This window comes from Episyrphus balteatus, chromosome 4, assembly GCF_945859705.1.
Source record: "Episyrphus balteatus chromosome 4, idEpiBalt1.1, whole genome shotgun sequence".
Classification (NCBI taxonomy): Eukaryota; Metazoa; Arthropoda; class Insecta; order Diptera; family Syrphidae; genus Episyrphus; species Episyrphus balteatus.
This window is the reverse complement of record NC_079137.1, coordinates 2,726,561-2,798,649: the sequence shown is the minus strand read 5'-3', so window position 1 is coordinate 2,798,649 and position 72,089 is coordinate 2,726,561. Positions and strand designations below refer to the sequence as shown.

At 31.0% G+C, this 72,089-nt stretch overlaps 5 protein-coding genes across 16 annotated transcripts in view; 3 read left to right on the top strand and 2 right to left on the bottom strand.

Annotated features, from left to right (window-relative positions):
- The window catches only part of LOC129918734 (CCR4-NOT transcription complex subunit 3), a 16,706-nt gene extending 10,850 nt beyond the window's left edge, over positions 1-5,856 (top strand). For 5 of the 12 annotated variants that reach the window (XM_055999436.1, XM_055999437.1, XM_055999442.1 and 2 more), the window contains 7 exons: positions 1,103-1,226; positions 1,417-1,748; positions 1,821-2,265; positions 2,341-2,481; positions 2,543-3,357; positions 3,446-3,658; positions 3,718-5,856. In XM_055999436.1, the coding sequence (XP_055855411.1) occupies positions 1,103-1,226; positions 1,417-1,748; positions 1,821-2,265; positions 2,341-2,481; positions 2,543-3,357; positions 3,446-3,658; positions 3,718-3,816 (2,169 nt within the window). In that variant the 3' untranslated portion in view covers positions 3,817-5,856. The remainder of the gene's footprint in view (positions 1-1,102; positions 1,227-1,416; positions 1,749-1,820; positions 2,266-2,340; positions 2,482-2,542; positions 3,358-3,445; positions 3,659-3,717) is intronic. The other 7 variants (XM_055999445.1, XM_055999444.1, XM_055999443.1 and 4 more) reach the window with 3 other exon arrangements.
- Positions 5,857-7,635: 1,779 nt separating this feature from the next.
- On the bottom strand, positions 7,636-12,713 carry LOC129918735 (protein-associating with the carboxyl-terminal domain of ezrin). Its single transcript, XM_055999449.1, has 2 exons — positions 12,149-12,713; positions 7,636-9,513 (listed from the first exon to the last, which is right to left on the bottom strand). The coding sequence occupies exons 1-2, from the start codon at positions 12,530-12,532 to the stop codon at positions 7,903-7,905; spliced, it is 1,995 nt and encodes a 664-aa protein (XP_055855424.1). The 5' UTR covers positions 12,533-12,713; the 3' UTR covers positions 7,636-7,902.
- Positions 12,714-15,322: 2,609 nt separating this feature from the next.
- On the top strand, positions 15,323-16,954 carry LOC129918738 (60S ribosomal protein L5). The gene is made up of 4 exons (XM_055999452.1): positions 15,323-15,450; positions 15,633-15,896; positions 15,955-16,392; positions 16,624-16,954. Exons 1-4 carry the CDS (start codon positions 15,448-15,450, stop codon positions 16,810-16,812), a joined length of 894 nt encoding a protein of 297 aa, XP_055855427.1. The 5' UTR covers positions 15,323-15,447; the 3' UTR covers positions 16,813-16,954.
- An 11,102-nt stretch (positions 16,955-28,056) lies between these two features.
- On the bottom strand, positions 28,057-71,686 carry LOC129918736 (protein real-time). Its single transcript, XM_055999450.1, has 7 exons — positions 71,012-71,686; positions 31,450-32,388; positions 31,129-31,387; positions 30,943-31,064; positions 29,040-29,301; positions 28,873-28,973; positions 28,057-28,677 (listed from the first exon to the last, which is right to left on the bottom strand). The coding sequence occupies exons 1-7, from the start codon at positions 71,072-71,074 to the stop codon at positions 28,486-28,488; spliced, it is 1,938 nt and encodes a 645-aa protein (XP_055855425.1). The 5' UTR covers positions 71,075-71,686; the 3' UTR covers positions 28,057-28,485.
- LOC129918739 (peroxisomal membrane protein 11C) lies at positions 46,753-47,992 on the top strand. The gene has a single exon (XM_055999453.1). It carries the CDS (start codon positions 47,132-47,134, stop codon positions 47,867-47,869), a length of 738 nt encoding a protein of 245 aa, XP_055855428.1. The 5' UTR covers positions 46,753-47,131; the 3' UTR covers positions 47,870-47,992.
- Positions 71,687-72,089: the final 403 nt, after the last annotated feature.

The following is a 72,089-nucleotide window of genomic DNA, read 5'->3' as shown; positions in this document are numbered from 1 at the left end:
TTTGGACCTCAAATATCTATTCAACGGTTAGATAAACGAAAAAAGTGTATAAGGCCTTTTTTGTAGAGCGTTCAATTTCCTACAAGAATATGAAAAGAAAGTTGCTAAAAAGTCAATTAATAAAAAAATTATTTTTTTTTAGTAGAAGCTTGATGTAAAAATGGAAAATTGCAAAGCGGAGGACCTTCCCATTAATATAAAGAGCTCATATTTGGTGTATATATTCTAAAGGGGTCTAGCAATCGATTTTTTGGAGTACCAATTCAAAAAAAAGAATTTCGATTTTTTTGACCCACCCTACTGTACATACCTGCGACCCAGTGGGGCATTGTATTTATTTTTTTAATTGCCAAATAAATTTTTATAAGTATTTATCTAGTTTCTAGTTTTCTTCATTATTTAAGACTTACAACTTAAAAGGTCTTGCATTGCTGAGAAAGCATCTGGCTAAGCAAATTTTAATATTAAAATTCAAAAAAGCTCCACTGATATCTTCAGTAAAAAATTGTTTAGTTGATAGGTTATGACTCCACAAAAACAAAATCCTATTTAGCATATCAATATTTAAAAAAAAATTTGAACGCCTACCTATATCAAAATTCGAAAGCTGTGCTGTTTATTTTTGTCCCTCACTTTGTCCAACCTGCAAGAAGTAGCAATAAAGGAATTGAGAATCAACAAAAATGCTGCGAACTTCAAATTTGTAACTTTTCTTATCATATAAAACGACTTCGTAAATTAACATCGTCAGTTACTTGTTTTTGTCTGGAATAAATGCCATGGTGTGAAATGAAAGTAATCACGTATCAAATATCTGCTACAAGGCTTCAACACATCTCTTATTTATCGACGCGCTTTTCTCATACTCATCCAACTACATTTTAGTAACACGAAGCTTACTTCTTCATCTCATCTTCTTTCCTCATGTTTAACACCTCTGTCATTCCAAGTGTTTAATGTTTAAAAAATAAATTTAGTCAAATCAAATGACTAATACAAATAAAATCCAATTGAATTGTCCAATAATGTCTTCAAAAACAAAACGATAAAAAAAAATATTACTTCAATTTTTGTCTCTCATTGAGTGTGTATATTATTTCAGGTTAATAAAATCAAGGATGATGTTGAGTACTACATTGAATCCTCGCAAGAGCCCGATTTCGAAGAGAACGAGTTTATCTATGATGACATTATTGGCTTGGATGAAGTTGAATTATCAGGCACCGGTAAGATAAAGATTTTTTTCCCCTTAATCGTTTTATCTTTTTAGTTTTATCATACATAGTTTTCAATTGATTACTACCTCATTTGTGTACATTTACTAATTACCATGCATTTTTTCAACCCTCACCACATACCTACTCCCAAAAAAACCAAAAAAAAACAAAAACAAATACAAACAATAAATGGTAACAGAAGGTGTTTCCCTTGGTATTCCATCATCATTAGCAACAACAGACAGTAACAACAGTAATGAAACTGGCGGTTCGCCAAGTAGTATAGCGTCTGGTGGCAGTCCTGTTCAATCGCCTCCACCTTCGTCGCAACAGCTGAACAACTGCAGCGGCAGTACGGGCAATACAACAACCAGCAGTAGTAGCACTACAAACAATGCGAATAATCTAAACTATAGCAGTGATTCGACGTCTGTTGATATAACAGCAGCAGCAGTAGCGGCAGTGGCAGCGGGTGTAGCGTCAGCCGATAAGCGCAATAAGAACGACACTAATGCCAGTAGCAAAACAAAAGTAAGTCGCAATTTACAAAAATAAAAAAAAAATATTGTGCTTAACCGAATTTGTCTTCTATTTTTTGTCTAGCAACCTGTTAAACCTACAGCTGTACGAGCCAATAACAACAACAATACCAGCGGTAAAGCAGCTGCTGGGGCGGGAGGAGATTCGAATCTTAACAACAGTGCAACATCGAACAACCTAAATAACTCAACGGCGGCGCAATTATCGCAACAACAACAGCAGCAGCCAAATAAAAGCCTAATAAGTTCAACGCCTAGTAAAAATCAGCAACAGACGAGCCATGCGTCCGGTTTGGCGAATAGTTTGCAATCAAATGTGACGACGTCAGTGGTGAATTCAGCGCAACAACAGCATACAACATCTGTGACGCTCCAACAACAACAACAACAGCAGCAACAACAACATTCTAATGCACCTAGTTTGAATTCATCGACGATAATTCAGGCCCAATCTGTGATTCAAGCCACACCACCAATTGCATTTGCAGCTGTAGCTAAGAACAATACATGTTTGTTTAAAAACAAAATATTTAATTCCTTAAAAGTTTTTGTTTGACTGAATTTTTTGTATATAATTTCTATAGCACACCTGGAAAATGGCCCAGTGCATCCTGCAACATCGTACACAATGGCAGCGCCAACAGTTGCATCGATTGTTGGATCAAATGCACAACAACAGCCGCAACATACAAATCTTCAAACGAATTCCTCACATCAAACAAGTGGTAAGTTCGTTACACCTTATTTAACGACGATTTGTATAACGTCTCTCCTCGCTTTGTTTAGATTCCTCAACAACGCATAACAACACTTCCAATAATACCAGCATAGGAAACACAAGCAGCAATGTAGTGACATCAGGAGTATCAGTGGATTCAGGAGCGCCTCTAGTTATAAATGCCCCGAGTAACAACAACAGCAACAGCCTTGCAAATCGCATTTCACCCAATGGCATTGCGAATGTGACAAGTGTTCTAACAAACAACACAAGCCGAGGATCACCCGGTTTGCTATCGCCGAAACATATGAACGGTCCCCTTAACCATAACAACAATAGCAAGGGATTAAATGTATCTGTGTCTGGTACACAAAACAGTACCGATACCATGTCCACACTGAAAACAATGGCCCAAGACGCAATTAATAGATCTGGGTCTGAAACGAATATGCTAGCGCAAGGTCCCAATGTGGACACAAGGCAACAGCAACAACAGCAAGGCTTACTGCAGCAGCAGCAACAACAACAGCAGCAACAACAGCAACAGTCTCAGCATTTCTCACCAGCCGTAACAGACACAACTGCCAATAATAGCACCACGAATGGTCCAACATCCGGCCAGGGTACTGTTAGTCTGACAAGCGGTATTGTTGGACAAAATAACACTGGCAGCGTTATAAGTAGCAAACCGACAAATGAAGCCCACATCCCACCGCTGTTGGGTGTGGCGCCACTTGGTCCTTCACCATTACACAAGGATCATCAATTGCAATTCCAAATGATGGAAGCTGCATACTATCATCTGCCAATGCCAAGTGATTCGGAGAAGTTGACAACGTACATTCATCGGAATCCAGTACAGACGCCACCCCACTACCCGCAGGTAAATTGACAAAAATATTAAATAAAAAATGGAGAGAATTTTAATTTTTATAAATTTTTTTTTCTTTTATTCAATTCAATATCTGGAGCAGTCTCAGCTACCCCACTATGATACAGTGGAATTTTTCCAGCGTCTATCAACCGAAACACTATTTTTTGTATTCTATTATATGGAAGGATCCAAGGCACAGTATCTAGCCGCTAAAGCTTTGAAAAAGCAAAGTTGGCGTTTCCATACGAAATACATGATGTGGTTCCAACGACACGAGGAACCAAAAATAATTAATGATGATTACGAACAGGTAAAGCAAACAAAATAATTCTTAATAAAATAAAAGCTCATTTTTTGTCTTCCTCCTAGGGTACGTACATCTACTTCGACTATGAGAAATGGAGTCAACGCAAAAAGGAAGGATTCACATTTGAATACAAGTACTTAGAAGACAAGGAGTTGAATTGATGGATTCATGTAAAAATTAAAATAAACAAATTTTAAAAAAAGAAAAGAAAGAAAAACAAAAATACAAAAAAAAAAGAAATACAAAATGAAAACAAAAAAAAAAACTATTCTATTAAAAAAAAGATGAAATATTTGAAAAAAAAACACACTTATGTTTTAGTTTTTACTCATAACTTTAGTTTTTTTTATTACTTTGTTATACATTTAATTTCTCTTGCATTCGCGATCATTGAATATGTTAATCATTTACAAAACTAAAAACAAAAAAAAAATGTAGAGAAGAAGAAGAGCGTGCATTGTGTATAGAAAAGATAAAAAGAAAACATGAATATAAAAATGGGAAGTGAACCAGAAAACACTCAAATTGAAAACAACATTTGAAAAAAAAAATAATAAAAAAAAAACAACAAGATTTAGAATTAATAAAAACAAAACAAAAATATTACATTATATATATGCTTGATAAATGTTTTTAATTTTCTTATTTTTTATTAATTCAAAAAAAAAACAAGCCCATTTAAACAAAAACACTATGGATTGAGACGAGAAAATCTACAGAGAGTTGAGAGCCTTGTGTGAGTTTTTTTCGTTTTTTTTTTGTTTTTGTTGGGTTTTGATTTTCTTTGGTTTCTGGTTTATTTGGTGAAGCTTTAGATTTCCTAAAACGATTCTTTGTTTGTTAAAAGCTGCAAATTGTCGATTACCTTTTCTTTCAATCGTATTCAATATGTACATCTCTGTTATTACAGTTTTCTCTGAGTGTAAAATATTGAGAATGTTGAAGGGAATTTCTTGGGTCCAAAATAAAGTTATTTCCCAACCGTTTTCTGTTGCAGGGAAAACTTTTGAACATCATTGATTTTCAAAAATTTCGAAGAAATGGAAAACTTAATGTACACGTTCAGAAAACAATAGGGACTTGATTTTTAGTCATTGGTAAATTTATTATTTACCGATCAGAGACCCGAAACATGACTAACTTTTTAGTCTGTGAATCTGCCTAATTTTTCTAGAACTTCAACTTTAACTAACAAAGGACGTATTGGACAGTGCAAAATACCTGATACCGAAAAGAAAAAACAATTTGTTACACTAACTTATTTGATTGGATCGGATAGGATTTTTCGATTCGCAAATTAAATAAATAACTGCGTAACCATATAACGACTTTCATTCTGAATAATAGGAGAATGTTGTTTTTCTAGAAATATTATGTTCCCTGATGTTAAGGATTCGGTGATGTAAAGGATTCAAAGGAAATTTTTGAACATACTTGTTCCTTCACCGTTCATTCTTACTGAAGGAACCAATTTAAATTGTTCTCCCGAAAATATTTCCCATTGTAGCTTCGAAGTCTTATCTCAAGTTTGAATCTCTATATCCGAGGTGCTGACTTTACAAAAATCTCTTACAAAATAGATATCTTTTTTGACTGCAAATTCGAAGAAACGATTACAACTTACGACCAGAAAATAAGCATCTCTAACATAAAAACAAAGTATAATTGGAAAAATAATTGCTGAAATTCAAATTGAGATCGTTAAATTAGAAAAAGGAACCTTTTATTAAAGAAAGACAACAAAATCTTTTCGACCACGCTACATATTCCAATTATGTACTAATGTGATTATGGGAATTTAAAACAAAATCTTAAATCTTTATTTTAAATCGGCAATATTGTGCTTGTAGAATAGAGCAACCAAACCCATATGTTCTCTATTTCTCAAACTTACAAACAGAAGATTTTTGAAAATATTTCACAATTTTGTGGAAGGTATTGGAATTTCGCTTCCTCAAAAAATTGGTCATTTTTTACTTTAAACATTTAATAAGAAACGAGAATAAATATATTTTCGTCATGTACGGGAAATTTTTTTTTTAACAACAATTTGTGAGTTTGTGAAATTGATGATACAGAAAGTGGTAAGACATTTATTTGCTTTTCATCTTTTTTTTATATCAGTTAAAATTCTTCTATTTTCCGCTCTTATTGTAAAAAAAAAACATTGCAAATAAAATAAAAAAAAAACGCAATTTGACTTGCGCGACAAAAACCACAATTCAATTTATTTGCACTTTTTATTAAATAAATATTAAATATATTAATATGATATATTTAATATTATATTTATAAATAATATTTCTTAAATAAAAAATAATAATACCAAGCTGCTGCAAAACAAGTCAACTAAAATTTAAACAACAAAAAAAATTAATAAAAAATGAAAAAAAAAAATAAAACCTTTTTGCCAGAGAGTAGTTTTTGCATTTTTTGCGCATAAAATGAAAATCGTTTACTAATTATATATATAAATATATGCAAAACATAATAATAATAATACAAAATTAATTGACAAACAAAAAAATATATAAGACATATATTTGTAGTAAAAACAAATAAAAAATAAAAAAACGTAGTGAATTTTTTTTTGAAAAAAAAAACAAAACAAACCATAATATACCTTATATAAACAGAAAACAGACACAAAAACACACACAGACACATCCAACACAAAATTATTCAAAAATAAAAAAAGAAGAAATTTCCCTCTTAAAAAATAATAATAAAAAATTATATTAAAAAAATAAAAAAAAAAGTTACATAAAAAATCAATGTAAATTATTAAAAAAAAAATCATAAAAATTGAAAAAAATATTAATAACCTAAGAAAAATTAAAAAAATGAAAAAAAAAAACATTTTTAAAAATTACTATTAAAAGAATATACAAGAAAAGATGATTTATGAAAAAGTGGTTTGTTTTTCAAATTGTTTCAATATTTTAAATGGTGAGTGCCTATTATTTCTTTTAGAGTAGGTATTTATAGTTAGATATCAGATCCCAGAAGCTTTTTAATGGTAAGTATGATAACATCAACATGGGGATGGAGAACCTGTAGCGGTATCAAAAGGATGATGTTTTTTGCAAATAAATTGCACGACTGGGTCATACTTACTTGCTCTTGCAATTCAAAGTACATTATATGTGAACACATTACATTACATTACATGTGAACACGAATATAGCAGTGCTTGCTTACAAAATTTTAATACAAAGTTGAATATTTTTAGCTCAGACGTTAAAAAATATATATTTTGAACTCCATTAGAATGAAAATGAATGGCGGATGTGATTTTCATATCCCCCCAAAAAATGTCCAAATTTTTTAATCGAAAAAATCGGAATATTTCATACAAACTTTGAATTTTTCACCAGGCGCCCAGAATTCTCAGGAGGTATACTTGTCCGTTGAACACTTTTTAAATTTAAATACTAGCGGAAGTGCTTTTTTTTCATTTCCGTCGGTTATATTTAAATGACGGAAGTGCTTCATTATATGCTTCACAATAAACGGAAATGAATTTTTTGGACCGCCATTGAAATGAAAATGGAGGACGGATGTGATTTTCATTTCCATCCGAAAAGTTTTAATTTTTTTAACCGAACAATAGAAGGTTTTCATACAAATTTGAAATTTTTCACCAGGCGCCAAGAAATCCCAGGAGGTCTGGTCCGTTGAACACTTTTTGAATTCAAATATTGACGGAAGTGGTTTCTTTCATATCCGTCGCTTATATTTCAATGACGGAAGTGCTTTCTTTCATTTCCTTCGGTTATATTTGAATGTAGTGCTTTCTCTCATTTGCCTCGGTTATATTTTGAAAATGTATATAAAACTGGTTTGGAGGATTTAAAAGTGGAATTTTTTTTTGCAAGGGGTTTACCTTGTTTTTTCTCAAAAACCAGAAAAAAAGCTGTTATAAAAAAAACAAATAACAGTTTTTTTTAATATTTCTAACAATAAATTGTTTATTTAAATTTTATTTTAATTTTTATTCTGCTTGTAAAATCGTTTATAATATAATTTTATATGTTTCGGGATTTCCATTCAATTACAATTACGATATATTTTTTTTTATATTTTTAAGATTTATATTACATGATGCTACATTGTTTTGTTTTGTTTAACCCAAACGTTAATCTCCTTAAACTAAACACAAAAAACAAGATCTATATCAACTTAATCACAATATTATAGAAAAAGTAAAGAAAAAACATACGCCTTTTCTCAATAGTTAGAGGACACTATTGTCCCCAGTCGTCGATATCATCGTCACCCCAACCAGCCTCAGCAGTTGTCTCCTCCAGTTCAGGTGCTTTAAATTCAAATCTGCTGCTGTCGACCTTGACATCTTCGACGACGAGGACTGTGTTGGATTTCTTAGACGATGGCAGTTTTTCATCAGTTATTGTGCTGCTAAGCAGAGCTTCAGGAATGATTGTAGTTGTGCTCTTCTGAATGACAGGTTCCATGTCTTTGAAGAAGTCAATATCCTCGTTGCCACTGCCAGGCAACTTCTGCACTTTAATATCCAACTCGCTGATGTCGTCGATTATCTTTGGTGTAGCAACTACAGAGTTTGAGGATGAGGTCTTAAAAGAGTCTGATAGAGATATTCGAGGAGATTGAACCACCGACGGTGGTGAGGTAACAGGAGGTTGTGGCTCTATGATAAGGCTTTCGATTGCAATGGGTGGGGCTACTTCTTGTCTATCTTCATTTTCCCAATCACTCCAGGCATCTTCATCTATTTCACCATCGGTTCCATTGTGAACATCCTCTCCACCATCCGGACTTAATCGTTGAGGCATTACTACCCCATTTACTTCGCCTATCGAATTGTAGCTTCCACTCACATCAACATTGTCCGGAAGAGGACTTCCTGAGACCATAAACTCCCCGCCACCCATCACAGGAGTAATTGAACGTGGTTCAACCCAATGACTCGTACTGTCTGGCAGCGCTTGAGGTCGTCCATCGGCGAATAGCCTCGCCCGATTTCCACCTATAACCACATCCGATCCCAGAAGAGGAACCAAGTCCGCCAGACAGCGCAAAGTCTTGGCAACCAGGATATCATTGGTATCCTTGATGCCAAGCAAAAGATTTGGCAGAATTTGGTCTTGCAATTCTTCCCGGCTGAGAAGTTTAACATACTCTCCAAAGTACTCGAGCAGTATCAGTCTGATCTGAGCATCGCGGACGCAAAAAATTTCTTTAATTCTCGGAATGATATACTTTATGTAGGTGGCATTGGTGAATAAGGCAGCGGAAAGTTCAGATTTGGTCTTCAGAACGTACGGAGTCACACATAATTGGGCGGTGGTGTCGAGAAGAACCATTCGTGAGAGCAGAAGACTACCGATTTGTGAGCCAACTACATTCTCGTCGAAATACCTTAGACGATCTATCAAACCTGTAAAGAAATCTTGTTTCTCTTGAGGATTTTTAAGAGGCAGTTCAATGAGAAAGGAATGAATTAGAACAAATTCATGATTGAAGTACGGATGGAGGAGAACTGCAGACAGTTTGGGTCGCATGGCAACATTCTGATGACGCAAATGGGTGGCACAATATTCACGAAAGTCAGCGACGTAGGGTGTATCGGGGGAGGAGCACTGTTTTAGGATCTCTTCACAAAGAACAGCGAAGGCATACTGCTCAATGCAGTCTCCAGAGGTTTTGGCTTCGTTTTCATCGATGGCTCCTTTGTAACGATATGCATTTGCCAGGTCTAAAAGGGTTTTGGTGACTTCTTTGGACTTCCACACGTATTCGAAGCCACCTAGGCGCCAAGAGCCTTCACTGTTGATATATATGGATGAGATAGCAATGTTTAAATGACGGGCTTGAGCCTGAAAATGATAAGATATTTAATCATTAACCTTCTAATAGACCAAGAGCCCAAAGCAAATTTTGGGAGAATAAGGTATAACCAAAATGTGAGTATCCAGTTTTATAGCCTTATGTATTCTTATAACAAATTATTGCTAGTTTTAAATCGCGGCTCTATATGATTTTCGGAGCGTTAAACAACGCGAGTTTTCCAATTAATATAAGTAGACTAAATCAGTGCGGCATAAATTTTAATTCAAAATTGAAAATTAACAATTGGAGATACAAAAACCTTCTATAACTTATTTGAAAGATAAAAATCTAAAGGTGAATACTAATGAAGAATTTTGAAAAATTCAATCATTAAATAAGGTAAATAGGGTTAAAACAAAATTGCAAAAAAGTTGCCATTTTCTAGATGCGACGTTGTAGAAAGTTGAATTTTTTTGTAATCGATAGATAAACTTATTGTAAGGCTAACAAGGGTACTGAAAAAAATTCTAGAAAATTTCAAAATCAAGTTATTAATTATTTTTTTTTTTTTAAACTTAGTGATTATAGGTAGGGGAATTTTTTTTTTTTTTGACAATTTGAAAAATACCGTTCAAAATATAATGAAAAAATATAGGGGTCTGATACGGAATTTTTTTAAGTCTCTGCGTTTCAAAATATGAATTTTTGAAAAGCACTTTTTGGGGTATTTTTGGGTTTTTGTTTTTTATTTTTAGCAATTTTTTGGAGCGTTCAAAAAATTTCAAACTTATAGGACATATAAGTTATAGCCATGCGCATGCATGTGCAAGTTGAATTCTAAAATGAGTTTTGACTGAATAACGGGAAAAACAAGTTGTTTTGTCCCAAGTTTTTTTGACCGTTTTTAACCGTTTTTTATTTTTATCTTTTTTCTTCAACAGATAAATGAATGGAGTTACTGTACATAGATAATAGGCAGGACTATACTTGTGCAAAAATTCAATAAATTTTGTAATCTATTCTATTTTTCAAAACTTTTTTTCTTCTGATCTAGAAATATGATTGAAGCATCATATAAAAGCTGAAATAATAGTTTAGATTTCGTTTAGTTTAATGTGGATATATACAGTAAGATATATCTTATAACGTACAATTCTTTGATTTTTATTAATTTGTATTACAAATAGCAAAATGATAATGTGTAGAAGAAAAACTAGTTCAAAATTTTAATTTAAAAATTAAAATTAATAAATCAAGATTAATTATTGAAAATTACATATACAAATGGTGTAAATAATTTTGAAATTACTTAATTTTGATATTAATAAAAATTTATGTACATATGTCAGGGAAAAAATTATGAAAGAAGTACAAAATAGAGAGAGTAGAGTAGTAGGAGTAATAGAATAGTACGGAAAGGTTTTAGACGCAAGAAAAATGATTTTGTAAAGTCAATTATGAACTGGTTTAAATTTTGAATTCGCTTTATTTAAATCGGAAGAGAATTCCATAAAATTACTGTGTGGACAAAAACATCCTTTTACCATTCAGAAAATTAAATTGAGGAATTAATAAATTGCTTGTTCTTTCGTGGATACATTTATGTATTTTTGAATAAATATATAAATATTCCGGAATAAGCTTTCAGATGATTTAAAATTTATTATAGGTTGTCATACAAAAAAATGGATTTAATGGTGTTAGAAGATAAAAAATATTGATTTTTTTTATGAAAATTGATTCGGTTCAAAAAATTCTAGATCTTTTTGTAGATGTCGTGCAGACGTGGTCCATGTGAATATTTTGAGCTGAACATATAGGTTTTGATGTAAAATAATGGATTTAATGGTGTTAGAAGAATTTTTTCATGAAAAATTACAGTTTTCAGTATATTGTTTATATATCTTTTACGCATTGTAAAAATTTAAATATGGCGTTATTCTTTTAAATATTAAACTTTTAAATGGTGTTATTTTTTTGTAAGCTTTTCATATACCTAAAAAAATTGACACAATGAGAAAAGAAAAAAAAGGTATTTTTTTTTGCTTTTTTTGGTAAAATATGATTGGATTCAAAAAGTTATTCCGTTTTTCTTCAAAACATACAGATATAAATATGTAAGGTTTTAATCTTTAGCTTAAGTACTTTACTATAAGAATTATTATCTTATTAATTTTTTTTTTCAAGAAAGACAAACAAATAATTTTTAGATCATTTTTTGTTTTAACAAAAAAGCACAGAACTTTTTTTCTTATGACCGTATACCTACTTTACAGACAACGACTTTTTTAACTAACCATATTGGGTCTATTCTTGGAGAGTTTTGAATTCAGAAAAACCAAACAAAAAGTTAAACAGAAAAGTCTCCAAAACAAAGCTGCTTAAACAACTAATACATATCTTATGTTCTATTAATTGCATCGTCAAAATTGATGTCTTTATGCTTAGGGTAAATGACAGAGTATCAGTTTTTGTATACAAAATAAGAAATAAGTATGAATAAAGCCTACTTATATATGAATTGGAAAACTCACGTTTTTTAAACGCCCCTGAAAACAACATAAAGCCGCGATTTAAAGCTACCAGACTTTTGAATTTGTTATAAGAACGCATAAGGCCTACATACTTACATTTTTGTTGTCGTTATAAAATTTGTTGTGGGCCCTTAGACTATAAACCTACCTGTTCGACAAGAAATATTAAACTACACAGAACGTTTCGAAGGCCTAAACAGACTTGTATGTCTGTTAGCGTTGGTAGGGCAATAGAGAGTGGTCGAACACATTCTGTAGCAAGATGTTTGTGTGATCCTTGTTCCCAGGATGTGATGTATCTCAAAATATACGGATGACGGTAGATCATTAGATTTTTTACTGCTCGCTCCATTGGGCCTTGACTAATCCATACTTGACCATTGACAACTGGTTCTCCTTGGAATATGGAAACCATACGCAAGGAATCGGAATCTTGTGGCACCTCGGCATTGTATAGAGTCCAGAAATCATTAGCTTCGATGGCATTTTTGTCGATAACTAAACCTTTAAGTTTGCTAGTATCGTTTCCCATTTTTGGGAAGAGAAAAGTTGTGTGGTTTTGGTGTTCGGTTTTGTTTGATGAGTGAAATAGAGTTATTGGAACATTATTTTAATAAGTACAATAGATTTTTCTTGATAAATTTTTGTGAAGAAAAGTATATTTTTTTTTCTTTTTTGTAGACGATTGTAAATTTTTGACAGTTGTGACAGAAGGGATGTGTCAAATGTCAACAAGCAGCGATACTCGAAGGAGGTGTTCGATTATCGATTTAAAAAAGTCAAAAGCAAAATATAGGGTGACAAATTTTTGTTATGGTACGCCTACACCATGAATTAAGCCTAGTACGCTGTTGAAGCGAAACGAAATTTTCCATACAAAATTTCGTTAATACTATGTTTCCACCTACACCTTAATCTACTTTTTCGAGATTTAGAGCTAAATCTACTTCTAAATCCCGAGATTTACCATACAAATTTAAATCTCATAAAAAGTAGATTTAAAATAAATCTCCTCCAAATCTACTTGGCTGAATGATTCCATGCTCTAATAATGATAGGAACATGCGACAAGAAAAATTGAATTAAAATTTATAAAACAAATGTGATCTGAAAACAATAATTACGAATTTATTTTTAAATAAAAATTACTAAAAGTTTTAAAAAGTAATGGGAAAAGTTTTATTTTTGATGAATTCCTTTTGAGATTTGTAAAATGTCATTCACCAACGTCAAAATAAATCTTGGAAATGTCAAAATAAATCTGATTTGGCTAGTGAAAACACTTCGAGATTTATTCTAAATCTGCTTCGCTAAATCTCAGATTAAGGGTAGGTGGAAACATAGTATAACGAAATTTTGAACGAAATTAATTTTGTTTTTATTTTTGCTTTAAAACTTATTTGCTGATGTTTTTTTTTTTTGAATTTTTTTATTTGTATTTTTATTAAATTTACTTTGCTACAGTAAATGATGCTATTTTTCAGCTTCTGTTAAGCTTAAGTAAGGTTGCGTTGATCATGGCAAAACCAGGACGTTATAAAAGTAAAAGTCTTTATAACAATGTCCCTATAAGGTCTATAAGAAGCTTACTTTGCCAAAGCTGTTCAGAAGCTGTGAGATTTGATAGTTTGCTTCAGAAGAGCTTTTATAACAGTGAAAATATAATATACAAGGCAATACAATTCAAGTCTTATCGAAATAATAGAAACAATTAAAAAATACATACAATGCTCCTGGAGCTTCCAATTTATAGAATTGAAAAAAAATTCTTATTTAATTGATTTGTAGTAAGCCCAAGTAACAATTTTACTTGCATAAGGTCCATTTTCTTCGATTCGGCAAGCTATAGTTTGTATAAGTTTAGTTTAAGGATTACTTACGCAAATCATCCATTTTGGAAACAAAGGAGGTCTCCTTAAGGCCATCTGGAAGTGTTTAGAAGAAGCCTTGTAAATATAAGTTAAAGAAGACCTTCATAAGACCTGTTTGATCCGTTTTAAAGAACCCGACAAACAATTTTGGTTCTATAAAGCTTTACAGATGCAATTGTTGCTTTTTTAAAGCATTATAGAAGCAAAATTGTTAGTAGGAAAGCCTTCTATTTTCAAGTGACAGAAGGATTTCATAAGACCTGTTCCAAGAGGTTCTTGTAAATATGCAATGTTTTCATCTCTCAAGTATGCAATGTTTTTCATTAATAAGTATGCAAAGCTTTTATCCTGCAGATATGTAATGTTTGTAACACTTTAGAAAAAAACATTGCATTTTTATGTGAGGTTTCAATTAGCTCCCTTTTTGCCACTCATCTTTAATATTCGAGTATGGTCTACTGGTAAGGTGCTGGCTTGGTATGCAGAGGTACGTGGGATCGATTCCTGGCGGGGCCATTTGTGAAATAAAAAAAAAATGTGTTCTCTTTCAATTAAAATAAAATTCTTCCCATTTCAGAACGACAGGAAAAGCATTGACATGGCCAAAAAAGAAGAAAAAACAAAATAGAAAAAAATTAAAAGAAAAAAAACATCAATAAAATCTTTTTTTTTTTTTTATTCATAAATTCAACATCTTATAACAACCTCCATAAGGCCTTATTATAACATCCAATGCAAATGATAGTTTCCTTAGCGAAGCAATAGTTTTCCTAAAATGTTTCATTGTTTTGTAAAAAGGCCTGCATAAGGTCGTTTTACGCTGTTCGTCACAAGCTATTAGCTTGTGGATTGCCTGTGGAGGAAGGTCTTGGGGAAATTCGGTAATGTGCGCCAAAATGATTTGCATAAGACTTGTCCTTCTTCTTAAACAAGTCAAAAAATAGCTTGCATTGACCCTTATGAAAGCTAAATTGTTACTTGGGAGCAAAAGTGTAAAAGTGTAAAACACTTTTGCACTTTACAACGATACAAGACCATTTGCATCGAATCGTGAATACCCCTAATAAATTTATAAATGGATTTGACAGTTTGTTTACTAGGTTAACCTTTTCACCAAGTTTACCCAGAATTTACATGAATACCTCTATTTTATTTTGCCCAAGAAGAAATTTTTCTCGGATTTATTGCTTCTTCTGAGGAGTGAAACGAAAAATTTACGAAATTTCATCTCAGGTGCCGTCACTATAAAAGTCTTTGGTTTCTGCTGTTTTTTTTTTTTTTTTTTTCAAATCTGTCTTTTCGGGCATATAGTCTCACCATTAAATTGGTAGTGTAAACATTTTCATTGAAATGGTAGAATTCAACCCAAAATAATCCCACCCTACGAACACACCCCTTTCAACCACCCGAAGTTAGAATCATTTCATTAGCCACATTTTCTTCATCTATATTCGAGTCTCGCAAAAATGCTTCCGCTCTCTAAACACCGACCCTCTCTTTCTTTTCTTTTTTCACCTACGTGTGGAACATCGCGATTTTCTAACGTTGGTGTTTTCCTTTTTAAAATAAGTGAAAAATGGTTAGTAATTTATTTAAAATCATCTCACATATCACAAATATAATATTCAAACTATATAAATTTAATATCGATGAACGAAAAAACTAAATGATGTTTGTGAATTTTTGTGATTTTTCTTGTATCGAAATCATCAAACCTTGCCGTCACAGTACTAAAATGAGAACTTTTTTAATTAATTTCAGGGTTTCGTAAAAGTTGTGAAGAATAAACAATACTTCAAGCGTTATCAAGTCAAATTCCGCAGGCGTCGTGAGGGTAAAACCGACTACTATGCCCGCAAACGTCTAATCTTCCAAGACAAAAACAAATACAACACCCCCAAGTACCGTCTGATTGTACGTCTCAGCAACAAGGACATCACTGTCCAAATTGCCTACGCAAGAATTGAAGGAGATCGCGTTGTTTGCGCTGCCTACTCTCATGAATTGCCAAACTATGGTGTTAAGGTATGTTTGATAGATTTTGATTGTTTCCAAAGTGGGTTCTCAATTTATGGATTCTTAGGTTGGTTTAACCAATTACGCCGCAGCCTACTGCACTGGATTGTTGGTAGCTCGTCGTATCCTTAACAAATTGGGCTTGGAATCGCTGTATGGTGGTTGCACTGAAGTCACCGGCGAAGAGTACAACGTTGAGCCCGTCGACGATGGCCCAGGAGCATTCCGTTGCTACTTGGATGTCGGTTTAAGCCGCACCACCACTGGCGCCCGTGTCTTCGGTGCCATGAAGGGAGCTGTCGATGGTGGTTTGAACATTCCCCATTCCGTCAAGCGTTTCCCCGGTTACTCGGCTGAGACCAAGAGCTTCAATGCTGACATTCATCGTGCCCATATCTTCGGTCAGCACGTTGCCGATTACATGCGCACTTTGGAAGAGGAGGACGAGGAGGGATTCAAACGCCAATTCAGCCGATACATTAATTTGGGTATCCGTGCTGACGACGTAAGTTTTCTATATTCTTGTTTCTTTGTTTCAAAATGACGTCCATTTTAAAATTACCGCCAATTCTCAAATTAGAGACTGGCTGTGCCGAAAATGGACCACATTAAATTGGCCTGTATGTTCGATGTTTGTCGGTTTTCAATCCTTCAGACTTCCTGTTTATGTGTCATACATTTCCAATTCTCTTCAAGACTTTCCATGAGAAAGGTTTAATCAAAACTCTCTTTACAGCTTGAAGAAATCTACAAAAAAGCCCACTCTGCTATCCGCGCTGACCCAACACACAAGAAGGTCAAGAAGACTGGCATCACCAAGAAGAGGTGGAACGCCAAGAAACTTACCAACGAACAACGTAAGGTCAAGGTTGCCGAACACAAGGCTGCCTACGTTGCCAAGCTCAAGTCTGAAGCTGAGGCTTAAGTTAGTGCGAATTGATTGTTTGAGTGGAAGCTCTTTAGAATTTTCCATCACTTATTCTAAAATGAACACAAGAAAATAAAAAATATATAAAATATGAAATGACAAATTCATAATAAGGATTTGACACTAGAATTTTTATAAATTTGTTTGTTTTTTTTTTATTTTGAATAATCACTTGATGGTTTGAAATTGTAGGATAAATAGATTAGGCATTAGTTTTTTTTTTTTTTTTTAAATAAAATATTGAACATAATACAAATGCTAGAGGATTTTGAATCAAATAGAAATAATGGAAGCTACTATACTAATTAGCGATGATTAGCGTACTTTTGAGGTTTTCGTTTTGTGCTTTTCAAAATGAGATTTCGAACTTAGAAATGGTTGGCAGCCCTATCACTGAAGTTGTTTTTTTTACAAAAAACACTTGCTCCAGAAACAAATGTTCAGCCTTATCAGTGGTGCGTCTTTTATTCGACGATGTTAACTATTGTTAACAATAGTTAACTTTCATCGTTCCTAAATGAGAAAAAAGTTACAAAATGTAACATCGTGACGTCACAACATCGTTCCTAAATCCAATGTTGAAGTGTCAAATAGTTACATTTTGTTACTTTTTCCAACTCAGCTTCTGGAATCGAGTTTCAATGTTAATCTGTCAAACACAACTAAATGGGGAAGAGAGGGGAAGATGTGAGAAGAGAATGTTTTCATTGTTTTCAAATTTGAAATTATTTAATGCATATTTTTGCTTCAATTTGCTTAGAATTCAATTTAAAAGAACCCCCCCCGAAGTTTTTTTTCAGAAAATCAAAAGATATAGTATAAAAAAATACCTACAAGTCTAATATTTGCAGTACTAAATGGTTTGTTTTTGTATTTTAGTAATTTAATTACCTATCTGAAAATCTCCCTAAAAGTCTCTACCAATTTCGTATCGTTAAAGAACCTGTCGATGAAGTTTTTATAAGGAAAAACAACAATTTTGTGGTCCATTACAACGTTTGGTAAGGGATTTTCAAAAAACTAGTTTTTACCTCTTTGATCATTTCCTAAAGCACTATGTAAACACCTTAAAATGTTTTTTTAAGAACCCTTTAAATAGCACAAGTATTTATCTACAAGGTTTTTGGTGTCGAGGCTAAACTATACTTTTTCAAAGGGTTGCTGAACTCGAATCCGAAGATAAAAATATTCGATCACATCTCGTTTTTGAAATATTACCGTTAAATCTATTTAAGTCTTTCCGATATCTTATCCTTTTATTTCAGAGAGTACCTATGTAAAATGTTTCGTTATATTTTTAGCTTTCTATTTATCAAATTGTTTTAAATTAAAAAATTAGCTCATGCCAAACAACTTGGATTATTTAAAATTTTTAATTTTAAGTATTCCCGATTTAATTTAGAACTAAATTGATATAATAGAATATTTCAATTTTTTGCTAAAAAATTTTAGTGGGAGAAAAATTTAATTTTTCAATGTTTTTATATATAAAATTGTGCGAAATAATTTTTTGTATAAAGCCTAATAATGGTTCAAATTTATTTCTTCAAAAAAATTGTCATGCTCGCTAACGCTCGCAATTTATATCAAACAACTTATCACTCCTTGTACCAATTTAAACTAGAAATGCCGCCGAATATTCGCCCATTTTATATTCGGTACATTCTTAAATTCTACGGTAAGCAGAGCTATTTTATACTTTTAACTATGAATTTCTCTCCTAAAAAATACTTAAAAAGGATATTGGCAAGTTTTTCGCTCTGACACAGTTCTAATGACCATTTGCTTTAGCAGAATTAAGAATCGACTGCAGTTACATATAAGGCGTGTTTTTTCTACAACTCAGTAGCTACTCATTTTTTTATTTTATTCGAAAAACAATAAAGGCTTGGCCACACCGAAGGGTACATGCGGTAGCGGTACGGGTAATTGTATAAAAAAAATTCCACATCTGAACGTTGATATGTCAGTTTGAAATTTATTTCATACAATTACCCGTACCGCTCCCGCATGTACCCTCCGGTGTGGCCAGGCCTCAAAAACAAATACTTACTTACTTACAAAAATGAGTAGCAACTGAGTAATAGAAAAAACACGCCTATAGTTAATAAAAAAGTTTTATGAATCTTAAACAAAAAAATTTGTTCGGTCTGAGGTAACCCCCCCCCCCGCAATGAAATCCTAGCTACGGCTATGCTCAGAGGGTCTATTACGTAATACGAAACGAGCGGCAAGTAAACGATAGTCACGACAAAGAGCGACTATGTAAAACGAGAAAGTCGGTTGGCCAAACTTAACTGAAAAAAAATATTTAGTTTAGGCTCACATGAATTCTACCAGCAAACGTAATTATTATGACAGATAAACGAGAACGAAAGTTAAACGGTAGGTAAATGGCAGTCGTAAAGATTAACGAGTATCGTTGAAGTAAAACGATTATCGTAATACGTAGTCGCATTTCAACGAAAACGAAGTAGTTTCAACGATAATCGTTTTACAAAATCGGCCCCAGGCCCTATTTAGGCAATCGATTTGGAAATGATTTGTATTCTCAGTGGGCTGGAATATGGAATACGAAGTTGATCGTTTTAGGAGGCGAATGTGAAGTTTTGTTGTTTTTGCTTTCTCCTCTTTCGTTTTACCTTCCCATAGATTTACGACAGCTTTTTCTTGGTGGATTGTTGTTTCGGCCGACAAAGGATATTTTTGTTGATTTTTTTAAGGTAGGTACTCCTTCGTTGTTTTTTTTTCCTGAAATATGCATGTTTTCTGAATATATAAATTAAAATTGAGGAGTTATAATAATTCACATTATTTTATTTCGCTGCTAAAGAAATAAATACCTTCCGAAGCCGATATCTTTTGACCAAAGTCTCGAAGCAAGTTTTAGTTTACAGATTAGAGTTCACAGTGAAAAGGCCTATGCATTCCGGTAAAAAAATTACAAATTTATTTTTTGAACATTTTTGACAAAAAATCGATTTTAAAAAATTTCCTCCAAATCCCTCAAGTGAGGCGTCAAAACAAAGGTCTCTTTAAGCTCTATTCATAGCTGTAAAGTAAAAGTTTCTAGGAGGTCGGGCTCCTGAGATATTTTCGAAAAAAGTTTTTTTTTTAAATTTCTTGTCCTTGCATTCCGAAGCCGATATCTTTTGACCAAAGTCTCGAAACAAGTTTTGGTTCACAGTGAAAAGGCCTATGCATTCCGATAAAAAAAATACAAATTTATTTTTTAACATTTTTGACAAAAAATCCAGGTTAACACCCCTTGCCTAAAAAAATTCGATTTTAAACAATTTACTCAAAATCCATCAAGTGAGACTTCAAAAGAAAGGTCTCTTTAAGCTCTATTCATAAATGCAAACTAAAAGTTTCTTGGAGGTCGGGCTCCTGAGATATTTTCAAAACAAGTTTTTTTTTTTTAATTTCTTGTCCTTGCATTCCGAAGCCGATATCTTTTGACCAAAGTCTCGAAACAAGTTTTGGTTTACAGATATGAGTTCACAGTGAAAAGGCCTATGCATTCCGGTAAAAAATTTCAAATTTATTTTTTTTAACATTTTTGACAAAAAATCACTGCCTAAAAAAATTCATAACTGTAAAGTAAAAGTTTCTTGGAGGTCGGGCTCCTGAGATATTTTCAAAAAAAGTTTTTTTTTAATTTCTTGTCCTTGCATTCCGAAGCCGATATCTTTTGACCAAAGTCTCGAAACAAGTTTTGGTTTACAGATATGAGTTCACAGTGAAAAGGCCTATACTATACATTCCGGTAAAAAACTTTCAAATTTATTTTTTTAACATTTTTGACAAAATATCAAGGTTAACCTCTTGCCTAAAAAAATTCGATTTCAAAAAATTTCCTCCAAATCCATCAAGTGAGGCGTCAAAAAAAAGGTCTCTTAAGCTCTATTCATAACTGTAAAGTAAAAGTTTCTTGGAGGTTGGGCTCCTGAGATATTTTCGAAAAAAGTTTTTTTTTTTTTATTTTTTGTCCTTGCATTCCGAAGCCGATATCTTTTGACCAAAGTCTCGAAACAAGTTTTGGTTTACAGATATGAGTTCACAGTGAAAAGGCCTATACTATACATTCCGGTAAAAAACTTTCAAATTTATTTTTTTAACATTTTTGACAAAATATCAAGGTTAACCTCTTGCCTAAAAAAAATCGATTTCAAAAAATTTCCTCCAAATCCATCAAGTGAGGCGTCAAAAAAAAGGTCTCTTAAGCTCTATTCATAACTGTAAAGTAAAAATTTCTTGGAGGTTGGGCTCCTGAGATATTTTCGAAAAAAGTTTTTTTTTTTTTATTTTTTGTCCTTGCATTCCGAAGCCGATATCTTTTGACCAAAGTCTCGAAACAAGTTTTGGTTTACAGATATGAGTTCACAGTGAAAAGGCCTATGCATTCCGGTAAAAAAATTTCAAATTTATTTTTTTAACATTTTTGACAAAATATCAAGGTTAACCTCTTGCCTAAAAAAATTCGATTTCAAAAAATTTCCTCCAAATCCATCAAGTGAGGCGTCAAAAAAAAGGTCTCTTAAGCTCTATTCATAACTGTAAAGTAAAAGTTTCTTGGAGGTTGGGCTCCTGAGATATTTTCGAAAAAAGTTTTTTTTTTTTTATTTTTTGTCCTTGCATTCCGAAGCCGATATCTTTTGACCAAAGTCTCGAAACAAGTTTTGGTTTACAGATATGAGTTCACAGTGAAAAGGCCTATGCATTCCGGTAAAAAATTTCAAATTTATTTTTTTTAACATTTTTGACAAAAAATCACTGCCTAAAAAAATTCGATTTTAAAAAATTTCCTCCTAATCCGTCAAGTGAGACATCAAAAGAAAGGTCTCTTTAAGCTCTATTCATAACTGTAAAGTAAAAGTTTCTTGGAGGTCGGGCTCCTGAGATATTTTCAAAACAAGTTTTTTTTTTTAATTTCTTGTCCTTGCATTCCGAAGCCGATATCTTTTGACCAAAGTCTCGAAACAAGTTTTGGTTTACAGATATGAGTTCACAGTGAAAAGGCCTATGCATTCCGGTAAAAAAATTACAAATTTATTTTTTTAACATTTTCGACAAAAAATCAAGGTTAACCCCTTGCCTAAAAAAATTCGATTTTAAACAATTTCCTCAAAATCCATCAAGTGAGGCGTCAAAAGAAAGGTCTCTTTAAGCTCTATTCATAAATGTAAATTAAAAGTTTCTTGGAGGTTGGGCTCCTGAGATATTTTCGAAAAAAGTTTTTTTTTTAATTTCTTGTCCTTGCATTCCGAAGCCGATATCTTTTGACCAAAGTCTCGAAACAAGTTTTGGTTTACAGATATGAGTTCACAGTGAAAAGGCCTATGCATTCCGGTAAAAAACTTTCAAATTTATTTTTTTAACATTTTTGACAAAATATCAAGGTTAACCTCTTGCCTAAAAAAAATCGATTTCAAAAAATTTCCTCCAAATCCATCAAGTGAGGCGTCAAAAAAAAGGTCTCTTAAGCTCTATTCATAACTGTAAAGTAAAAATTTCTTGGAGGTTGGGCTCCTGAGATATTTTCGAAAAAAGTTTTTTTTTTTTTATTTTTTGTCCTTGCATTCCGAAGCCGATATCTTTTGACCAAAGTCTCGAAACAAGTTTTGGTTTACAGATATGAGTTCACAGTGAAAAGGCCTATGCATTCCGGTAAAAAAATTTCAAATTTATTTTTTTAACATTTTTGACAAAATATCAAGGTTAACCTCTTGCCTAAAAAAATTCGATTTCAAAAAATTTCCTCCAAATCCATCAAGTGAGGCGTCAAAAAAAAGGTCTCTTAAGCTCTATTCATAACTGTAAAGTAAAAGTTTCTTGGAGGTTGGGCTCCTGAGATATTTTCGAAAAAAGTTTTTTTTTTTTTATTTTTTGTCCTTGCATTCCGAAGCCGATATCTTTTGACCAAAGTCTCGAAACAAGTTTTGGTTTACAGATATGAGTTCACAGTGAAAAGGCCTATGCATTCCGGTAAAAAAATTTCAAATTTATTTTTTTAACATTTTTGACAAAATATCAAGGTTAACTTCTTTCCTAAGAAAATTCGATTTCAAAAAATTTCCTCCAAATCCATTAAGTGAGGCGTCAAAAGAAAGGTCTCTTTAAGCTCTATTCATAAATGTAAATTAAAAGTTTCTTGGAGGTTGGGCTCCTGAGATATTTTCGAAAAAAGTTTTTTTTTTTTAATTTCTTGTCCTTGCATTCCGAAGCCGATATCTTTTGACCAAAGTCTCGAAACATGTTTTGGTTTACAGATATGAGTTCACAGTGAAAAGGCCTTTGCATTCCGGTAAAAAAAATTTCAAATTTATTTTTTTAACATTTTTGACAAAATATCAAGGTTAACCTCTTTCCTAAAAAAATTCGATTTCAAAAAATTTCCTCCAAATCCATTAAGTGAGGCGTCAAAAGAAAGGTCTCTTTAAGCTCTATTCATAAATGTAAATTAAAAGTTTCTTGGAGGTTGGGCTCCTGAGATATTTTCGAAAAAAGTTTTTTTTTTTTAATTTCTTGTCCTTGCATTCCGAAGCCGATATCTTTTGACCAAAGTCTCGAAACAAGTTTTGGTTTACAGATATGAGTTCACAGTGAAAAGGCCTATGCATTCCGGTAAAAAAAATTTCAAATTTATTTTTTTAACATTTTTGACAAAATATCAAGGTTAACCTCTTGCCTAAAAAAATTCGATTTCAAAAAATTTCCTCAAAATCCATCAAGTGAGGCGTCAAAAAAAAGGTCTCTTAAGCTCTATTCATAACTGTAAAGTAAAAGTTCCTTGGAGGTCGGACTCCTGAGATATTTTCGAAAAAAGTTTTTTTTTTTTAATTTCTTGTCCTTGCATTCCGAAGCCGATATCTTTTGACCAAAGTCTCGAAACAAGTTTTGGTTTACAGATATGAGTTCACAGTGAAAAGGCCTATACTATACATTCCGGTAAAAAATTACAAGTTTATTTTTTTAACATTTTTGACAAAAAATCAAGGTTAACTCCTTGCCTACAAAAATTCGATTTTAAACAATTTCCTCCAAATCCATGAAGTGAGACATCAAAAGAAAGGTCTCTTTAAGCTCTATTCATAACTGTAAACTAACAGTTTCTTGGAGGTCGGGCTCCTGAGATATTTTCAAAAAAAGTTTTTTTTTTTTTAATTTCTTGTCCTTTCATTCCGAAGCCGATATCTTTTGACCAAAGTCTCGAAACAAGTTTTGGTTTACAGATATAAGTTCACAGTGAAAAGGCTTATGCATTCCGGTAAAAAATTACAAGTTTATTTTTTTAACATTTTTGACAAAAAATCAAGGTTAACCCCGGCCTACAAAAATTCGATTTTAAACAATTTCCTCCAAATCCATCAAGTGAGGCGTCAAAATAAAGGTCTCTTTAAGCTCTATTCATAACTGTAAAGTAAAAGTTTCTTGAAGGTCGGACTCCTGAGATATTTTCGAAAAAAGTTTTTTTTTTTTAATTTCTTGTCCTTGCATTCCGAAGCCGATATCTTTTGACCAAAGTCTCGAAACGAGTTTTGGTTTACAGATTTGAGTTCACAGTGAAAAGGCCTATGCATTCCGGTAAAAAAATTTCAAATTTATTTTTTTAACATTTTTGACAAAATATCAAGGTTAACCTCTTGCCTAAACAAATTCGATTTCAAAAAATTTCCTTCAAATCCATCAAGTGAGGCGTCAAAAGAAAGGTCTCTTTAAGCTCTATTCATAAATGTAAATTAAAAGTTTCTTGGAGGTTGGGCTCCTGAGATATTTTCGAAAAAAGTTTTTTTTTTTTTAATTTCTTGTCCTTGCATTCCGAAGCCGATATCTTTTGACCAAAGTCTCGAAACAAGTTTTGGTTTACAGATATGAGTTCACAGTGAAAAGGCCTATGCATTCCGGTAAAAAAATTTCAAATTTATTTTTTTAACATTTTTGACAAAATATCAAGGTTAACCTCTCTTGCCTAAACAAATTCGATTTCAAAAAATTTCCTTCAAATCCATCAAGTGAGGCGTCAAAAGAAAGGTCTCTTTAAGCTCTATTCATAAATGTAAATTAAAAGTTTCTTGGAGGTTGGGCTCCTGAGATATTTTCGAAAAAAGTTTTTTTTTTTTTAATTTCTTGTCCTTGCATTCCGAAGCCGATATCTTTTGACCAAAGTCTCGAAACAAGTTTTGGTTTACAGATATGAGTTCACAGTGAAAAGGCCTGTATGCATTCCGGTAAAAAAATTTCAAATTTATTTTTTTTTTTAACATTTTTGACAAAAAATCAAGGTTAACCCCTTGCCTAAAAAAATTCGATTTAAAAAAATTTACTCCAAATCCATCAAGTGAGACATCAAAAGAAAGGTCTCTTTAAGCTCTATTCATAACTGTAAACTAAAAGTTAATTGGAGGCCTGGTTTATTTTATTACGGTATTATAGCCCAAAATAAACAATAAACAAGATTTTTTTCAAATTCCTAAAGTTCTTTTTATTTTGCACTATTTATTTAAAAAAAATTAAATTATTTATTTACGAACAAAAAAAACAAAAATTGCATTTGCTGCAAAGCAATTTATTTCAAAAAATGTGTGAGCCGATTTCTTTATTATTCTTGTTAAAGCTCAATAAATTTATCATTTGAGTGTATAACTCGCTTATATACATAAATAACAAATCTAAATTAAATTGATTATGTGAATATTTTCTTATAACTAGTTTATGTGTATTTTACAGGACTAAGGTAACAGGTAGACAATAATTTTTTTTAAACAATAAGTATTAGTTTGCTTTACACTGGTAGTTTCAAATTTCAATTCTCATACAATAGTTAAAATATAGAATCTTTTACTTAAATGTAATTCGATACGATTTTGATGCTATGAAAAAAGAAAAATCAGAAGCAAGACATTCGCGAAAAGATGAGTCTCGCTGTACGCCAAATACAAATTAATGAAAAAATTAACAAATTAAAAAACAAATTTATATCTTTTTCGATTTTAACTTGACCCCAGTTCGTTCTTATGATTGTTGGGGTGGTTCCTGAACAATTTTTCATGCAATAATTATGTAACTACCTATTTTTGTGTTTATTTAGCGTATAATTTTAAGATTTTACAATTATACAATTAGGTTACAATTTATATGTGTATGTGTGTGTATTTTCATTTATTTAATTGACTTTTGCAAAATGTAGGATTTTTTTTTACATCTTTGCAAAATGTATTTTTACATGCTACAGGGTCTTCTTATTCTAGGTTTTTAAAATTTATTATAATTATTTATTATTATTCTTTTAACAACCTTTTGTTTTTTTTAGCATCTTTAAAAAAAATCTACTAAAGCGTTGATTTAATATTTAGCAAACTATCTAATACCTTTAGATCTTAGCTTTATACAAATGGATTTATATTATATAAACATTTGATACAATAGTATATCTAGCCAAAAATGAAACAACATTTAGGACATAAAATATATTATGTTAGAGCACATAAATTGTATAACCAAATAACAGTATTTTTTAATTGTAAAAATTTAATAGTAGAGTTTTATTCGATTGATAATAAGAATAACAATTAATTTGATAGATTAAAAGGCGATTTCAAGTCTTAAATACATATATTTTTTAATTTGTTTTTTAAATAATGTAAAATAAAAAACGAAAATGTGTGAACAATTTTGTTTCAGTGTCTGACAAAACAATTGGGTCATTACCTTTAATGTCTGTATAGAGATGTATGTTGTATAGCTCTATTCTGTTTTCCGGTTCAGGTGATTATTTCTTTAAAGCGGGGCGATTAAAATCAAAACTTCTTGATTTTTGGTGTCAATGTCATGATTGGTGTGCTGTCTGTGGGACGGTGTGTATTTAAAATTTTATCTAACCATTTGTCACACATGCAATCCAATATATGTATGTAGTTCCCGACATATAAATTTAATTCACCCTTTAAAGACTTTTAATAATACACTAATTATTGCATTTGGTTTTTGAAATTAATTTTTGAAACGGAATACATATATGTACTAAATACTAATCAAAGGTATCGTTTGAAGGTTATAAAATGGGTATCAAGAGTTCTGATTCCGGGTTTCGAAAATTATTTATCAACTATGGACGGATAATAATTATAATGATATTAATAGTAAACACAGAAGCACTACCTACAAGATAACGACCAAAAAATTAAATTTTACACCTAAATGGACACCATGGCGTATGTGTAACATTTTATTCAATTGAAAAAAAAAACAAAATTTTACGGCCCGTTTAAAAATTTCTACATCGCTTAGCAAATATTAAACTAGTCGACCTTTAAAATTATAAGGTTGGTCTTTCAATATTTAAAATATGGGCGGTCGGAACAGATTAAGAACTTTGTCGAGAATATTTATGTAGATGTGTGATCGGTAAGATTATTTTGAAGTTGCGTTACCCGTTAGTTAAAGTTCACTTATTGAAGCTTTTATACTAGATGCAAAACGTAAAACTAATCTAGTATTTAAAGCAAAGCTACATTTTACTTACGAGTGAGTCAGCACAAAGTATTTTTATGTGGTTTCATGCACTTCACTCAAAATCCAGATTCTGTACGGGTCAAACGATTGTGGTCCGTTATACACCCATTACGGTGTATTGGTAGGAAGGCCTCCTTTTATAATTAATTTTGTAGGTACCGTTTTATTTATTTTTACTTTTGCTTTATTGAGAAATTATTTGAAGGTATTTGGCCCAGCCTTTAAAGAGCTTCATAAATATATTTTTGTTTTGTTATGGTTTTTTTTTTAAGATGCAAAACCAACATAAATAACTGAAAAGATTTAAATGAAATCAATTAGACAGGAAGGAAATAAAATAGTAACATAATTAATTTAGTAATAAAATCATAAAATTTTATTGTTTTTTTTTGTGTTTTATTTATTTTAGATAAAATTAAACTCTACTTCTTAATTGAATGACATTTTACTACTTAAATATTTAAATCAGTTTTATAATGTGATAAATGATTTTTCTTTTTTTTTTTTTTTTTGCTTGTTAAATACATATTATATCATTATAATTTCTTTAACAATTAAGATAAATTTTATTTATTTATTGTTATAAATCTCAATAAAGTATAAATAGATATATCTTTATATATATTTATTCTCTCTGAAGATTTATTTATATTTCTTTTGTTTTTTCGTTTATTTTCATAACTTCTACAATTTATTTGTTTCTTAAAAATCTCATAAATAAACTCTCTTGTTATTGTATAGTTTTTTTTCGTTTAAATTTTGAATATAAATAAATATTTGCCTAAATTGAATTGAATTTATAATTTATAGAAAATTGTTATAAATATTTTTATATTTTTTAATAAATAATATATTTTTTTTTTTACTCAATAAAAGTATACTTTCGTACAATAATGAATGATTGATTCTTTGCCAAAAGAAAGAAAAAAAATTATAACAAATATATAACACAGAAATAGGAAGAAAAATATTTTATCTTTTCTTATTATTAATTAAACTAATTGTTATTAAATTATTATTGAATTAGTAATTTTATATAAAAAAAAAATAATCGCAAAAAAAATATAAAGAAATAATATTTTTAACTCAACCAATATGATTAGTTGAATGCGACGGCATTGTTGGTGTCAAAGCGTGGCATTCATTTTCTTCATATCATCGAGACTGACACGAACTTGCTGCACTCGATGACGAGAATCCAGATTGAAGGCTTGTCATTGATCCTTTGTAATTTGCTGAACTAAGAATTTCATAGAAATAATTTAGTTGCGCTGGACCATCAACACCAGATGTCGGACTAAACCAATGCAGGACGTATGTGTTGGTTTCAGTTAGTACGTGGGAGCCCTGAAAAAAAAACAATAGTTTAAATAACAATGATAAATAAATATAACATTCATTCGGAAAAGAATAGGAATGTTGGTCAAATTAGAATCTCGAGAATGCATTTCGAAAAGTGAATGTGATTTTAAGATTCATTGTTCTTAAATTGTTAATAGCCCTAAATTATTTGTATGCTACTATAATATTCACCAAACTTACCTGAACACTTTCTTTGTGGCGACAGACAGTGGTTGGTTCTTCTCTATAATAATTTTCACCTTCCACAAAACCAGTAGCATCAAAGAATGATGAGGAAGAGTCTAATTTTAAGACAAATAAATAAAACATTGAAATATGTATATGAAATGTATTAAATTTGATTTTACCATTTTTCTGGGGTAGTTCTTTCGTTGTTCTGTAAAGTGTAAAATGCAAATCACTACGCATCACATCAAAATCCCAAGTTAGAACACTTTTGGGATCTTTGTTTTTAATAACAACTTCATGAATATATCCAGTCTTGAGTTCGACGGTTTTATAGAGATTCTGATGTTCATGGGCTATTGTTCCATCAACTTGGGTTTCTTCTTCTTCGCTGTTCATTTTATATAAAGTTTTTGGAATTAATCCACCTTCATGGATAAGTGTCTATAAGAATGAAAAACAAAATAAATTTATAAAGAATTGATTTAAGATAAATAAACTTGAAGCAACATCTTGTTTTTGATATGCAATTGGGACGAACAAGTGTTAAACGGACAGAACAAACAATAAAAACGAGACAGAGAACTTTTTTTTTTTTTTTTTAAGAAAGAGCTTTAACTTTCACGAGAAATCTTGGCAGTCGATCTAGTAAGAAAGGTCACGTAATTTAAACAACTATGTAGACAGTAAACAATTTGCTGGCTGAGAATTATAGGGTTGTATGTCTGCAGGGATTTCCATAAAACATACAATTTTATAATTCTCGGCCAGCGAATTCCAAACGGAAAATGACGTTTAACAACTTTTTCCAATAGAAGAATAACAAGAAGATAAAAGGAACATGAAAAGTGTGAAGTCAATGAATTGCTTTAGAGGACATTAAATGTAAAGTTTACACGAAAGAGGAGATGAGCCTAAACTAATAAATAAAAATGCTTAACAATAAAAAAGTGAAGAAGATTAATATTCCACCAACGAACAGGAAGTCACGGTGGAAGGTAATCTCGAGCTCTAACCACCCAGCTTAAATAACATCAATTAGCTATAGCGAGGCTAAGAAAAAATAAGACAAGCGGGGGCCATGTGCTTCAGACATAGAATTCAAGTACGTTACACAGTCGATGGAATTTTAGAATGATTTTTGGTTGGTTTGCAGGTAAATCTGTCAATGTATTATTAAAATATGAACCGGTTCCTAACAGAAGTGAATTTATTTGAAAGTTTTACGAAAATCTGTTCTAGGGATAAAGTAGTCAGTGTGCTTGGGTATTGATTCTAATGAATTCAAAATTGCGGAGTGGCCAATTTTATTGTTTCTCAACTAAGAGGGGGTAGGATTATCCCTTTAGATGTGTCTCTAATTATTGAATTAGTAACAATGCTATTCAGCATTGAGAAAGAAAAACAGGTGACAAAGAAAATAGAGAGAGAGAATGGCTAATTTTAGTAAACATAACACCAATTAAAATAGGATGGGTATATTTATTATGTAGACTAAATAACTCGGGACAACTCATACCAACCAACTCAACTCGACACTTTCCTGAATCTAGATAGCCTAATTGGGGTCACCTACTCCCCAGCCGAATAGTCGAGTTGAATTGGCGAAGAAAAGTTGCCCCGAATGGAATTGAGCTTATTTGAACTGCGATAATTCTGATGAAATTGTTTGAAAGTCAAAGAAAATCGCTTTGGTTGAGAATTTGGTAATGAAACTAAGTTTAGTCTGAATAACATATAGTGAGGAAAATAGACTGCTACGTTTGGTTTTTTGTGCATCTCTGATCTTGTATTCTCTACTTGTTTGAGATCATGTGCTTACTATTGACATTTTTTATTTGTGACACATAAATAACTACAAGAATTATAAATTAATTTTTGAAGAACTCAACTCGAATTCACTATTCTTACACAATCACAAGCAGCTAAATAGCATAGCTTAAAATATTTTTGATCAACTTTATCCGAATTCGATGGTGTTTTGTATGACTATTAATAGAAATTGTTATAAAATTCATTATTATAATCAGTCTGGAAACTAAGACTTATAAACAAAAATAAAGAGAATATTTAACTGGAACTCACCTTACAAGGTCCACCCAAGAAGTCTGGTATAATGTCAGATTCAATATATTGTTCTAATCCATCTTTCATATGAATGCAATCGGGACCACCATAGAAAAGAAATTTCGAACGTGTGTTTTCATCTAGGTTAGAAGAAAATTTTAAAGTTAGATTGTACAATTTTGTCATAATGTGTGCAGGAGTTACCAATAAATGCACTAACGATTGTCCACGCAATTGGAAAGACACGTGGGGCACGAACAACTAATACTCTACCCATAGTCTCGGGATAGTGTTGTTCAACAGTTTCGATAATTTTTAAAAGAGCCTTTACTCCCGGCTGCCATAGGTGACGCATTGATAGTCCTTCGAGATCCACCAATATACACCAACTTAGAACAGGTTTTCCCAATTTCTTGGCAGAATCATTGATTTTTTTGATTCCCTGTTCGCAGATATGGATTGACTGGAAGAAAACAAAAAAACTTGAAAGGGATTTTTCTACAATGAACTGAAATGAAAACTTACCAACTTTAAGAGTCCTTCAGTTCCGATGGACTTCAGAAGACCCTTAACATCCATATGACCAAGTCGAAGAATATAAATTGGACGGCCATTTTTATCTTTATGATGCCATCCTCCAGGAAAATGATTCACAACTACCGACGGAACCTTATATTCCTTCGACAGATTATCAATATTATTGTCAGCACGCCATTTCAATGAATCCTTTAGAGAATTAAGAGCTTTTTCCACATGGAAATCACGTGCCCTTAGAAACCGTAATAAAGTCTGATAGCTTGGAATCTTTTCGATACCTTCGATGTCTGCAACTAATTTTCTCAGCTCTAACAATTTAGACTCTTGCATTGGTGACAATTGTCCCAAGTATTTCGCAATAAAATCTCCATCCAACATAATTTCATGATTAATTGGCGATGTTGGTTCTTTTGATACCGGCGATGCAGGTGCATCGAGAGGTGGTTGCCAACGTTCCACATGTGTAATTCCTTCATTCTTCAATTCCTCAATAAAATACTCAATAATTTCTTTGCCCTTCAAGGTTGTCTGTGTATATTGCTTCATGCCCATTTTTTCCATTGAATTTTCAAATCCAAAGAAATTTGTAATGTTCAGGGTTGCTGTTTGATCGAAACATGTCCAATCGGGATTTTCCGGATGGGCATAGTAGCGACATCTTTCGAAAATTTCAATACGCGATGAGAAACTTTCATTGACTGCTTCAATGCTCAGTGTCCTATTGGCCATGTCTAAGAAATTTGTTTGCAAAAAATATACTACTTCGACACCGATTAGTTTTTTAAATAAATATGGGGCGTCAACGGCCAATTTGCAGCGGCGACTTGATTCACGTCGGGCGCCATTGTCGAAAATTTCATCCTTTACAAGTTGACAATCTAGAACGACGGGCATTTGTGGGCATTTTGGAAAACGTTTTTCGTAGGCCTGTAAATAGAAAAAAGATTTATAGATATCGAGTAAAAATAATGATATGTAGAATAAAAGAGGGAAAGAGAATTAGGTTTTACGGAAGACTTTAACAGTTTTGAAGATGTTAGGCATTCCGGCCGTGGTTAAATTTTTTCTAATCAAGTTAAGAAGGTCTTGATTTTGGTTAGCACGGGCGGAATAGTTTTTTATTTATTTTTTTTAAAGGAATAAGGAAATAGTAAGAGGAAAGAAGGGCACAGAAAAGATATATCTTATAAGAAATGTCAGAACAGAACACAAATCATTCGAATATGTCTTAGCTTGTTTTGTAGGTTCAGAAAATCCTGCCCGAAAGTATTTTATTGAACAGCAATCAGAACGGTTGGGACAAGGAAAAACTTTACTGAACAAGTGAACAAGGCATCACGCAGAGACGTAATAGGTTTGAGAACCTAAGTAAGCAAGTAATGAACGATACGTATCTACCCCGATCTACGTATTTTTACAGAAAGTTTTTTCGTAAGTAAAGGCTTTGAGTCTGTATCGTTTTCAAAATGTCAGGGAAATAGAGATTTAACAGCTTTATTCTGCTATATGATTTACATAAAAGTCTAAACTATGTAGTAAGCGTTTAAATGAAGGTCAAATTTAAATTAAACAGTGCGAAAAATAAGGCTGTAAGTGTCCTTTTTATTCAAATTTTTAATTCCTATATTAAGATGCAATTAGAAAAGTAATTTAATAATTGTAACTTCGCCAGAAATACGCTAAAGAATCCTTCATTTATGCAATTTATATTATCCTTATTTCACAGAAATAAAAAAAATAATTTATTTTACTCATACAAGTTAACAATAGTAAATTAATTATAATGATTCATGCAAGGACATAATCAAATTATACTATACACTATTAGACTATTTATCAATTTCAAATCCAATAAAGTCTCTCAAACGGAGACACCTATGTCCTTGAAGAACTTCGACCTCGAAATCGTATGCTCCTTACGTTAATTATTAAAAACACTCTATCGATTTTTTCATTCTTCTTTAGTTTCCCCGTAAGTGAAATAGTGATTATACGGACAATTTTAAAGACGTTAGAATTATTTATGGAATGAAATTCCTCTGCAGGGTGTCAATAGTTTTTTTTTGGATATAGGTACCTTCTGAATGTGGAATCTCAAGATTATTTCTTAAACAAAAAAAAAAAATATATTATAAATATTTTCTAAAATTTTGAATTCTGTTTAATTTTGAAGTCTGAAATTAATTCTTATTTTATACTCTGCAACAAAACTCTTCAATATTTGGTAATAAACAGAAACACTCTGTACTGAAGAAGACACGAGGCATAACCTCTTGGAATGTCCATGTCCTATGGCAAAGGTGTGCCTCAGGAACTTTTTTCCCAACTAACTTGTTGTTGAGGATAGTTTTACAAAAAATCTTTCTACTTTCAACATTCAACTGTTGAGTATATCTAATTAAATTGTTTTGAAGTGGACGACGACTACAACAATCCAGATGGTTGTTGTTCTCATAGAATTCTTAAGTCACAAGTAGTAATAGTGTCCTTTGCATTGTTGTATATTTTTTAAAGTGGATTTTAAAGAAGTTCGTGCATTGGGGGTATAATTTAATAAGAGGCGGTGAATACTAAATGATGGAGTTTGTCTATTGGAATTGAAGATGGTTTTTGCAATTGGTTAAATTTGTTTATACTGGACACAATAAGAAAATTAGGAATTATAAGTGGTGTTTATGTTTTGCTTTCATTAATGGAATGAAGAAGTACTGAACAGCACTTACAATCTAATGTTAACATAAAATTCTGTTCAAAGTTACCCTGGTCACAAAAAAAGATTTATTCCATGACGTCTATTTTTGCTATAAAGTCTCAAAAACTTATTTTGAATGAAATGCTTTCTGCTGTTTGATCTAAAATATTTATTTTTCCGCAATATTTTGCTTTACTTTATCCAAATCGGGAGTCGAAAACTGGAATTTAACTCAAATCTGCTTCAAAAAACCATTCGAAATTTTAACCACTAAGATTATGAGATATCATAAATTTCAATTACAAATATCTTTTAGAAAAAAAAAAACATATTTAGGACGATAAAATATAGCTTTTTGAGATTGCATAAGAGATTTTGGAAAACAAAATTTAACGGTGATGTAATTCAACGCCAAAAGTACCAAAAAATGCTTTTTTGACCTGTTAACCGTCTGTCGGCACAGGGGTGCGAATTTGGCAGGACAAAAATAAAAAGTGGTCACAAAAAAGTGTTATTATAAGGGTGAAAATACATTTTTTGGAATTGTGAATACAATATTCGAATTCCTCGGAAAATTCTACATCAATTTCATATATGATTCTTTATAAAATAGTGACACCGAAAAAAGTTCTAGCGACATAAAAAGGTATAAACCAAATTTCGCAAAAAAAGAGGTGTGCCTACAGAGGGTTAATATTTAAATTTTTAGAAAACGTGACGTGCCAGTAATATTTTGACCTCAATAAGAAGGTTTCTTATTTTTTCGTAAACGACTTAATGGATATTGACCAAATTTTGCAGTTTTGAGTTCAAATTTTTTTTAACGAAATTCTGCTCACACAAACCTATTTATAAATTTCTGTTTTAGAAAAATTCTGCTTTTCAAAATTTATTGAAAAAAAAAAAAATAATTCTGTTCGGTTTTTATTACCATTGAATAATTACAAATAGAAGTGACACCATTGAATAATTACAAATAGAAGTGACACCGCAAATTACTCATGCGACTATAAGAGTACCGCAAGATAGATGAACTACAGGTTTGCGCCTCAACTATCATGTATTTTCGAGTTGAGTTTTAACTAATAATTTTTTTTAAACCTTCAGAAAAAAATTAATAATTATTATTATACATTTCAAAGAGCTTATATTGATATACATAAGTTCTCCTATTTGGAAAAGTCATATTAGTCTAGAGAACAAGGACGATGCCTTTTACTCCTACTGGCCTAGGTTCGAATACCGGTAAAATTTGAAATTGTTTTTTTTTTTTTTTTTTTGCGGAGATTTTTTTGACAAATTTAATTAATTTTTATTCTAGTAATAAAAAAAAAAAAAAAAAACAATCTCAATTTCCCGTCAGATTCGAACCTAGGTAGGTAAACTTAACAGACATTCACCTTATCCTCTAGGCTATCTCCACTTTTTGAAATAGGAAAACTTTTATCTATATGTATAAGCTCTTTAGGATTTGATTTTGGGTTGCTGGATTTGCTTTTGGATTGTTAGCTTTGCTTTTGGATTGTTGGATTTGCTTTTTTAATTCAACGCACGATACTAGCGACGACAATTTTACAGCGGAAGTTTCCCTGGGTGTCCACTTCTATTTGTAATTATTCAATGGTAAAAGTGAAAGTTTTTTTTTTTAAAGGTATAAGAAAGTTTGTTTTTATCGTTGTGTCCTAAATAAATAAAAATGAGGAAACACCTTAAGTTGTATAACTACATATTAGTTGAATGTTTTTAGTATAATTGTGACCTCCTGTGTCTTATAAAATAAATTTTAACTAAGGGAACCGAATTAAAAATATATGAAGAATTAAATTATATAACCGTTTTTAATTAAAAAAAGGCATAAGATTTCATTTTTATGGGAAGGAAATATTTCACACCCACCTTTTATAATTATTGTTTATTTCAATTAAAAAAAGGTGTAATTATTTCTATTTAATTTGACCCCACAGTGATTAATTGTGTTTTTTAAGTGACATTAAAACCATTTATTGTATAAGCACAAAGAAAAATAGCAGCAATTATTTTCTACTTCATAAAAGCTTTGTTATTTTATTTCTAAAAAATGCAAATAAAATAATTAAAAAGATAGAAATTCAAGAAATATCAAAAACATTCAAATTAAAAAAACTAAGTACCAATCATATAACAAATTAGGTAAAATATTTAAGTACTAGACTAATTAATGCTAGAAAATGTATTTCTTTGCTTGTGCTCATTTACAAAAAAAAAAAAAATATCAATCTATCACCAAATCACCATTCATTTTAAAATATTCCATTCAGGATAAATTAAAAAATATAGCAACAACAGAATAATAAAGTATAGAATATTCTCAATACCGCAACTGCCGGCCGGCAGACACTCTCAGAAAAACAGATACAAATTATCACTCATACGCCCCGTGTTTATTATTTTTTTTTCCAAAACACATTCTATGTTTGTTTGTTTGGTTATAGAATGAAGCAGTAGGTATTTATCGCACATTCACAATTTGCTTAAAATTAATTTTGATCGCCACAAGGTCATTAAGGTGGGCAAAAAAATTTATATTTTGTTTTCATAAGTTAAGCATTCTCCACACAGCCGACGATTATATCGATAAATTTCAATATGAATTTGTTTAACAACAAAAAAAAAAAACTGACAATTTAGTTTTTTTGTTCAGTCAGTTCAATTGTATATACTTTGTTGTTAAGTATGTTTAAACTGTCATGAACCTTTATGACAAAAAAAAAAAAATTGGGAACAGCAAAGTCAATTGTATAAAGTTTTCAAGTTGTGAAATTGTATAGGAATTTTTTCTTTATTCATAGCATTTTGCTGACATTAGTTTTCAAATTGACTAAAATTGAATTTGTATCTTTTTTGTTATTTTTGTACCGGATGCAACTAAAGTATCTTTTGCAATTTAAACAAAAAGGACGTTGGATTAGAATTGTTGTAGGTGATGGTGGTATAGAAAATATAGAGCAAATAATAATAATAATAATATTAAATTATCAACTTTGTCAGCATACAACAAAAGCATCTAAATTATGGTCAACCGTTCAGTAATTTAGTCACAACTCGTGTTGCCTATTGTCACACTAATTCTCTATCATCATTCTGTCGCTTGCTTGGCAAAACATACATAAATTCAATTATATATATTTTTTGTTATTATGGAGGAGAGCAAAGTTCGCAGTAGACACAAAAATATATCTGCCATTTGACAGGCTCGCAACAATGTGCGTATCAGTTTTGTATTGCCAATTTGACAGGGTCGGACAAGGCCATTTTTAATCCTAAAAGAGTTTTGATAACTTTCGTTCAGACTAAGTTTCATAAAAATCAATAAAAATTCAAGACAAAAAATTTCTGTTTGGCAACTGAACATTAAAGTAGTGGCGCTTATTTTCAAAATGTTGGAATTTTTTCCATAACAGCTCCCATCAGAGCACTTTTTTTTATGTGGTAGTTAAAATAGGAAATACGGAACCCGCAGGCCTTGAAGTAGTAAATCCTACCCTTTATTAGCAATTTACTAGATATAGGAGCTTGCACACAGTTTAAGCTTTGTCGTGTTTTCTATCTATTTTTTTTTTTTTTTATATTTCAAGTTCGAAGTGGTGTATAGAAAGTATCAAAATACACACACCTTGTCCAGACTTTAAGGGTCATTCAAGGATATTTCGATTTATATCAACATGAATATACATATAGTTAACTGAGATACTATAACATAAAATAAAAGTATCTCGATGGAATTTTTTATTTCTTTTTTAGTTCAAGGTTATTTAAGGCATTTAAATTGATTTACGAAACATAATGTGAAATACTTTTTTTTGTATCTTATAAAACTCAAGGAAAATATTTTCTTTCAAGCAACAACAACTGCTAATGGTTCTATCTAAAAAATATAATATCTTTTTCTTTCTTTTTTAAAATCTTCTTCACAATAATTATTTTATTATTGTCATGGAAAGTAATTACGATTGCTATTCTTAAGTTAATGCAAATTTAATAGAAAAGTACTATACAGTCAATGCTCTTTATGCTGAAATGCCTGAAGACAATTGAATTTTTCAAAAGAAAAAAAAAAAGTCTGCTAAATTCGAAATTATTTTCATCCGAAAATTATGCTGAAAAACAAAAAATTTTTGAAAGTGTTAAAAAAAAAAAAAACAAAAAAGTGACAAATTTTATCTTTACCTGGATTAATTAAAAAAAAAAACTATGGATGCATGTAAAATATTTAAAGGCTTTTAATTTGTTTGTTTGTGTTTTTTTTTTTTTAAGGAATTTTATCATCGTGTTAATACAAACTTATTAACTGATTCAAAATATTTAAACATACTTTTTAAGGTTAAAATTCAATAAAGAGCGTTTTGACTGTGTATTTAATTTTTTTTTGTCTTTTCAAGGCTGTTTTTGGTTTCATTTATTATTTTAGAAAAGAAATTACTTTATCCTTAGGCATTTTATTTAATGAGCAAATAAAAAGTTGTAATGGATTTAAAACTGAAGAATATAATCAATAATTGTAATTAGACTTTCTGGAATAGAAGGAAATAGGTTAGCACATTTATGGTGAAAAATGGATGGTTCACTAATTATTCTATGATTTTTAAACTCTAAGAGTTTTTATTTAATTTATAATAATTACTCTATGATTTTTAAAGTCAAGTATGTAGTTCTAATAGTAGTAGTTCTAATACCTCTAACCCAGAAAAGTCTATTTTTCAGGAGAGCCAAAAAACTAAGTATGAAATGTATGAGAATCAATACAAATGATATGGTTTTGAATAAGCGTAGCTCTGACAATATCGATGTTAGGCAAACAGGGTCTTTTCTATTACATCCGGATTTTTTTTTCAACAATATAATTGCATCATTAGTCCAAAATCGCTGTTTTGTGGGTTGCGAGGTATTAGAACTACAGCGACGATATGTATTTTCCATAAATCGCCATTGTGATATTGTATCAATATTCGTCTCAAATTATGAATAACATGCAAAAATATCGAAATGTCGCACACTGGTAAAAAGGGACTTTTTAGGTGGACATTACTCATAAACTGCATTAATATTGTAAATTATCTTCTTCAAGTGCTGAGTTTATGTTTATTAACTGTAGAGGACTATTTTCTGCAGATTTTAATAATAATTATTAGTTAGTTTTTACATTTCACTTTTACTCGAAATAGAATTGAAACATGTATTTGAAAATTATCTTATTGATTTTATTTATTTTCGAAGTTATAACTTATAACTAATAAAAAAAATCTAATGCGATCAGTGAACTCATTTACTTTGCTTCTGCTTCGATATCAGCTGAAATGGTTTCGAATAGTTTTCGAAAAAAATTAACAAAATTGATCGAAAAATCTATTTTAATCGAATTTTCATTTTCTATTTAATTTTAATTGATTTCTGACACCTATTGTGCACTCAATCCAACTCCAACTGGCTTTCGATTTTTATCTTTGACCATAAAATTAATGTTCTTCATGAATATGCTTCAAATAAATGTACAAGACAAAAAAATGTGAGAATAGATAATTTTTGAAATTCTTAAAGACTATAGGTAGGTTTGTTGAAAAGGTATATATGAAGGTACTTATATTTCTTAAATAGAAATAAATAAAAATATTAAATTGGTTAAAAATTGACGAATCTGTAGTTTTATTTTCAATGTCGAAGTGAAGTCAAAATCGTGCTTTTTGAAATCATTTCGAATGCTTGAAAACAATATTGATTTGAGAAAAATTAAGTGAGGTATATACCAAAAGTTATGTATTTCTAATTCGTCTTAATAATTGAATCGTTTATTTTCAAAACATGATAAGTCCACTTTTTTCAAAATTCGTTTTTTTAAATGAATATGTTCTTGGGGTATAACCACACCTGCCTTCAAAATATGAACCATCTACTCAGTCTATATTCGATTTTACAGCTAAGCGAAAAATTAAACACGTTATCTTAAAAAAATATGCATTATTTTCAAAGTCCTGGAATCATCTTTTGCTTGGAAAAGACTGCTCTGTTAAGCTAGAGAAACTGCCTCAAATGAAATAAATTGGGTGGTTTCATAGTTGTCAATCATTCCTTATAACTGTGTAAAGTCCAGTTTGTCTCTAAATTGCCTTCAAATTTCAACCAAATGTCCACCTAGATGGAGCATTTTTACCACTGTGTGTCGTCTGTCAGGTGTTTGGGCACAGGTAAAACGTCTGTCATGGATTATTTTTGTAATCTGGGAGACGAAAGCGCGGCGTAAGGATCTAACTAATTTTAAGTGGTTACCCTCACTAAATCAATTTTCAGAAAAATGGTACTTTTGTGCACTTTTTCACTGTAAAAGCGCCGATATTATGTATGCTGCCAGACGATCGTTTTGGTCATATCGCCATGATTGGGAGCAGCATTAATATGAATCAATACCTCTCGCGTAAATAATCTGCTGTCAGCCCTTAGACTAGGTAGTATATCGTTCGAAAAAAAAAAATGGTTTGACATTAAATTTGAAGCAAAACAATTTGTTTATTCAGTAAATTTCAGTCTCTTGTCAAAGTTAACGATCTAAACTACAAGAATATGAAAAAAAAGACCATAAAACTATTTTTTTCTATTTTTCTTTGAAAAAAATGTATGCATGATAAAAGGTTTTATGTGTGTTTATTCTTTCTGGGACGAAAACGATTCTAGGGAATCCTAAAAACTTTGGATCAGAATCAAATGGCAGGAGAAAAGTATAAATAGGTACTCTTGTTCTCAATGCACTTTTATTCAATCAAAATTAATTTATTTCAAAATATTTTGGCAAAGTAAAATCCATTAAAATTTGGAAAAAAAAATCCACATTCAAAAAACAAATTGAAAATCATATTTATTTCTGACCTAAATCTGTCTGCTTCAGTTTTTTTTTCAATTTTGACCGTTTTTCTACAATTTTCTAAAAACAACACATGAGTTTTTATAAGTCATAATACTTAAGTTTTTTTAAATACATTTTTAACCTTAACCATACTTAGCCTTGAACAAAAGAAAAAATGTGTTTCTCATTTGCAATATAAACACACACAAAACCGTCCAAAAACACCTTGGTGCGAATAAACAAACAAATTTGAAAAACCCAATTTACGCCCACGAATTGTATATTTTTGTTTGTTTTGCATCAAAAACAATCTAAAATAGCCTTTCGAATAAAAATCTTTAAAAAGAACGACCATAAATCGAATTCGATTAATCTATATCAACGCCTCTCGAAAACATTTTCAAAAGCAATCACCTCTGTAGGGCATCTATATTTTACACCCGCTATTTGTAGAATGTTTGCAAAAATATATACTGTACCTACATATATCAATTGATGTTTTGCAATGTATTTGTTGTTTTGCCATTGCGCCACAGCTGACTGATTTTTGTGTTTATTATTTTTTTTTTTTTGTATAGTTTAGTTTATATACGTTGAAAGAGAATGGCACACTCGTGAACTGGACCCCTCAGGTTTGAATGCCAAATTGAAATAAAACAAATCAATTCAGATTTTCCTTAGTGCATCAGAGAATTTTGGCCAAATGGACATTTTGCTTACAGATTTGGTTGCCAAAATTTGAAACCAATTATAAGAAAAAAAAAATTGCATAGATATAATTTGGTAATTGGTCAAGAATATATTAATTCGTAGACATACATATGCAAGATACCATTTTCGTTTGGGAAATATGAGCGATAAAGTGCGCAACAACTGACCATTTGAATATTATTTTATCATATTTTTAACCTTGACTGTTTGAAAAAAGAATTAAGGTTTGGGTGATTTTTTTGTTTAAATAATTATGTCAGGCACCGATAAGATTTGTATATCAAAATGACGTACCTATCTATATTAGAGAATAGGGCCCAATTTATTGACTCTCCATTAAACTAAAATCGCCATTAAAAAAGGGAATTTTAAAATTAATGGAGTTTTAAATTAAAAGTTTCCATTAAAAGTAAAGACTTGAACTAAAGCAGAGTGAATTAAATAAATTTTTAATTATGGAAACTTAAATACGTCAATAGTTTAACAAAGCTTTTAACTAAAACGACGTATTTCAAAATTTAATGGAGGCTCAATAAATTGGCCCTAAATCAAAAATATATTTTTTGTAATTTTTCAACAGTAATTTTGTATTAAATATTGGCTAACTACTAGATTTTTGGGGTAGTTCTAAAGTGAAAAACTTATGATAAAAGTAATCAAATATAAAATGTCAGTACTATTATTTTTAAGAAGTTGCTTTAATTTTATTTTTTTATAGGACTGATATCTTAAAAATAAATCAAGCACCCTGTTTCTTATCGATTGTTAAAAACAACCTCTCCGAATATTTACAAGAATAATTTTATTTTCCTGTTTGTCGCTAACAGAAGACAGAACAAACTTCTTTACTTTAATAATGTTTTCCAACATGCCAAAATAATAACCTTCATTAAGTTAATTGCCCGAAATTATAGTTTAAGCTAGTATTTCTAGTTTATCTTTTAATATTTGGGAGTTTGAGTAGTTTGTTGAGTGTAAACAACATTTCTAACCTGTATCTCTCTCTCAAAGAATAGGTACAATAAATTTTATATTGACAACACTGTTTAGCATAATTTTCTAGTTGAATGAGAAACTCGCACAATTCGTTAGAATCCAATCTTGCCAAGCCCCAGGAAATACGACTTTACTCTGAGTGAAAAGCTTGAGTGAAATGTTTATCACTTCCTCTAGTATACTTGACTACTTTCAAACAAAATCATCTGATCAATACAATTTATTTGAAAACAAACAAAAATTCTTACTGCATGTAAAGTAGGTATATTTTAAATTTAAAAGTTCAGAAAAAAAAAACAATTAAAAATACTTCCGTCACTTAAGATAAAAAAAGTACCGCCAATTATCACGTGGTTGATATATTCAATTAAAAAAAACTAATAAACAAAAATAAAATGTAAACAATAAACGAATAAAATTTTACTCAAAAAGTTTACTCTTGTTGAGAAATAAAAGGCAGAGTTTCTGCATACCTACCAAACTCATTAACAAAATTGTTGAATATAAAAATAGAGTTTCTGCATACCTACCATAATGAATTAAAAAATATCAAAAGTCTTAAAAATATCCGAAACTGTTCTGATTTGAGATATTTCATTTTTCAAATATGGTATTTCAAGGTTCAACCAGAATTGAGGTCATGAGAGCCATAGTGAGTTTATTAATTTATAAAATATTATTTAAAAAAAACTATTATTTATCACAACTGTTGCCGCCAGCATAAAAGATCACGATTTAAATTTTAATTTTAACTTAAATTTTTACTTGTTGTTTTTTAAGTGTTTTTCAATATTAAGTTTTTGTTCTCAAAATATTATTATAAAACTTCTTCTGAACTGAAAATCTTTAATTTTTCTCAACGGAAATAAATATTATATTACATACAAATTTGGATCTAAATATTATAAATAGGTATTGGAATACTTCGAACTCAAGGTAAAATATGAGCTATCGAAACATGGTCCTTCGAGCCGGATGCTATGAACGAATTCTCTATCTTGTGGATAAATAGAGTTTTAAATGAATTTTTTGAAAAATGAAAAAATGGAAAATTGCATTTTGATCATTATGTATTTATTTATTATTATTACTATTTTTTTATCAAGAATATGTGCAAAATGAATCAAGATGAGGGTGAATTCAGGAACTATATATATTTAGACGGAAATGGAAATGGCAGCCAAAGCGGCGCAGGTATGGAAAATAAAATGTTGTTTAGAGTTAAATTCGGAGTTTGAAAGTTCCAATTCGTGTTTTCGTTGCGCTGACGAAGCTTGAATTTGGAATTTCAAGTCTGAAAATCGAGAAAGTAAAGAGCTTTATGGATTATGGATTAGATCGTTTGGTGTTGCGCTGACACCATTCGATTTCAGATACAAATATTTTAGTGAAAGTGCGTTTGCTAAAAGTTTTTTTTTTGTATGCTGTTGTGCATAATGAGCTTGATGGATTATTGATTGTTTCGTGTTGCGCTGACACAATTTGATTTCAGGCGAAAATTTTTAGTGAAAGTGCGTTTGCTAAAAATCTTATGCTGTTGTGGTAATAATTTCCTATTTTCAAGTGAAAGTGCGTTCATACAGAAAATTTTGGAAATTATTTATGCCTTTAATTAAGTTATTGTTGCGCTTACAATAAACTATTTTTTCTTGTTTCTAGAGAATTTATATTAGTTAATTTCTTATATATTGCTATCAAGTTGCCTTCAAAAGAGCAGATTGCAATGCTGTAAGTTTTTGGAAGTTTTTGTTTATTACTAACTTTTCTTTTAAAGGTTCGTCAAGAGCAATTGCATTACATAGGTTTCTTCAGTTATGCAGTAAGAGGGCGAAAAACTACAGGAAAACTAGGCCGATTTAGTTATGCGCTTCAGATGTCATCCAGTTGCTGTCACTGCAGACATTAAAAAAAATGTATTTGCAGGTGCGTATCAATTATAAGCAATGGGACCTGCAACGAATGTTTTGGCGACCATATGCACAGTGGTTCCGTTTGGGTTGTCCTCAGCACCACATTGTGCGGTACGCGCAATGATTCAAGGTGCCCGAGAAGCAAAAGCACAATATCCATTAGGTGCAGAAGTGGAAGCACACGATTTTTATATAGATAATTGTCTTACCGGTGCAGACACTGATGCAGACGCTCGCCAGTTTAGTAAGGACATTTAATTAGACCGCAAAACTTCAATATGTGAACACTACATTATGGGCTAACTCTCAAATCGTATTAGCCTGGCTTTAAAAAGATTCTGCAACGCTTAAGATTTTTTTAATAATCGAATTCAGGAAATTCAGCAGCTCACAGCAGATACGGAGTTGTGTTACATCTCATCGATTGACAATCCGGTTGATCAATTAAGCCGAGGAACTTCCGTTGCTCAGCTGCGTGATTCAAGACTTTGTTTTATAATAATATTTTGAGAACAAAAACTTAATACATATTGAAAAACACTTAAAAAACAACAAGTAAAAATTTAAGTTAAAATTAAAATTTAAATCGTGATCTTTTATGCTGGCGGCAACAACAACAAATATGAGTATTTTTGGGAACAGTGACATAAATGATGAACAGTTATAATCTTTTCAAAAAATAAGAGAATAATATTATTGTAAGTTCATTTATTAGTTTTCGTCTTTAAAAAAATGTATTAAAATCAGTTATCCACTATGGATCTCACGGCCACAATTTTGAATGTAAGCCCAAAGTTTGGAATTTTCAGTATAAATTATAAATATGTACCTAATTTGAAAAAAAAAGTAAAATTTTTTTGTCACTTAGTGATTTTTTGATTTTAACCAAAAGTAACACAAAATTTGAAAGCTGTGTTTTCTAAAAGTTCCTCGATCCAAAAAGCAAGTACACGTTTCTAAGTGTCTATCTGTACGTTTTAAATTAAAGAAAAAAAAAAGTAAATAACACAATAAAAGGTTTGAAAGAGTGTTTTACTGATTTGGCATTTTTTGTACCTTATTTTCAAATTTTCTTTTTTTTTTTCATTGAATATTAACCTAAAATCCAAAATCTTTTTTTTTTTTCATTGAATATAGGTAAACCTAAAATCCAAGATCGAACACTTTTTTGACATCAATTTAGCTAATTTTTAGCGTATATACTGTTTTAAAAGGATGTAAATGCTTATTCTGTCCGCCATTTAAAATAATAAAAAGTTGGCAATTTTTTCGTATTCCCCTTATAATAGGTATGCTTCAGTGTTTGAAATTTCATAACTTTTCGTCAAGCAATGGCCGTGCAAATGATTTTTGACACCAAAAAGCACAAAAGGCACCACCACATTTTAAGATATCTCCGGCAGTAAAAAAGATATTGCAAAGATTTAAACAGGAAAATAGTTCTTATAGAAACCGTTATGATTTATATTTAAAAAAAAAATTTTCAAATTAAGACATAACATCAAAAGTGGTATAAAAAACGTTTTTTTTTTGCATTTTCTAACGGCAATATTTCCAAAACGGGAGCTGATAAGATATTTTTGACTTCAGATTCGAGTTCAAAACACCCAAAACCTTCAGAAAAGTATATTTTGGCTCATGTCGGGAAGATCAAAAACGATTTTTTCGAACTTTCTAACGGTAATATTTCAAAAACGGGAGCTGATAGGATATTTCTGACTTCAGATTCGAAGTCATCAGCACATCCAAAAACTTATAGAAAAGTATATCATAGTCTCGGCACCAAAAAAAAAAAATTAAATTTTGTAGACCAGAGTAATTTTTAAAATTTGTTTAAAAACGTTAACAATTTTCGAATGTTTTTACAAAAGACTTTAAACCCAATGTAAATAAAAAAAATATAAAAAAACATTCGAGAAAAGGTTATCTTAAAAATCAAAATATTATTTTTTCAATTTAAAATATATAATTTAAAATTTCAAAATACTACCACGGCAACCCTAACAACAAAACAATACCATGTGTATTGTGTATCACGTATTCTTCATGCCAGTGCAAAAAGAAAGAAAGAAATATAAAAATAAAAACTTTGAGTGAAAATTCCAAAGTGGTTTGACAATCGCATTCACGTTCGAGTGGAGTGGAGAGTTCGACCTTTGTAGCTATTCAGTGTGAATTGAGAAAAGTGAGTGCCTCCTCGCTCGTAAACATTGCTCTTGCCTGGCATGTAGCTGCTACTCTACCTACCTTCGTATAGTTTGTTGTAAACGGGTTTTTGTCGTTTTTAAAAGTTGAATACGTGGTGTACAATAGCCAAACTACTACCTTCCTAACCTACGTAGACGAAAGTGCATTAATTTAAATTATCTATATCTTAGATAGTTTATATTTTTCACACGACTTATCGAGACGACAATATACATTTTAGTCAGTGCGTGTTTTCTTGTCTAAAGATATTGAGCTAAAAAACATTGCTCCATCAGAATAAGAATGGCAGCCTCAGCTGAATTATTTTGCGACTTGATTGCCAGCCACAGTGGACGCGATAAAGTTATGAAAGTACTATGCTACACTGCTAAAGTACTATCCACTCCCAATTCAACAATTAAAATCGACAATGCCAAAAAATTCTATATATTCAGTTCGAGGATATCACAAGCTAGGGCGACTCTACGTCTCGTCGATGACTTGCCAACCATTCTCTACGCCCTTGAATACGGTCTGGGGCGACACGAGAAAAACCGATTCGACGCACTTCTCGGTGTGCTGACTAACATCGTTGACATTTTGTTCTTCCCCGTTGACAAGATATGTTGGCTGTCAGATCATAATATTTTGCAGCTGGATGAGACGAAGAAGTCCAAATGGGACGTCATCAATTCCGTATTCTGGAGTTTGTCGGTGTTCCTTAACCTGTCAAGAGTGCTGCGTGACTATCATGAGAAGCACATTGCTGGGGCTCTTCTAATGAAGGAACGTGCAGTTGGCAATGTTACGAATGATGATGCCGAAATGGCAAGGAAGAGGTATGAACAACAACGTATCATGGAATCGATTACTGTTTTGCGAATGAGCTTGGATTTGGTACATGCTGTGAGTTCGCTGCCAAAAGGGTATCTCTGGGGTGGGGAAATCAAGAGTTGGAAGGTGGGTGTAATAGGTTCGTTGTCAGGGTTATTGGGTATTTATCAGTATGTTGTTAAAATTAAGAAATCCAAAAAGCATTAATTTTTTAAAATTTGTTTTCTGTTATAATTGTTTTGTCTTTATTTTTTAATAAAAATACAATATTTCTTCCTCTTTATTTTTTAAATAAAATAAAAAAGTAAATTATAAAACAAAAAATGCGAATTGAATTTGTTTTATTTTGAGTGGAACAGGATGTTGTTATTAAACTCTATTTGCAATCTTTTTGGAGTGAGTGCAATTTGACTATTTACATTCTCTCACAGCCTCCAAGCAAGTTCCAATCGTAACGATGGGTCACGTGAAATATAAACAATACAACAAACTGATGGGTGTAGGTGGTTGTGTGTATTGTTCGTACCACGATGCGACGTAACAAATTTATCACGCTTTATTAACTACATCGCGGTAAACGTTTGCAAGTAAGGGGAGAGTAAAAGCTATTATGTTAAATGACTATTGTACACTGAAACGAATTTCAGGGTTATTTTTATAACATTTTTATCATAAAAGCGGTGTCTGAAAGAAAAATTTGATTAAATATTTACCCAAATTGTTTAATTATGCATGGGTTTTATGATTGTAAATGTTTGCGTCTAGACTTTATGTTAAGTAGGTAAGTAATCTTGCTAATTAAAAAATATAAATCCTTAAGATTTTATTTTTAGAAAAAAAAAAAAGATTAAAAAAATAAAAACCTCCATGAGCTTATACAAAAAATATGATTCAATAAACAAAACAATTAAAAATAATATGATAATGATAACTATATGACACGACCGACACACAGAATATAATTATTAAAAGATAAAATAATTTAAATGAGTTATGAACGAAATAGGTGTACAGGGTAATTCGCATTTAAAAAGCGAAAAATACTAGAAACTGAGAAAAGCAATACCATTTTCAATAAAGAAAATAAAAGAACAATGCAAGTAATTGTTTGGCAAATAAAAAAGTTTCAAAAAAGGTTGTTATTTGTCGAAATGGAAAATAGACGTCATAATTTGGATAAAACAGCCTTTTAAATGGACAATAATTTATCTATGGTAAAATGTATAGTAAATTTACAATTAGAAGAAAATTTTTACTTGTGTTAGTGCTAGTAGGTAATTAAAAACTCGGTTTTGAAATCGTTTATAAAGGACTACATTTTAAACAGCAAAAATTCAACTTTCTTCTCACGATTTTTTGCTCATTAAATACGAGCGACATTACGATTTTAAAAATGCAAATCGAAAAATCGTGATTTTTTGAACAACACTTAAAGTCGCCATAACGTTTATTGCTCTTACTGCTAAAGGTGCTTAGAATTTATAAGGTTTTTATAAACTTCATAAAAAAATAATTTTAATTTAATGACTAATTTTATAGGAAATGTACAAAAAGTATTAGAAGTTGATTTTAAAATTACGAAAACGCCTTCTTAAATGGTTTTAATCTCTGAATGAACTTTGCCATTTGATGTGTATAACAAGAATTTTTTGAAGTTTTTTTTTCTTGAAAATTTTAGGACCCGTGTTATAAAAATATAATTTTTTATTTATTTTTTATTCAAAAAAGTTTCGTTCTGAAGAGATTTTTTTCCACATATTTAAACAAAATTTCAATTAAATCCATTAATCCGTTTAAACAAAAAAAATGATTTCCAAAATTTTTTTAAATATTACCGTTAGTTTTGGTCTCATAAAACTCATAACTACCAAGTTTTAAGAAAACCGCGGCAGTAATTTAGGCTGTACATCAATATAGATACAGCCAGCAGACAGAATTGTAGGACCCACTTTTTTCATTGCTATCTCGAGTTCGAATTTTCTGATTTGCAAATGTTATACCTACATAATAAACTTCGAATTGAATTTCAGTACAAAACTAGTTTTTTGAATATCTTCTAAACGTAGGGTGCACACATTTTTGGGGATTTTAGGGGGCTTTGAAATTTTCATTGCATAGGTACACTGTGGTGTATGCGTAACTTTTTTTTTTGAAAATCTGTATTTTGATTATGTACCTATCTCCCTAACATAGGGTGGACAAACGATGATTTCTTGGTTTTTGGTTTGTATCCTTTTCTCGAGGTGGATAAACGATGGCGGTTTGAATTTTTGAGAAAATATTTTTTTTTTGTGGATTTAAAAAAAGGTGTTGCTATAAAAAAAATTGTTTTTTTTTTTTGAATTTCTCCTAAACAGAGGGTTGACAAACGATGATTTTTGGTATATGTTAAGGCCTAAGGGTGGACAAAAAGCAGCAGTTTGAAAAATTTCATTTTTTTTCAATTTTTTTAGTGCAAAATTTGTTTTTTGAATTTTTCATAAACGGAGGGTGGAAAAACGATAGTATTTAATATGAATATAGAGGAGAACAAACTATTGAAATTAGTTTTATACCTACGTTTAAGACAATTTTCAGGTTTCCTATAAAAAAGAAAGAGTTTCGCGCCAAAATTTTTTTGAAGGGTGGACAAACGAAAATTTTGGATGCACAAAAATGAACAAAAGGTGGACGAATTCGATAAGTTTGGTTCAATAATTTTGAGATCGCAAAATAGCGCTTTCTGAAAACAGTTGAATATGTTTTCTCAAAAGTTAATTTATTAACATTTTACAAAAAATATTTCAAGTCCTATTAAATTCATAATTTTGTATTTCATATTTTTTGTATATCTTTTCAACAATGACTTTAAATGTATTTTTAAATCATATAGTCCTTATACACAGAACACAGTGTTTTCCATACTTTGTTTTTATTTTTATATTTTTCTTTTTTTGAATAATGTGTTATGCACACATAAGTAACAAAAAAAAAATCTGAATATTTTCTGATGCTTTGCGTGGGTGTTGTTTTCAAAAAATATTAAGTATGTATTTATACCTATAAATTAATAATTTTTGTATTTTTTTCTGAGTCATATAGTACTTATTTATTTATAACTTTATTATTAAAATAAATAATGTGCGATTTAATTAATTTCAACTTTTTCGTATACAATCGAGCAACAAATTGCAATTATAGCAGAAATAAAATACCTGGTCATGAGCTCATGAAAGCTTAGGTAATATCAAGATTTTCCAAGATTTTGAAGACGATAAAAATATTCTATAGTAAAAATACTCTTAGGTACTTATTTAGTAAAGAACATATTTTCTATTTAAAGTCAGAAAACAAGCAAAATGAGTGCAAACATACTTATTTAAATTGCACTTTGATCAATCATAAGTCTCACATAAAAGAAAAAAATTCTCAGAAAATTATGTGCACAAGGAAAAGTTCAACGTTGTCTCTTATAAATCTTTTTTTTAGTAGGTACACACATGTGTGTTTGCAAAACAAACATTTTTATAACTATAATTCCATAAAGTGAGTAGCCTATTTGATATTCTATTACATGTCCTTATTCCCATTATCCTGTTTGTTGATTTTTGAATTTAAAATCCATTTGTTTTGATAGAATTTATTGATTTGCAGCTTGGAGTGTTTTTCGTTTATTTTAAAGCACACAAAAACAAATATAACAAAAAAAAAAAAAGATTTTTTCAAAGGCAAGAGTGTCCTTACGTTACTTCGAGGAAATACAACAAAAAACAAAAAAAATATAGAGAAAATATAAAACCATCCTAGTGCCACCCTTTTATTTATATTCCTCTGTGTGTTTCCTTTCTCTATGGTTTCTCTCGTGTGTCAAGGTAATGAAAAAATCTAATGGAATTCATGTTAGAGCATAGGGAAGTTGGCAAATATAGAACGAACTAAAGGATTCTTTTGCTCACACTCTCGACAACTCGATGGTGTTTGCGCCCTTTTACCACTTTTACACGTAGAATTGTTTAAATTGTTTCTCATGGAAAAGGGCAGAACAACAACAAAAAAAAAGGACTAGAAAATATCACCATCAGACATATAGAAAAACGGGTGCGGGCGTCCTCGCAGTGATACATAAATATATCGACTGAACTTTTAACAATATTTATGATAAAAGGGCATGACGTAAACTTGTTAATATGTATATAAAATGCGTAGGCTTGCCTTTTGTATATGGTCCTTTTGTAATATTCGCTATATGAATTCATAGAATTTGATTCTTTTTTTTGTGCAATTTAAAAAAATCAATCGATGGAAAACAAATAAAAAGCAGCAATTTATTTTTTTTTTTCCAAAAACTTTTTATATTACAGTAAAACCCGGATAAGTACCTCACCTTAAATGCCCCATTTTGATAGGCACTAAAGCGGGTAAGGTACTTACAAGAACCCGCTTAAGTGCTCATAGGCAGTTATCTCTATATTTATTTAATAATAAAAAAAACATGTTTGATTACTAAAAACATAATCTTCACAAAACAAAATTACTTTGAATGTTTAAAATAGCTAACTAACTAATTTCTACCTATGGTAGAATTTTAGAATTTTAAAGCGGTTTAGGAAACAAAGTTTTTCTTACAGTTCAAATTTGTTTCAAATGTGTACTTAAAAGAATTTTTTGCAAGAAAATTCAATTATAAAATTTGAAAAGCCAGGCAATTAAGCGGGAAAGGTAGTTAAGCGAAAGGTACTTAAAAGATCAATTTTATGTGAAAAAATGCTTAAAATTTTGGTTCTAAGAAAACAAAGGTACTTATGCGGGTTAGGCACTTAAGCGAGAGGCACTTATCCGGGTTTTACTGTATTTTCTTTGAATATGAAAGAATGCTCGATTCAAAAACAGGATAATTACCTTCATTGAGAGAGACCTAGTTAATAGCTTTAAATAATTTATGTGTCTTTGCAAGTACAAAGGACTTTTTTAAGAAGGGAAAAAACTTTTTTCTAAGAAAACTTCTTTTCACGGTAATTAAATGTTATGGTTAGGGCAGGACGAAATTCAGACTTTGTATCATGAGTGGATTTTTTATTCTGCCAAGGAAAAAAAAAATAATCAAGGTCAACAATTTGGTTTTTTTTTTGAGGTACAAAAAAGAAATAGCACTCTTGGATTTTCATTAACAGAAGAAGTTTTTTTCTATGACAGTACATCTTGCCTTTAAATAAACGTTTAAATGAAGAACCCTTAAAGCATGGGAAAATATATGTTGGTTACTTGGAAGACACTTTGAAATTTTTATGATGAATAAAAGAAAACATCAAGTCTATAAAAAGCTTTGATTTATATAAAGAATGGTACTAAATGTGGGTGAACGAACATCATAAGGAAAAACCAAGGATAAATCAAGTTGAAGTGGCTGTTAAACCGAATTTCCGGCTAAACGTTTAATCATGAAGATTCTGAGAGGAGTTTTAAAGAAATCGTCCGCTCTTATTTGTTAAATCATTCGGAAAATTGAAGTTGTACAAAATGAAATTGATATCGTTCGTTAGTTTTCATTTTGTTGGTTATTTGAACTTCAATTCAGACAATAAAATCATCTCTTTGTAAAAATAATTTTCACATTAAGATGATACTTTATATACTTTCTCCTCAAATTTGAAATAGATTGTGTCGTGACGAACCGCATTTAGGTTCTTTTTTTTTGTGTTAAGCTTGGTTAGGCTGTCTTTAGTCCAATAACTTTGTCGTTTCAGCACGGGGAGACTATGTATTAAATCTAAAAGTTCTGATTTTTGGCAGAGTTTTTCCTAAGTTTTCTGACAAAATTGTCAAATGCAACAATGTCAAAAATCAATAAAATGCAAACCATGGTAAACGTTAGGCCCGCGTGTGAACTTGTTATGCAAGCAGAAAGGCATTTAAGTCACCTTGTTTAAACGGTGCCATTCTCTAGCTTGGCAAGGATGACTCTCGAACTGGACTTTCCGTTTCGGCCAGTTCACTTGATTTTCATCGACTTTAAAAATGGTTCTAAAATTTCAACAGATATTTAATTAGCCTTGCCTTATGAAGAAGATGAAAGAAAAATAAAAATTACAAAGTGTTTAAAAAAAGAAGTGATAAAACACCATCTTGGGGTATTTCTATACTGACTAATTTCCTAACAGAAAAGGATTAGAACGACTGAGCCTCACGTACTTGTTCTTATGTTAAAAGTTGCTTAGTTGTTAAAGTTTTTTATAGGATTTATAAAACAAAAAAATTAATTTGCTTTTATTACTAGGAAATTTAAAAAAAAAAATGTAAAACAGGGTTCAAAACTGTTTTTAAATTTACGAAATCACCTTTTCAAATAAATTTTATCTTCAAACTATACAGGGTGTCCCAAAAGTTACCTAAAAAAAAGTCGGATTTCTTAAGAAAAAAAATTTTATCTCGGTTATTTATGAAATATTCCCAACAATGTTATACCATTTTGAAAAGAGAATTGAACACATCAACTTTTAAGGCAACTTTCCGAAACATTGTAGTGCATTTTTTTTACACTACGGCTCATTGAATTAGAGTCTTGTAAAATTTTTTAGTACTAAGTTGGGTAAAAAAGTAATATTTTCTTTAAAACTGATACAGCTGAGTTAAAATTTTTGAATGCATTTGATAGCAGGGTTATTTAAGGTTCCGTAACAAAAGAAAAAAATTAGAAAAATTAAGATTTGTAGTCACGGCACATGAAAAACCGTCACAGGGTAACCATTTTTTCGACTTTTTTTCAAATGCCCATAACTCCCAAAATATATAGCTGCGATTTTTTTTATTATTTTTCTGATAACTGTCACCACCTACCCTATCTACCGTTTTCGTTTCGACGTTAACTTTTGGGACACCCTGTATAAGTATGCAATTTAATCTCTTGCATAACAAAAAAAAATTGAAGTTACCGTTTTTTTTATAGTTTTTATTTAATAAAAACGAGTTAGATTTTTTTTATGTATCCTAAACTTGCACTATAGTTACGGTGACCATATTTTTAAATTTCAAATAATGAACTAAAACAAAAAGTTAACCGAGATTCTAACTATTGTTTTTTTTTTTTTTATTTCAAAAAGTAAGAGAAAAACAAATCTTCCCGAAAAGTAAGTAAGTAATCAATTTATTGGTTTGTTTCTTTTAATACTATTTACAAATTACTTACTTATTTACTCTTCCCGAAAATCCAAGTCAAATTCCACATTTTTTAAAATGTTGAATTTTTTGTTTGAAATTTCCCGTCCAACTAGCTACTGTTGTCTTCTGACTTTTTTCTCATAGTGCAATTTTCACTGTTTCACTGCATTTAAAACTGTTTTAAATGCACGAATATTCGTCAAAACCATCAGGGTCACAAGGTTTAAAATAGTTTCTCCTTTTCATAATGTAAATTACATTACAATTTTTGCACATTCAGAAAACTGGGAAACGTTCAAATTATCATTTTTTCTAAAAATTCGTTTTTGTTTCAACAAAATTATAAATACTGAATAAAAAATGAACAGCGAATGATTTCAGTCAAAATATCACCTAGTTTTCTTAAATTGTTTTTACTTTGAAAGGTTTTTAGAAACCGTCTTGATGTGGTGACCTTTTATTGATGATTTTATATGCTGTAAAACGGGCTTCAGGTTCTTAAAGACTCGTAGTAGGTATGTATGTCACTTTTTTCTACCAATTTCTCGGATCGGTTCTGACGCAAATGAGTACCGACAGTATGGCTTCTTCCATTGATTGAACAAATAACACTAAAACTATTAATACAATCCGAAACAAGGTCCTTCTTGCAATAATATGAAAATGTCCTTTGACATATTGAAAAAAAAAAATTGCAATTTGCACTGTGACCTTACAAGTAGAATGACACGCTAGGGGTTCGAAGCCCACCCTGTGTCACTCAATTAACGAGACTACTATTCTCCCTTGCTAATGGAAAAAAAAAATCTAAACACTTGACATAGTAAACAAATATAATAAATTATTGCCTCCTAGTAAATCACGTTGCATATTAAACCGAAGTAATTACACGATGCAGTAGTCGTTCTTCTATTATACTCGCTGGTTGTCAAGTGTTTAGTTAAAATCCATATAAGAGAGGCATATACACACTATGTTGTCTATGGTGTTAGCTTCAACGTTCATTGCAAAATGCAAATTGGAACGTTAATTAAGCAGGAATGCATTTGCTGAAGTAATAGTATACATATGTAATGTACGTATAGTTAAGGAGGAAGTGCTTCTACACCACACATCTATGTACGATGACAGACACTTGAAACTTTCTAAAGGGAATTCCTTGTTCTATAAGCAAATTGTGTCACTAGAAAAAAAAGGGAAAAACTGAAAACTAAACCAAATCGAAACTTATTCGCTTTCCCTTTTTAATAGACTCGGCTGCTGCTGATAAACTATTTTTTTGTTGTTGTTTTTTTTCATTGATGAAACCAAATCCTCAACTAGAAACTAGGCCACAGACACGATATCGATATCGTTTCATGTGTTGTGTTCGAGGGTCTTATGATTTCTTATGTCGGTTTATACGAAAGCGAATACGTTGTATTACATAACAAAAAAAAAACTATATTAATTCAGTTGCGGATTATTCATTGGATACAATAAATAGTTTTCCATATGTACTGGAGCTTACAAATTCTCGGAATACTTCTTGGAGTCATATGACTCGAAGACCAAGCCCTTAAAAAATTTAAAAAATTGCATGACTGGGTCGCACGGACTTGCTCTTGGAAAAATTCTCAATAAGTCAAAGTTTTAAATGCTAACATTCATAACAGACCTAAAAAAAAATTGGTTTTAAAGCTTTTGTTATGTTTTTTTTTTTTTGATTTTGAAATATATTAAAAAAAAAAAATTAGTTTGCCATTCTGAAGAAATCAAATACCGATACAAATTTTTTTTTATCCAAAAACTATTTTTTTTTAAATTACAGGTTTTTTTAATCGGCGTACAAAAAAATGTTCGTTAAAATTGGTTGAGTCGTTTACGAGAAAGTGAGAAAACTGTTCTATGACAGGTACTACTAAAAACGGTTCAAAAATATATTTTTTTTAATTGAAAGCGCTTTATTTTTCGGAAAGTTTCGAAAACCACTTCTTCTTTATCATCGTAATGTCATATCTGCTTAATAGAACATATATCGCAACTAGAACTGCCAGACGTCCCGATTTTCGTGGGGCATTCCTGGTATTGATTCCGATTTAGGTACAAAATGTCCCGGGTTTGACACGACATTTCTTTATTTAATCTTTCTACTTTAGATATGCAATGGCATCACCATGTCTGAATATTTTTTTTTTGACACCACAACAGGTGTTCCCCAAGGATGTGTCTTTAGTCCGATTTTGTTTGCCCTATTCATTGATGATGTATCAGAAACTAAAATCTTAGGTGGCGGAGTGAGGTTGGATGAAGAACCCACTGCTGCTTTACCCAGACGATCTGGTATTCTGATGCTGAATAACATTTCATACTTCAGGTCCTATCTATTTAAAAATAATGCGACCTAAACAACTGGAAGATTTTATTTTAAAATAAGTGGTTCCTTGGTTTAGAACCCATAGAAGTTGTAAAACAGTATAAATACCTCGGGTTTTTAATAACAAGTAGATAACATGGATATAAATTCCCATATCAAAATTAAGTGTTTGGTTGTTAAAACTCACTCTTTTCATCAGAAACTTATTAGACTAATTTATAAAACCTATTTTAATATTAAAGCTAGCATCCACAATCAAAATGTTTTGATTGCTCCCATTTAATACTTAATTTGATGCCCTACTGACCACTTTTTATTTAATTTACAGAAAGGAAGTGTTCATTAAAAAAACTAAATTTTAAAAGGCTGTTGTTGAAATAAAAATGCCTTTGAATTAATAATAATCTACAACATTCAACCTCAATTAGTCCGCCCCTGAGAATACTACAACAAAACTAATACTTTAACTAAACCAACGATTCTATTTTTTTTTTTTTTGCTGTTCTTTATTCTATCAGTTTATTTTATTGTTTTTAATTCTGTTTGTAAACACTATTTCTTGAGAACAAGAGAAGAAATAAATAATAAAAAAAAAAATATAGTGTCATTAACCTTACAGTTCAAAACAAAGTGTAGACTATAACGAGTCGAGTATTGTAGGTATACCTACCTTAAGTATAAAATCTATGCCTATAGTTATTAATTTTTTTAAGGTGAAGGTCATTTTTTTCTTCTTTTTGATGCACCAATAAATAATAAAGATTAATAAACATTTTTTTAAACATGACAATTAAATATGTTTACTTCTATTTATGTAGGTATTAAACAAGATTCTGATAATACCTTAAAAAAAAACACACACACACACACAATTTTAGTATTTTTTTGTTTGCATTTTTAATAAATGTGATAATGTGTGAAACATGTCTGCCACACTTTTTTTATTCTATATTATGACTACGCAGTTAAAAAAAATAGCAGGAAACTGTATGCGTGTTTTCTATTTAAGAAACTAGGTAGTCAATAGAGTTAAAAGTTATTGAACTTTTATTTGGCTTTTACTCTTGGTTGTGAAAGTTAAAGGTGTTACTTAGAACATCTATAATTTTTTATTGGAAGCTAATTGAAGCAAATGTTATAAATTATTGAAAACTGCTTAACCGATAAGTCAAACGCTTAAGTTACCTAAAATAAACTTAGGTCAGCCATTCCAATCAGAGCAGCTATTATCCGTCAAAATCGGTAGTTTTTTTTAATTTTTGAAATCGTTCTTTATAGTTATGGATCAAATAACGAGTGTCGTAAATAATTTTTTTTCATTTCTTTCTTCTTAGGGCTTCTTTTAAGAGTAGAAGCAAATCTATAATTAAGTTCTGGGGTTACCCAAAGTTCAAAATTACTTGACTCCTTCCTTCTCACATTTGGAAACGGAAGGAGTTCTTCAGCGAATAGGGCATCCAAATCAGCTCATATTAATAAGTCGGAACTATTGTGCCTTAGATGAATAAGACGTCGAAGCAGTCGGGCGCCTGGAAACTGTAGAATCATCACATTGATGGAACTGTAGATGCCACCCAAACCCAACGTCAAGCATTTAGGAATCAACTTTTACGAGCTCCTGAGATTCAACAATCACTCTCGTTTTGGTCCTCAGAAAAGCCAACTTTGAATTCCTTTGCCTTCACTTCTTGATGAAAAGAAGAACAAGGCTAACCCAACAAAAGTAATTCTTGATCTGCAAGCAGCTTCTCCAACCAGAGAATTTTCTTCGACCCACAGCGCAGAATTACTACAGCAAGTGGCTTTACGAGACAGTTAAAATCATACGATTACACAAGTATCTACTTCAATCGGCGAAGAAACTTGTAGGAAATATCGTCAACCACCTTAATCAACTGATGAAAAGGATGACTTCCCAACAACGAGATCTCAAACCTAGAAACCTGTTCCCGTATCCCGTTTTCAAATTTTAGCTGCTCCGAATTCCGTATTCGAACACATTTTACGGATTCATAGGTGTTCGAAAAAATAACGTATCTACAATCCGACAAATTTTTGCCGTTTTCAATCCGGGTAGCAATTTGCTACCGGAAATCAATATTCTCCAACAGAAAAATCCAATGGAAATCAAAACAACCGTTTTTCAATCCGTACGGATTCAATTTTCGTTTCCGTTTTTAAATTCGAACGAATATTAGATCAGCCGTGTTTGTCCCGGATGATCGCACAATTTCAGCAGACAACAAGGAAGCAGTTCACTTTTATGCCAAAGCCTAGTCGATATACTATAATTTCAGCAAATCTGACTGAAACCACTTTTACTTTTCTATATGTAGATTCGGGGTATTTTTCTTGAAAACGGTTTCTAAACGTTTTAATTATAAAACTACGCCATTAAAATTCTTACATAACAAAAATGAATGGAACCTTTATATGAAGCAACATTCTTCTTAAATATCTAATTTATATTTATTTCCCTTCTGCGAAGCCAAGATTTTATTTTTTATTTTACTTACTGTACACAGTGTGGAGTGTGCACGCATTTAAACAAAATATGCATGGATATAAAAATAAAATCAAAATTTCACAGTTCATGTAAGTGCCTATTTTATGAATACCATGCCAAATATAACAAAAATAACTTTTCCCTCAAGGTCGTTTTCCATCCTTGCCAACAGTCGAGTAAGTAGTCATAGTCGCTACTACACATATATAAATGGAGCGCGAAAAATCTCAATCCCCCTCACCATATTTACACCAGCCAGCCCAACTTTGTATATTTTAAGTGAGCTCACTGCCATTTTTAATGATAGAAGTTCAAGAAAACAACAACAACATCGAGAAAAAAAACACTAAAGTTCAAGTTTAATATTAACATCAGATAAAAATTACACAACAACAAACAAAAATACAAAAAAAAAAAAAAAAATAAGAAACTTTTGTGAATTGCAATGTGTGGCAGTGTGTTGCACACAGTGGCGTATTGAGGGGGGGGCTCAGGGGGCTCAAGCCCCCCCCAAGCCTCCAAAATCATGTTACTATTTAGCTGATTTCATCATAATCTACATAATTAACTGAAACTTCTTCGTAAATCGTAGAGATTTAGAGGCAGCTCAAATGATCGAGCCCCCTCCAAATTCTAAAATGGTTATTTGTGTTTGTTTGAGTAAGTGCCTTAGTTGACGTTGAGGTTTGGGATTTTCAGGATTTTAGTCCAATCCAGAATTCTTCAAATAATTTGTTTGTTGTTTTGACGTCGAATTACATCACCGTTATATTTTGCAAAGCTTCTTATGCAATCACGTCGTATTTTATTGTCTTGAGTATATTACTTTTTTTCAAAAATAATATTTTTCTCAAAGATATTGGAAATACAAATTTTTTATATCTCAATATCTTAGTGGTCAACATAGCTAATAATTTATTTAAGCAAATTCCAGTTTGTGCTTCTGATTTGTATTAAAAAAGGAACATATTATTAAAAAATATATATTTCGGATTAAACATCAAAAAAATTTCATTGAAAATTAGTTTTTGAGACTTTTACGTTCTGCATTTCACTTTTTGAGCATTCACTTGCGTTCCCGATAGCGAAATTAGGTGTTCTACATTTTTTCGCTCATTTCGATTTCCTGATCGAATTCAATTCTCTTTGTTTCTGCTCGTGAACTTGGTATCTTTTTCAATGAATCTCCAATTTTTGGACAAAATATTATCAAAACTTATATTTTTATTGTTTTGTAATATTTATTTGTTGTTAATTTAATACAAAATACATAAAACACATGAGGCATGAAATACATATCATGCCTCTGTGTTTGCAACCTCATTCGCTTTACACTTTATCTAATTCATTTTTCTTTGAAAATTTGCAATAATATCGCCCATGTTCTGCATTTCACTTACAAAATGTGACTTCTTATTTTTTCTTTTAAATTCTGGTTTTTTCTAATAAAGTTGCCAATAAAATTGCATCCATGTTCAAAGTAGCAGTAATTAAACTTTAGAAACAAAATAAAAATGGATGATCCTTCAGTTTTGACAGTTCGAAGCATTTTCGAAGTTTTCGAAATCGATCGAAGATCAATTTCACGTGAAATTGAAAAGTGATGCCAGTTCACTTTCGGTCGAATTGCGGAAAAATGGGCATCTATGCCGAAAAAAGTGATGAGTATAGCTCAAAAACTAGACGTGATAGGAATAAATCTGTAAACAGTTTTGAATTCAGCACATGAAAAAGTTCGAACGAAAAAGTGTTTTTTTTTTTTAAAGGTTACTAAACACCTTGCTGTTTGTGTAAAATGTTTGGGATACAAGAACTTGGAAAAATAGCTACTTTGAATGTGAAAGGAGACAGTAGTACGAAGTTGTCGGGAGCAGTAAAATGCTACTATACGAATTTCAGTACCGCAGCACAGCGCTTTTCTCTCGATCAAAGATGAATAAAACAAAATGCACGACTGGGTCGCACGAACTTGCTCTTGGAGTTAAAGTTGCTTAAATTTTTAAGACTTTTTATATAGAAATTTGAAAAAAAAAATAAAATTCGTTTAAAAAAAAAATAAAATAAAATCTGAAATTGAATTGCCCTCCAAAACAAGTATGCAGTTTTGATTGATATATTAACGTGTATTTTTAGAAAAAAAATTTTCAAAATCGTTAGAGCCGTTTTTTAAAAAAACAATTTTTTATAAATAATTTTTTGGAAAAAAAGTTTGAAAAATAATATTGGTATGCCATTTTGTAGAAATCACTAATCAACATCTAAAAACAAAATTTCAAAAAAATTCAATGTCCCGTTTTCGAAAATTTGATTTTTCAAAAAAAAATTTTCAAAATTTTTTTAAAAATCCAAAAATTCTTTTTTTTGAAATTTAATTTTTGGTTTATATTAAAATTATATAAATGCTTCTTCACAAAAAGTTTCGTTGAAATCGAATAAGAAGTTTCAGAGATATTCGAATTTGAAAAAAACGGTTCTATGGCAGGTACCGTTAATAATGATTTTCAAAAAAAAATTTTTTCATTGAAATATAGACCTTAGCTTGAAACTAACATTTGAATTTTTTAAACAAAATCGTTGGAGCCGTTTTCGATATATTTAAATTTTACTAAAATCGGTATATGACAAGTACCGTTATTTTTGGTCCAAAAAAATTTATTTAAACCCCTCTGGAGAGTCGCCAAATAACTCTACATACCAAGTTTGACATTAATCGGTCCATCCGTTTAGGCTGTAGGTCCTTATACAGACAGACAGATAGACAGACGGACTTCCGGGACCCACTTTTTTGGCATTGTCTACCATCGTAATGTTATGGAAAAATGTTATCTCAACTTTTTTTTTTTTGTACGAATGCATAACTTGATATATAGTACCTATATCGCAAGTAAAAAGGAGACAAATTTGTAGTACATTTACCTTATCAAAAATTTTTGAAAAATTTTTCAGCCCCCCCCAAATTTTTTTCTGGATACGCCACTGGTTGCACATACCACATGCATTTGATTTTTTTTTTTGATTTTTTCGTATTTTTATTATATTTTTGCAAATCCATTCAACAACACAGGGTGCATGTTGTTTATTTAAGTTTTGTATGATGTTGCATGAATATGGGATACTACTTTTGCTTTGGTTTTGCGGAACTGAAGAGAGTGCTGCAGGACATTCAGAGGGGTTGAAATAAAAAAACATTCATTTTTTGCATGAGTACTTAAGATTTTTTTTTTTTTAATATTTTCCAAAAATAGAATATTCAAGCGCAGGAATATCAAAAAATAACAAAGTAAATGAATATAAAGAATCTGGTTTAAGTTTTGCGAAAAAAAGACTGCAGGTACTCAATTTTAATGGCTTTTTTATATTGTTAATTTCAGTTCTTTGACATTCTCTCGTAATTTTTTACATTTTTTTTGTTGTAATTGAACATGAACTTGTTTTTTAATATAAGCAATTTCGTTATTTGAATTTATAATTTGATTGCATTGATTACACTGCAATGCGATTTAAGTCACGAATAATATGTTTGCACAATATTAATAAACAAATTTTGCATTTGAAGTTATTTTAGTCATTAGAACTACAACTTGAACGGTCGGATTACCAAGCTCCCTTGGAGAAAAATTCAAATTATACTTCCCTTTCAGAGACCAATGAAAAAACCAGTTGGTTGAAAAGGAGTTTGATACTGTTATTTTCATAGATGACTCAAAAATGAACTCTTGTGTGGAAACTGGCGTTCTCTAGCATCATGAAAACCAAAGAATCCTTTCATTCTTCCTAACCACTGAAGCTTATTTCAGGTTTAAGCAGTTAAAAGGCCTGCAGGATACCAAGCAATATCGAACAACAATATTTGCAATGTAGTTATTTTTTAATAGTCTAGCAAAGCTAATATTAACCGTTTGACTTACTCAAAGCTTGAGAATGCATGCAGAAAAGAACTGACTGGACTTACCGATATAATAAAAATCACCCCAGTATAGATAACAGGGCATGGAAAGGTTTTGCCGTTCATGTCTTCAAGGCAAAAAGAGTCGACATTATCGAATTTGTAAGGATACACAAGAGAAAAAGGTTTTTGTTACTCCGACTTAAATGATAATTTACAGAAAAACTTTTGTATTCTTACAGAAAGTAGTCTGCATGTAGACGGATGCTGTTTGGGGCAATGAATATAGTTCAACACCGCTTCTGGATTTACAATGCTGAATGGGCGCCAGTGTTTAAGCATACAGCCTATCACGAAGACAATTGCTTCCTTGGTTTATGGTTAGCATTCGCAGCCTAAACATGCCATTACTGAAAATAATAAGCCCAACAACTCTTATCAAACTCAAAGGCTTTAATACATGCCATGGGAATAATGAGTGAATGATATTTTCAGAAAAAAACTTTTAAGTAAGAGACATGCTGCTTATTTGGTTTTCCACTGAACGAACTAGAACCAGGGCCTGGGACGCTGAAAAGAAAATTAATCCTAAGACATTAGACTGCTGCCTTGGACGATTGATACAATTCAGCTTCCCTACATTTCAAAATTATCTCAGCAAGCAGTTGCCCTTTCAAGCAAAAGTCTTCCTCACTGAGTCCTCGCATGGACGAATTCGACTTTGGGCTTTCCTGTCACTAAACACGCAATTACATCATCAAGCACATGCAAGTATCTGACCATATAGACCAACAGCCTCTCATGACCATGTACCAACTTGGCTTCCGTGCAAGCAGATTACCAACAAACAAATTTTCGCAATGAGGCCAATACTTTCATTATTTTAGAGCGTGATTTAAGAGTGGTATGTATTACTTATTTTTTATTAAAAATATTTTGATGCAGCCTTTTTAGATTTAAAAAAAAAGTGTATGACTAGTAACAACCATTACGAGCAAAAGTATGGAATCACCCTCTTGTTTTACGTTAAGACAGTAATTGTTCTCGTTGCTGTTTTAATGCAATAAATTTAATGATATCGTTTAGCGTTTAAACCATAAAAATCACTTTACGACATTAGGAGGTAATAATACAAGTTGAACATACAGCAAAAAACTATGTGAAATTGAAACAAGGAGTAACTGGAAAATTTAACATTTAAAAAAAATGTTCTCAAATAAACGAGTTTCTTGACGGTATCCTGGGGTATTCTTTTCTATTCGCCTAACGCTGTCGTTTTAAGTTCATTTACAAAGTCGTGCATTAGAACGAATTCTTGCTCAATAAACCAAGCATAAAGACCGACAGAGTCCACTAGAATATCAGAGATGTACCACATTGATGTGGTGCATTACTTTAGTTGAAATACCTCCTCTCCATATCATAACATATTCTTTCCCATAACCATGGTATCAGCAAAACAGTGTTATTCAATAATGGAAGGAATATTGACCACACAATTGTTTTTATTGACAAGCATAACTCTACAGCTATTTTTGAACACAAATTCAAGGTCTTTGATCGAGCCTTGAGTAGATACTGAAAATGTAAGTTTTAAATAAAGGGTACCATTCTAATTTGTAATACAACTTTAAAGAGGTATAAGGCTAGAATATTCCAAAGACAACATAAATGACACACCCATGCAGACAGAACGAACCTTCCCAAAATGCAACTATAATACACCCTTAGCATGTTTCGAATCACTTTTTCTTTGTAAAGGTACTTAAGCAAATGAATATTGTGACTGTTCTAATGTTTCAGCCATATTGAGCACTGGGCTGATTAATTTTTATATCCTTGATTGACGTGGTATGGTAACAATAACATGAAAACTAGTCGCAGAATGTTCTTTCTTCCTTGTTTATATTCAAAACATGTTCAACCAAAAGTAACTTCATAACTCATTCCGATTACAATGGATTCTATCATAGGGGTGCGCGAATTAGTCATTCCCTACTTAGTAGATTGCAAATATCTGTCTTTTATGCATTCTTATGAATCAACATTCTCCTCTAGATGATATTTTTTTCTTTTGCAGACTGTACTCTAGTTTTCTTATCATTATATTTTGCGTACACAAATACAATTTATCAAACAACAACAACAAACTAATGAAAATAAAAACAATTGCAAATTTTGCCTCCAGTAATTTAAATATAAACAAAAGAATTGAAAAAAAGCTCTGAACTCTCAGCATGACCTTAGAAAGTATAAATAAACTATTACCTGTATAGAGTTATGCAGTAAGGTAACTATAGTGAGTGAGTTCAAGTTCATTCATTGCCTAAGTTCAAGAACTCACTACCTATTTTGTGTGTTTACTTCCAAAATAAATGATGTGGGCTTTGAAAGCAATCCTCAACAACCAACATGTATTAGCCCCCAGCATACTTATACTTTTTGTGGGTCTGTCAGGTATATACACAAATTCTATGGTGACTAAGTAGGCAAGTCTTTATTAATATTGTTATTGTTATGAGATTTTTTTTTTTTAGGATTTTTGCAAATATCATCCACGCGCAGACAAATATATTTTATTTTGCACGCAATACAACTGAACTAATTCCCACCTACATGCGAATAAATTTTTTTTATTTTCACCACAAACAAAAGGTATCTAGTATCTTTAAGTATCACTCTCTCTAAAGCTAAAAGAGATAATGGTTTGTTGTTGTTGTTTTTTGTTTTATTATCATTTATTTAGTCTAACATCTGTTCACGTGATGTACAAATGATTTGGTGCTATAAACACCAGGAACATAGATAACGCATCTATTTCAGTAACCAACAATTTTTATATAAAGATAAAAATATAATATAAACTTGTATTTCCAGTAACAAGTTCATACATATACTCGACTCGTATAGATAAATTGAACTGGGAGAGAGAAAAATGCATCAGGAAGTGCGCAACCATGGTCATTTAATATACGCAACAACTTAGAATCTTAAATAAGTACATGGGTTCGAAGCAACGTTAAGGAATGTATTTATTAAGAAATATGTTTATTGTATTTACCAAAATTGTTGTTAAATTTTTGAGTATTTTCAATTAGTAGAAATTCCTTTGTGTTTTTTAAAGGCTTTTACAAGTCGGCATCCTTTCACGTCAATAAACAGAACATGTGACATATTGATTGAATCTACATGTTTGCAATTTCTCGTTAACGTATTTCAAAATTGTAATATATATCTATAAATTCATTATTTACTTGGAATCTTTATTCCAGAAGAGGAGATTGTGATTACGTAATGTTTTTTTTTTTTTTAATAAATCAATAGCAATGCAATGAATGTTTTTTTTTTCTATAAATTTATTAACTTTTTGATTCTTTATGTAGATCAATGAGTAATTTAATGAATAAATAAATAATAAATTATATTTGAAACGACATCAGCTGCAAAAAATTATTTTAATGAGAATCAGCTGAGGTTCTGAGTCGATATTTTACTTTAGACTTGTGTTATTATTCGTTGATTTAGTAAGAATTAGCTAATCAAATTTGAACATACCTAACATCATCAAGAAGTGGTGATAAATAATCATCTTCTGACAGCAGTCAATCAGCTGAATTTAAACCTTTAATAGAATTTTTCGAAACAAATTTTGAGGTCAAATATGGAATAGGCAAATCAGTTTAGTAGGGCTTTTAAACCCCCACTCTATATACTCTGTCAAAATCAGTTTTTAAACCAATAGAAAAGTTCTGAATTCAACTTAAAAATGCAACTTTTTCGAAACCGTCGCGAATTCTTCACAAATGGCACAGACAGAATAGTTTTGCTGTTAATTTTTTTTATTAATCACAGAAGATAGAAGAATTTGCTCAACTATTTTATTTCACTATAAATATGGAAGCAACAGTGGGACAGTTCTGCTCGAAAAACACCAAATCGCACACTACCATCATCAGATTTAGAAACATGGAATAGATTTTGTATTAATCAATTTGCAAGCTATTTCTTATACAGCGAAGAAGAAATTCATCGATACCGATTGCACCCATTGTCGACATGTACTTGATTTAAAACCATATCAAAACCTTTTGAAATATAAAGCCCAATAATATTATGTTCTCCCAAACAATGTAAAGATTTGTTCCATAGCATAAGAGCACAAGCTAGCCTATTGCTACGAAAGCTGTTCTGCCGGCTATTACGAAGCTTCGTTCTTCCAGATATTTCTTTAGTTGACAGCGTTTGCCTATTTACTGATTTCCGTCCACTCTGAAAGATACCATTCGATTAAGATTAAATTTAGCAAGACTAAGGAAGGAGTGTCATTTTGGACAAACGTTGAAACTGAAGAAGAGGTGGCATTACGAATGTTTATTTTTACAAAATACATTGGACTTTGGAGTATTTTTTGCCTTCATTTTTAATTACTGGTACGTCGAATATGGATGTTTTTCTATGTTTTTTTAAGTTTTCCCGTTTTTTTCTCTCTGACTCTGATAGTCTCTAATCCCTAATCAAACCATGAGTTTTTCTTCATTTTGATACTTTTTACCCTATCGCCTAGAGGTGAAAGAATACTGGTGTACGTTTTGGCCAGCTGACTGAGGTGATTTAACTCAGCAAAGATACCCGAGAAATGTTGTAAATTGGAATGACTTGAAGTCGCCCGTAATAATAATTTTACTATGAGGTTACAAGAATACAATTCTTAGAATGAAGTCAGACAGAGCGTTTGTATCACCAAATAGTGAGTTTCTGTAACCAACATAGTTTTCTATGTATATGGTGGGTCCACATTAAGAAAAGAATAGAGGTATGAATGAATGGATGGATGTGGGAAAGTTGCAAGTTGCTTCTTACATCACTGTCTTCAGGTTGATATCTTTTAGATATTTAATTTATTTGTAGTATTTCAAAAGACTACAACTTTGATGTATAAGTGCTTCGCAGCTACACAGTACCAGTCATGTACTCTAAATATCCAAGAATCCAGTACAGGTTAAAGTTATTTCCGTTGCCAAGCTTCCTCCACACTTTTATATGAGTTTTGAGTTAATGGCAAAGCATATTATTGCTTTAACGTTCAACTGGCTATCGGATATAATGTCAATATTAAGGTTTCTATACTTTCGTTCGAGATTCCGTTCTGTACATTTGTCTATCGCGTTTATTATGCTTGAGAAAGAAATAAAGTAATACATTGAAATTGAAATTTTTGCTCTAGGCCCAAATATTCCACATTCAGTTCCATCAACGGTTCTCAATCCATCAGCTTACTGCTTGATGGCGTTTGCATTCAGAGTGTAATTCGTGGATTCAATTACCCACTCTGCCCTGCTACTAATTTTTTTTAGGAAGTTTTTTCCCGAAATATATTTCTTCATCATGCAACCTCATGGGATGTCAAGAAGGTTTTGAGCTTTAGAGTTTGATTTCAAGACCCTTCCTATACTTTTCCCTCCTAGTTCCTTCCTTGAAATCTCATGATTGCTTCTTTAACAGTGCTTTAATGGTACCTACTAAGTTGTAACCATGTAAAATGAATTCTAAAGGATAGGATTTCAAATGATTAATGATTTTTAATTAACATCCCACCTTAATGGAAAAGAACAAATTTCTGCTTCTCTTACTGTCGAATATTTAAATTTAAATATAAAATGTGACCTTGATTTTTGTAGGAAGGTTGTCATACAAAAAATGTAACAGGAGACCCTATTTCTTTCTAGTCCCAAATCTCAACTGTTTTTTCATAATTATTTTAATTTGGGGAGACATTAAAATGTAGGTATTTTCATTTCCTTTAAATAACTGCTATATCCTTAAAGAATAATTACCTAACCTATTCTTTCTGTGCTACATTTTACCCTAAAGTTAAACAAAAAAAAGTCCAAAAAATAACAATAAACATTAAATGTAATTTTGTTTGTCATTCAAGAACGATTTTTTTGGGGTTATTGTATGGAGAATGGAGGGTTAACCACACAATGCCACTGCCACCAAAGACCAAATTATTATCTATTCAAAAAAACAACAAAAAAAGAGAAAAACGAAAAACTATCTCCTCTTATGTCGAATTCCTTTCAATTGAAAAATCGAATTTTCGGCGATCTCGAAGCGAATTTTTTCTGAAAATCATGTTCCATAGAAAAAAAATTCGCCTCAAACGAAGCAGAATTCGAATTTTTTTTAATCCCTCTTTTTTGAGAGATTTACACGAATTTGCACACACACTTGCAACATTTGACATTTCTCAAACGTCAAGCTGAAAGTTTTCTTCGTGTTGTTTATTTATTTGAGAACACCAACTTTAAATAAAAAGAAAATTTTAATTGAATATCGTATTTTTATTGCGGAAAAATATGAAATAAATAAAAAAAAAAACAATGTGCGATCAAAATATAGTATAGTTCTTGTGAAAAAGTCAAATTACTGTGACTTTTCTTCTCGTAATTGTCGTCAGAAAATTTTTTCTCTGTAAATCCACAGCATACGGCCAAAATAATAACCTTCTACTTCATCTTCACTCAGATCTTAATAATAACTGCAATTTCCCTTTGACTCTGATTAAAATAAATCTATATTACCGAAGAAAATAAACAAAATTATTGATCAAAGGAATCTCTGGTTTTATTTTGCAGAAATTGTTTTGGTTTCAGCTTGACGTTCGTGTAAAAATTGTTGTCAAATGACACACATACAATCGCAAAAAGAAATCGGTCTGTTTTCATGTTCCTTTTTAACACCAAAAATTCGATTTTTTTGAGGCGATTCAAAAAATTGAAAGGAATTCGACATTATATCAAAGCAAAAGCAAGGCAGCAGAGTAGGTTTTCCATTCACAAGGTGACCTCTAGAGTTCATGTTTGCGTTTGGCCTACATTTTTTTTTTGTTGCCGCCGCCGGTTCTTATTGTTCTTCTTCTTCTTGCTTTGCTTAATGATGTTTCTTCTTTTTTTTATTGATTTCATGAGAATATGAAAACTAAAATAGTAAAAGTGGGTATAATTTTACTAAACTTTTCATAAATCCCTAAAAAAGCCTAATAAATGACAATGGATAAATATTTGTTTGAAAAGGAGTAAAGGAGAAGCTGTAATTAGCAACCATTCTAGGTTGTTCTCAATTTTCTAATAAGATAGCCTTGAATCTCATTAAATTTGTTTATTTACTTAGGAGAAAAGAGGCTTTCTGTTGGGTGTGTGTGTGGGAATTTAATTGATTAATATTTGTTTTCATTGAAAAAACTCGTGTCTATCTTCAAAAATGTTTAGATACATCTTTTTCTCCTTGAGTAGGTAGTTAAAAAAAAAAAAAAGAGTTACCACCCTACACAGCCTAAAGCCTACTTCCCCTACCCCTTCCCCCATCGAAAAGGAAATTTTAGAATGGTTGTGTGGATATACAAACAAAAACAACTTAAACTTATACAACAACAACTCAATACTCAACTAGAATTGACATACATACCTTCATAACCAACTCAAATGGATGTTTGTACACCCGCACAGGGGATTGAAATTTCTGCACCATTTTGGGAAGTTTAAATTTGTTTTCCCTTATTAATTTGTTTGTTTTTTTTTTCCTCTTTTTTCTTATCAGAATTAGATAATTTGTTGATAGAAAAATTTCCTTTTTTTTTCTAAACAACACACAACTCCACTCAACTATACTACACACACAAAAAAAAAACACTCTACCGAAACAACATACAAGACAAAACTGACAGAGATAGATGACAACAACACACAACAAGATACAAGAACAAAATAGTAGGTATTTTGGATTTTTTTTTTAAGTTGAAAATTGGAGTAGAAAAAAGAAAGAAAAAACCACTCAGTTATGGAGAAAAAATAATTGTCTTGTTTTTCTGGAGATTTTTTTTTTGTTTTCGATTTTTTTTGAGAAACTTTTTAGAAAATTTTAAAAGCGGGAAAAACCTTTTTATTTATTTATCACTTTTTTTTGTCTATTTATTTATGAGGAAAAAGTGTGAGAAGATAGAAAATAAAAAAAATAAAGATGTGCGCGATGCGAACGTTATAGAACGGAGAGTATAAATATTTTTGCAGTCGATCGACGTTTTCTCGACGAACAACAATTCTTTACGGCTGTCTCTTTTCGATTGAAATTCGTATTCGTTTTTGTTTGACGAAAATTTCTCATTTTTTCTTCTCTTTTATCATTTTTGAGTGAGTGAGGATTTTCTTTTTATTTTTTCTTTTGTTGACTTTTTTGTGTATTCGATTTTGCTTTTGTTGACATTTCATTTAAAGGGGAAATTTCATTGGGATAGAAAAAATCCCAATATTTGAATGAGGGATGTGTTCATAAAGTGTAAGGGATTTTATTTTTATAAAGAATTTGAGATTTTAATAATTTTAATTTATAAAAATTGTCATTTAAAATAATTATTACATACATAATTGAAAATGATAAATTTTATTTGGGTTTATTTTAGGAAATTGGTCAAGTATTGTCAAATTTAGTTGTGTGCGTGGTTTACCCTTTGTTGTTCCTTTTTTGTGGATAATTTAAAAGTGGCACG

Excerpts from the sequence above, each read along its gene's own strand:
- LOC129918738 (XM_055999452.1), top strand. Across the intron at positions 15,897-15,954 it reads TGCCAAACTATGGTGTTAAG|GTTGGTTTAACCAATTACGC; the intron begins GTATGTTTGATA and ends ATGGATTCTTAG. Across the intron at positions 16,393-16,623 it reads TGGGTATCCGTGCTGACGAC|CTTGAAGAAATCTACAAAAA; the intron begins GTAAGTTTTCTA and ends CTCTCTTTACAG.
- LOC129918735 (XM_055999449.1), bottom strand. The coding sequence starts at position 12,532 with ATGGGAAACGATACTAGCAAACTTAAAGGTTTAGTTATCGACAAAAAT. Across the intron at positions 9,514-12,148 it reads TAATATTTCTTGTCGAACAG|GCTCAAGCCCGTCATTTAAA; the intron begins GTAGGTTTATAG and ends TATCATTTTCAG.
- LOC129918736 (XM_055999450.1), bottom strand. The coding sequence starts at position 71,074 with ATGGTGCAGAAATTTCAATCCCCTGTGCGGGTGTACAAACATCCATTT. Across the intron at positions 31,388-31,449 it reads CTGAAGGACTCTTAAAGTTG|TCAATCCATATCTGCGAACA; the intron begins GTAAGTTTTCAT and ends GTTTTCTTCCAG. Across the intron at positions 29,302-30,942 it reads TCTTGGGTGGACCTTGTAAG|ACACTTATCCATGAAGGTGG; the intron begins GTGAGTTCCAGT and ends TCATTCTTATAG.
- LOC129918739 (XM_055999453.1), top strand. The coding sequence starts at position 47,132 with ATGGCAGCCTCAGCTGAATTATTTTGCGACTTGATTGCCAGCCACAGT.